Source organism: Mesoplodon bidens, assembly GCF_964165515.1.
Source record: "Mesoplodon bidens genome assembly, chromosome: 15".
Taxonomy (NCBI): domain Eukaryota; kingdom Metazoa; phylum Chordata; class Mammalia; order Artiodactyla; family Ziphiidae; genus Mesoplodon; species Mesoplodon bidens.
This window is the reverse complement of record NC_138171.1, coordinates 21293193-21354140: the sequence shown is the minus strand read 5'-3', so window position 1 is coordinate 21354140 and position 60948 is coordinate 21293193. Positions and strand designations below refer to the sequence as shown.

The following is a 60948-nucleotide window of genomic DNA, read 5'->3' as shown; positions in this document are numbered from 1 at the left end:
TTGGGAGATAAAGGAACAAGGTTAAAGTCTTAGAAGCTCTTCACTGAAAACCCTAATAAGGAGAGATGCAGAAGCTTCCAGATTAAATAACAGTCATTTACTGAGGGCCTTGCTGGCTCCAGAAGGAATATGTGACCTCAGATATATGAACACCCACCTGGGGGCAATTTGTATCCACTTTTCTAACTTTTAGCAGCTTGGCGAGGTAAGGATTATTTCCATTCTACAAGAGGGTCGGGGAGGTGTCACGTGAACCCACAGCATCTTACTAGGATTCAAACCCAGGCCAGGAAGCCTGGGCTTCTGTTCTCAGTCAAACTGTCCCACTACCCCAGCTGCTTCCCACTCGTCCAAAACAGCTCTCTTCAGCTGCCTGAAGGACCTTGTGGTTTCCTTATTACGTCACCCATTCAGTCACAGTTGGGCTGAGAGCGGAGCGTGGCCCGGCCAGTTCCCCAGGGCAGCCCTGCCAGCCCAGCCCAGGCCAGCCTGGCCTAGCCACACACGCACCATGAAGTACCCTCTGGTGCCGCTGGTGAACGAGCTGACGTTTTCTTTCCTGGTGTTCTGGCTCTGTCTGCCTGTGGCTTTGCTGTTGCTCTTGCTGATCGTCTGGCTACACTTCTTACTCAGCCAAGGTGAGCTGCCCAGGCCGGGCCCTAATCCTGGAGGCTGGGCAGGGCATGGGATAGGGTGGGAGTCCCAAAACAACTGCCGAGAGAGGGGTGTCCTTCAGGCAGAGGGGTTTCCTGCTGGCTCCGAGAAAGCATTGACTTGGTAGTTTAGCGTTTCTTAACCTGGAGTCCCAGAGTGAATCCTGAGTTGGGAAAACAATATGTATGTGTGCACATGGGTCCCTTCAGGGCCACTGCTAGCATATAAGGTCTTTGGTACATAGGAAATTATTGTGAGTGTGATTGTGAATTTAGTTAAGATATTCTAGATAGAAGGTAAAACAATTTATTACTTTTGTGCTATAATATAAATATATTTGTGGTAAAATAAACTTGGAGCAGAAATGGACTTGGAATTGGTTATCGTGTATACAAAATTCATATTATTTCTGAAGAAGCAGTACTCATATACCACCGGTAATGGAAGCTATTATTATCAAAATGTGTATGTAAACTATATATATATATATATATATATACAGAATAATGGAACTATAATTTTTGTGTGAAATATGGTGTCAAATGTAAAATGTATGTTTCAGCATGGCAGTAAATGCTTTCTGTTTTTGTGACCAATCATTAATTTAGAAGGAATTGAATCTTTATAATAAATAAATAAACAAGTAAATAAATACACACACAAAAAGGTGTCCCTTCAGGGCCACAGCTAGCAAGCACATAAGGTCTTTGGTACAAATCAGAAAGAGGTGGCCCCTCTGGGCAGATGAATTAGTAAAAGATGTCCCTTCCTGTGAATGCAGCCAGGGCACAAGGCCCAGTGAGCAGAGCATGGGCTGGCTTTCAGCCCTTCTCGGCCCTCAGCCCTGTGCTTTTGCAGTCAACAGCCAGCTCGATGGGTACAGCAGCCTTCAGCATTTAGCAGGTGCCCAGAGACCACTCACACAGTTTCCTGCCCAGACCACACATCAGGGAGGATCTGGGTTTCTGTAGGACACAGGATCACAGAAGCTGACCGACACCCGTCCTGAACTCAGCATGCCACCCAGAGGAGTGGGAGGCAGGGTGAAACAGGCCTGAGGGAGGCTGGGAGCGGTGGGCCGGTGGGGACGGGGGAGAGCCTGGCCACGTGGCAGGAATGACACTCTGCTCCTCAGGTGTCCCGTCTCCCCCGGCACTCCCATCACCTAGGGGCCTCTTCCTGGGGACTGTTTGACCTCCCACCTCCTGCTCAGCAGCCCCATGACCTTTGACCACCTGGGCAGGGAGGGCACTGAGTGTGCCGCCAGCTCTGCTCAGATGGTGCTCAGACAAGCTGAGCAGCTCACCCCCAACTTGCCCCATAATCTCACATGTAGGGGCTGGCAATTGTGCAATTGTTAGGAGTTCTTGGCGAGAGCTTCCAGAAAATGTTTGTTTAAAGTGTGTTCTCCTTCTGTTCCCAGGGTGGACGGCAGCCCTCCCTGAGGGCTAGTGTTGGGTAGAAGGCAGAGCCCTTGCCTGCAGTGGCTATAAAATCCCATTTCTCCAGAGTCTAGGGGATGCGGGCCCGGGTTTCAGCTTTGCCCCTTAATCGTTCATAACAATAGCTTTTTCGAACACTGCTAGGCCTTGTGCTAAACACCTGGTGTACCTGATTTCATTTAATCCTCAGACTAACCCTGTGAAATAATCCTTATCATACAAGTGAGGAAACTCAGGTTTGGAGAGAAGTTACCTGTCCAAGGCCACACCCTTAAGAGTGCCGACTGTCCAGTGTCCCACCTGGGCTCTGACACCTACCAGCTATGTGACTTGGGGCAAATCCTCTCTGAGCCCCAGTTTTCTCACCTACAAAATGGAGATAATAACGGTCCCTACCCTTTGGGGCTGTGGAGAGTTGCATGTCAGGGGAAGGGTACCTGTACACACATGGCACATAGCAGGTGCTTGGAAGCTGAGAAGTAATCCAGGCAGTGTCGGTTTTGTCAAAGTAGGAGGAAGTGTAGGCGTAGCTTTGGATGGATTTTCCGGAAGGTGGGACACCTTCCCTGAGGTCCAAGGCACTAATCTCCTCCAGCAATTCATTCTCCTTGGAGGCCCATCTCTAAGCCATCCACAACCTGCCCTGTCCGACCCCACTCTCAGACTTTCTCCTGAGAGGCTGTTTACCCACCGACATCTCACGTGGCGGTTTGAAACAGGTCCTTTTGTTGATTTTGCATTGAAGAGAAACTGTCCTTAAAGTGAGGCAAGCAGCCCTCCCTCAGGGTCCCCATCTTCTTGGGAATCTCAGTATTACTGTGTTCTGTCTTTGTGCTGAGAATTGGCTCAAACCCAGGGTCTGGACCTGCCAGGGTGTGGGGGGCTGGGGCTCGGGACACCCTGGCCTGGGGTTTTCTCTTCTGCCATGGATCTCTTGATTGGAATCAGTCTGGCCTGGAATCCAGTATGAACAGCCGTCAAGAGGAGCTCTGATTCACCCCTCCCCACGCCCACCTGGCCTGGCTCAGCAGGGCGGTTTCAGAGCCCAGAAGGCAGAAGGTTGAGCAGCAAGTGCCACGTGGCCCACGAGTATGTGAGGATGCCAATGCGCTTTTCCAAGTGGAGGCTGGAGCAAGTGGGGCGGAGGAGGGAGCTACCTGGTGAGATGGGTGCAGAGGCAAGAAAAGATGGTTGGCAGCTGAGCCCTGGAGACGCTGGCCAGGGAGGGCAGTGCTGATCCCCAGCCTGACATAGCAAGGGAGGATGAAGCCTCCAAATTCCCTGCCTTTGGACAAGGGCCCCCATGGAACTGCACAGGACTGTGGAGCCGGGACCTGCTTTTGCGTCCAGCGCTGCCGCCTCCCAGCGGCAGGAAAACCTACATGTGTTATTAGATGGGTACCTGAGCTTGCTAACACGGCCTATCTCGGGAAGGCAAGGTGAGAAAAGAGGGGGAAGGGGAGATGATTATTTTTCTGATATACTCAAGTTGTTTCACTGGTTACAGAGAAGTAGAGGAGGTTGAAGACAGCCCCTCAGATTTCAGACCAAGAAAAGGCCGAGGGAGTTTCCTGGTGGTCTAGTGGTTAGGATTCGGTGCTTTCACCGCCAGGGCCTGGGTTTGATCCCTGGTGGGGGGCTTTGGCGGGGGAAGGGGGCATTCTTTTTTTTTAAAAAAGGGATTCTACCATATACTTCTCTGCAACTTTCTTGTAATATACCATAGACATCCAACAAGTTAAAAGATACAGATCTAATGCGGGTGTTTTACAAGCCTCATGACATGCCACACGTGAGTGTGCCACACTTCATCACCCAGACCTCTCATGATGGACACACACATGGTTTCCAGGGTATTTTAGTGTGTGTGTGCGCGTGTGTGTGTTTCACCATAAAACAGTGCTGTAAGGGAAACCATTGGACACATATACTCAGACATTTGATAATGAATGAACTGGTGGATGGATGGATGGACAGGTGGGTGGGTGGGCTTGTGTCTCCTCGCTGTCCCCTCCTGGACCATGCTCAATACACGTAGGTCATTTGCTCACCCCTAGGGTCCTTCCTCTTCTAGAAGGTGGATGTGTCATGGGCCAACCTTCTTTCTTGGTCCCTGCTCACCATTCAAGGCCCTAAAGTCTTCCTGAGGTCTTGGGGCTGTCTCATCTCCCATGATTCTACCTTGGCCCCCTGGCCTCAGATAAGGCTGCAGGGGATGCCTGGGCCCTGCAGGGGGCTCCTTTAGCATCGAAAATAGGAGATAGGATGTGACCACTGAAGAGGCCTTGTCTTGTCCCTCCACAGATTCAGAGGAAAATGACTCAGATGTTTGCTTTGATTGGGAGCCCCGGAGCAAAGGCCCCGCCAAGTTTTGCCAGAAGACACTCCATAGCCAAGAGGAGGAGAGGCCCTGCTAGTGAGCCTATTCTGCCAGGTGAGACCCCTCTAAGAGGTGGGGGGGGGGGCTGGAAACAGGAGCCTCAGGGCCTGCCCAAAGCCTAGGGCGGCTGCCATGTTAGAGCTCTCCTCCCTCTACCATGTTAGAAATCATACTGTCTCTGCCATGTCAGAGAACTTTCTGCCTTATTGTGTGGGAGACCTGTTTTTGCCACATTAGAGGACCAGTCACCTCTGCCGTGAAGAGTTTCTTTACAAAGGCCCCCCTACCCATTATCTCTATGACCTCACCTCCGAGCACCCTCCTTAGGGTCTTTGCACTGGCTGTTCCCTCTGCCTGGAACCCTTCTCCCCACACATACCTCACCTCAGAGGGTTCTGCTCAAATGTCACTTTTTCAGTGACAACCACCTTCCTTAATGCTATAATCTTTTCCCCACTCTGACTCTGCTCTTCGTTTTCTTTTGCCATAGCACTTATTACCCATGACATGCTTGATAATTGATGTCTCCAAAGCATCCATAACAATGCCTGACACACAATGGAGGCTCCATAGATATTTGTAAAAGGAAGGAGAAAGACATGATAACAATAGTCATAGTAATAGTAATAATAATGGCTGATATTCATTGAGTGTTTAATAGGTACCAGAGCCCGTGCTAAACATTCACAAGCTCATTTACGGAAGTCCTACGAAGAAGATATTATTCTTATCTTCATTTTACAGATGGGAATTCAGAGTGTCAGTGCAGTTAAATAATGTGCCCAAGTATCAGAGCTCTACCCTCACTGAACAGCGAGGACCCCTCATCCATCCCAGTGGGATTAAATGCCATTTCTATGCCAGTGACTCTAAATGTATCTCACTCTAATCTCCCTTCTGAGCTCTATTATCTGTCCCCCTCGATGCCTTTTCATGGCTAGAATGGGATTCTTAATTCCCTTTGCTACCCAGCAAAGCAAAACACAGCACCCGATCTTCTGCCAGCTGGTCCCCATCTCCATGAACAGCATTGCCGTTGGTTGGTCTAGTTGCTTGAGCCGCAAGCCCGGGAGTCAGCCATCATGCCTTTCTTTTCCTCCCACCCACGTCCAGTCCATTGGCAAGTCCTAAATGCCATCTCTCATGCGTCCACTCCTCTCTGTCCCCAGGGCCACCATGGCCTGCCCTACCCCAAGGTCTGCCTGTATGTCTCACTCTTGGAGCCCCTGCCTGTCCGAGCGGAGAAAGGAGGTGGTGGTGAGAAACAGGGACTCTCACGTAACCTCAGTCACACTGACCTTGTCAGGTCATGACCTTGACAGTTGAAAAAGGAAGTTGAGGGCCCTTTCCCCAGAAAAACACACACTTGGACACGCACTCAGAGTTTTGTGCTCAGGGCCAGGTTCACAGGTTGTCACCTGTGCGGTTCCACAAGGTCACATGTTCAGAAGAACCTCATGCTTCGTTTAATGTTCAGCTGTCACTGTCTTGAAATTCTTAATTTTTTTTTTTTTTTGGCTGTGCCACGTGGCTTGTGGGATCTTAGTTCCACGACCAGGGATCGAACCCTGGCCCTCGGCAATGAAAGCCCAGAGTCCTAACCACTGAACCACGAGGGAATTCCCTTGAAATTCTTAGTTTTTGAACAAGGGGACCCACATTGTTTATTTTTTTTAATGGGCCGCACAAATCACATAGCCCGTCCTGTTTGTGTACAGTTAATGGGGTAAGAAAAGGAGACATTCGGACGCTGATATAGAGCCCTTCCTGCCCCACCGTGGGTCTGTCTCCCTCTTACTCTTTCATCTCATTGTCACCCTAGATCCAATGTTCCAATGCTTCCCAGCCTGGTTTTCCCAGAGTCAGCGGGGCTGCGGCAGCGGCCGAGGTGGATGGGAGACCTGCCAGGGAGGGGAGAGGACTTTGGCGAGTGAGGTGCTCCCCAGGGACCCCCGATTCATCTCCTCCACTGATGGACACACGAACGCCTCCAGAGACCCGGCTCTTCTCCGTTACAGACCACCTCCCAGTCCCCCCAGGGAGGAGCCTGAGCCTGTGAAGACAGTATAAGCCGGCCCTTGGGGAGAAGCTGCCGACTGAACTCAGAGGCCTGAGAGGGCAGGCCCCTGAGAAACCTGCTGGGCCTGACCAAGTCCACTCATCTGACAAGCTGTGCAGCCCGGGCCCAGCCCTGGCACCACCTTGAGCCATCCTGACCTTTGGGAATCTCTTTCCCACCTGTTCAGAGGGCTGGGGATCTTGCTCTGAACTTCTGTTCTCTAATTTCAAACTCACTGTATGTGAAATCAAGCTCAAAATCACTCATCCTTTTTTTTTTTTTTTTTGGCCATGCCACGCAACTTGCGTGATCTTAGTTCCCTGACCAGGGATTGAACCCCGGGTCCCCGGCAGTGAAAGTGCCGAGTCCTAACCACTGGACCACCAGGGAATTCCCTCAAACTCACTCCTTGATTAGTCTTCAGGTTGATTTTAATAACAAATATTAATTTTATAACTATGTACATTGTCTACCATTTGCCTAGTTACAATAGGAAGAGCTCACCTTTAGTGGGTGCTTACTGTGTGCCAGGTGCTTCACTATGCATTTTTTATACACATGATTTTTTTTTCTTTTTTTGCCGTGTTGGGTCTTCATTGCTCTGCACGGGCTTTCTCTAGTTGTGGTGAGCGCGGGCTACACTTCGTTGCGGTGCACGGGCTTCTCATTGCAGTGGCTTCTCTTGTTGTGGAACACGGGCTCTAGGCACGCGGGCTTCAGTAGTTGTGGCACGTGGGCTCAGTAGTTGTGGCTCACGGGCTCTAGAGTGCAGGCTCAGCGGCCATGGCTCACGGGCTTAGTTGCTCCACAGCATGTGGGATCTTCCCAGACCAGGGCTCGAACCCATGTCCCCTGCATTGGCAGGCGGATTCTTAACTACTGCGCCACCAGGGAAGTCCCACATGATGGTTTTTAACCCTCACAAGCATTCTGTGAGGTAGGGTCTTTGGTTATTCCTAGTTTACAGATGGGGAAACTGAGGCACAGAGTGGTCAAGCAACTTGCTCAGAGTCACATGGGTAGGGTTGGGATTTGAACCTGGACCCTGACTCTAGCGCCTGGTCCCCGATCCACTGTGCCAGTTCTTCTCCACGTTGGGGTGTTGGAGGAGAATATGGAGGAGACATAATGTTCTGACCTTTTAAGAAACGCCCTGTCCCTGTACCCCCACTGGCTACGGGCAAGCAGCAGGGTTGATGGGCTGGAGAAGGGGACAGGCCCTCTCAGGGATCACCTGGGTGTCATCTTTGTGTCCCCTCTTTCTCTCTCACCCCACATCCCACCAGCCACTATAAGACTTCTAAACAAAGGCAAGAGAATGAGTCTGAATTATTAGCACCTGAATTATTAGCTAGTCTCCTGGACTTTGTTCTCTCTGGCTCTGCTTTTTTCTGCCCTATTAGAACAATCCATCCAAAACACAAATCGGAACATGTCTCTCCCCACCACCCCTATCTTTCTCCCTCTCTCTCTGTGTCTCTCTCTCTGTCTCTGTGTGTGTATGTGTGTGTGTGTGTGTGTCTCTCTCTCTCTCTCTCTCTCTCACACACACACACACGCCCCTTTCTCCACACACGCTTTGTCACGAGCTTCTGTCAGTGCTGTGCTTTCTGGGGGCTTTCCTGGCATTGAATAAACACTTTTAATAACAAAAAGCTCCCCTTTGGCTGAAGCTCCCCCCCGGCTTTGTCTGACATTTTCTCCAACTGCCCTGCTCCGTGCAATGCCACGTACCGTTTAGTGCCACTGCCCCTTTGCTGTCTGTAGGGGGCTGCTGGGGCATCGTTCGGCTTCCTGCTGACCCAGAAAAGCCACCAAGCGCCCCTCCCCTGTCCACCACCCACCCCCAGCCATTCTGGAGGAGCCAGAGGAGCCTCCTGGGACGAGCTCAGGCCTTGAGGGAGGGCGGCCGCAGCCTGGCTCTGCAGGAAGAACGTCTGGCCGTGCTCCCGGAGCGGCGCCTGCAGCAGAAGGCGGGCCAGACAGCTCCCTGGAGCCCCTGGAAGGCTAGCAGCTCTGGAGGATTGTTGGCTGTGTGTGTACGGGTTGTCTGTGGAAAGATGCCCTCCCTGCTTGGGTGGGAGGCTGAGACCCCAGGCCTCTGAGGGGATGGATTGAGGCCCCCTTTCTGGCATTTTGTCTGATAAGGCAGGAGGGGTGTGTGTGTGTGTGTGTGTGTGTCCTTCTCCCTGCTGCCCAGATGGCCCTGGCTCCACTGTGTCCCCAGATCCCACGGGCCCTCATCGCCAGGCGGCTGGGGCACTGTGCCTGGCGCTGGGCAGACCTGGGATGCAGGTACAGGAATCCCAGGAGAGGAGAGGGAAGGTTTGGGCCACTGGTGTCTCAGGGCCAAGCCTGAGGGGCAAGGGGACCAAGTTGAGGACCCATATGTGCTGGGGGCGTGCATCATCTCACGTCACCCTCACCACACACTTGTGAAGCAAGAATTCCCCTCTCATCCTACAGATGAGGAAATAGACGCTCTGGGAGGTCAAGTAAATGGCCCAAGGTTACCGCCAAGGGGTGGAGTGGGTTTCATTTTTTCTTTTTCTTTTTTTGACTGCATGTTGAATCCATGCCCCCTGCAATGGAAGCACGGTGTCTTAACCACTGGACCACCAGGGAAGTCCCTGGAGTGGGTTTCAAACCTTGGTCCGTGGGACCCCAAACCCAAGCTTTTCCTGGGCCACACACTACCCTGGGTCACTGATTTTTGGATACTTTGAGATGTGAGTAACCCCCAATATGTGCCGTTTCCCCTTCCTCTGGATGAAGAGAGTATTAGGGACTCCAGGGCTTCTTTGGGGCTCAGGATTCAGGACCCCAAGCTGTGGAGTCTCAGCTGGGTTAGTGTGGTCATCTCAACTGAGAACCGTCACCCCTTTCCCCCTGCTCAGTGTGCCTCTCACAGCAAGACCAGAATTTTTATTTATTAGAAAAATGTCTTTAAATTTATTTTATTTATTTACTTTTTGGCTCCGTTGGGTCTTTGTTGCTGCGCACAGGCTTTCTCTAGTTGTGGTGAGCAGGGGCTACCCTTCGTTGCAGTGCGCGGGCTTCTCATTGCGGTGGCTTCTCTTGTTGCAGAGCACGGGCTCTAGGCGTGAGGGCTTCAGTAGTTGTGGCTCACAGGCTCAGTGGTTGTGGCTCGTGGGCTCTAGAGCGCAGGCTCACTAGTTGTGGCGCACGGGCTTAGCTGCTCCGTGGCATGTGGGATCTTCCCGAACCGGGGCTCGAACCCATGTCCCCTGCATTGGCAGGCAGATTCTTAAACACTGCGCCACCAGGGAAGCCCTAAAATTTTTATTTTTATTGTTATTATTATTTTTGGCTGTGCTGTGCGGCTTGTGGGATCTTAGTTCCCCAACCAGCGCTTGAACCTGGACCCTCGGCATGGAAGCATGCAGTCCTAACCACTGGACCACTAGGGAATTGCCCAGATCAGAATTTTTAAAATGTCATTTCTCCTTGACTGTGATTACAGCATATTACAAAATGTGATCCTGACAGAAATTCAAACAGTACAGAAGTATATGCGCCTATTTCCCAGAACCTACTACTGTTAAGTTTTGTACATATACCTTGGGAGAATGTTGTGACATATATAAAGCTGTACCTATATAGTTCTACGCAAATACAATCATGGTAGTGGTTGTGCCTTTACGCTTCCTTTCAACCCTTAATTAATGTTATGGACATCTTTACACGTCAGTAACATAATGATCTAACTCATTCATTTTAATGATCTTCCCGAATCCAGTTTTATGGGTATCCTTTCGTTAATTAGTTCCTGGCTAATTTAGACATATAGATTGGCTCCAATTTTTAACCATTCTAAGCAATACTGTAATGGACATCTTTGGGGATTTGTGTGGGTAAAACTCATTCCTAGAAGGGTAATTGTAGGTTTTAAAGGAACAGTTAGAATCTTGATAGTTCCTGCCCAATTGTCCTCCAAAAAATGCTGTAGCTCAGAACACGCCTGCAGCAAGGGAGCCCCGTTGCTCTCCTCATTTCCACCTGAGGACCAGATTGCTGCCCCCGACCAGAGTTTCTAATTCAATAATTCTCCGGCAAAGACTGAGAACTGGCAGAGTAGATTCACATATCCAAGTTTTCAAGCATTCAGTTTTAAATTTAAATTAGTTAAGATTAAATAAAAATTCATTTTCTCAGTCATACCAACCACAGTTCAAGAGCCCAGTAGTCACACGTGGCTAGTGGTTACTGCACTGGCCAACACAGCATAGAAAATAGGCTGATTAAGTGACTCAGGCAGGGACAGGCTAGTGTCTATGACCTTGGTCAAAGGAAGGGTCAGGGCAAGTCTCCACCCCATTGGGAACTTCCAGAACCTCTCTGGCAAGCCCTGCAGGGAAGCCCATGGAAGGTGCAGCCACCGCTCAGCTTTAGCAAATTGTCGTCCCTCAGAGATGGGGCCCCAGGATTATCCTCTCTTTTGATTTTTTTTGGAGAGGATTGGAGCTGGAGGATTTTTAAATGAGAGACCTCCCTATGTTCAAATGATGGCAAGCTATATTCAATGTGTTAACAACCAGTGGGGGTAGTAGCCACTCTGCTACTTCGAATGGAGATTGTTGGATCCTGGTCTTCTGGTTGGGAACATTTGTCATCTCAGAGGTCACAGGCAGTACCGTAATCTCCCCCAGCCATCTCAGAAATGCAGGTGGCTCCTCCCAGAAGTGCTATGTGAGAATTCTGATGCAATCCATCCGTCTCACCCGACTCTTGAAAACTTCTGTGCAATTCTCTGAACCCAAGTGGCATAAGGATGCTTCCAGCGGTGCTCCCGAGCCTTGGCTGAACAATGGAATGAAGTGGGCAGCTTCAAATAATACAGGTGCCCATGTCCCATTTCCAGTGGCTTTGGTGCAATTGGTCTGGAGTGTTGCCTGGGCACTGGGACTTTGAAAGCCTGCCTGGGTGATTCCAGTGCACAGTCAGCGTTGAGAACCACTGGTCTGTCGGTCTGGTCTCCACACCTAGAATGTGGCTTCTTGGCCCAGCAGGTCTCTTATTTCTCTGGCTCTCACCTGCCTTGACCAGCTGAAGGGAACACCCACAGCTGTGCCTTTCTCTGTCTCCTGGCCCAGCCTCAGATCGGATTCAAGAAGCTAAATTATATTGATTCTATTTCAAGATGTTTTCATTCTTGTTTTCTAGAACACAAAATAGTCATGTTTGAAGATTTTGCAACCCAGGCATCAGCTCTAGCAGAATTACTTCGTGGAAGAAAGGTGGAGAGCATCATTGGACAATTCAAAGAATGAGCACACTGCTAGGAATAAACCTTCTTGTCTTAAGGGGAAAGTTGCTGCCTTATAGGGGTTTTAGGGGCTCAGTTAAGATGATACTCAAAATGTTAACTGAGGATTTACCTGATCTCATTCCTGTCCGGCCCCCACACGGTCCCCACAGGAATTGCTTCATAGATGGCAGTGTTGCTGTGTACTGTTGTTCAGGTTGTGTACTGCATAAAGATGTTCCATCCAAAGGGGCACCATCCACATCATAGTCATATACTAAGTTATGTGAGACTACCTGTGTGGGCATGGAGAATCCAGACTTCCTGGAAAGTCCTAAAGCAGCAGAGGAGGGATCCTCCTTCATAAGCTCCTATTGGCGCACATGACCACATACACGTTCATGGGAGAGTATGGACCTACACATTCCCTGGCACACGCATGTGCACTTGGCCACGCCCTGCCCTGAGACTGACTTTTCAACCTCTGCTCTCAGAGGCTTGATTCTCACCCTTCACATGACTCAGAGCCTGATGTGCAATTTCATCTGGGGGTTGGGGATAGGGTGGGACATGGTGTAGGTGTGTGTCATCTAGCATCTAGGAATGTGTGTGAGTGGGAGAGAGTGGGCCCTCTCCTCCTCTGGGCAAGCTGTTAGGGTTGTTCAATAATACACTGTATGTGTCAGCTATGACGGTGTAACAAATGATCCCAAACTCACCAGCAACCATTTATTAAAGTAACACTTATTCATGCCATGTGTCGATGGTCGGTTGAGGGTTGGCTGATCTGGCCCTAGGCTCAAGCTGTGAGTGCTCACTGGCCTCTGGCCTGTGCCACATGAGTTCATTCTGAGACCCAGGCTGCAGCCATCCAGGGATAGGGCTTCCCATGGTGATGGGAGGTGCAAGAGGGCCAGCCCCACCACACAGCCTCAAGTCTGCTACCATTCCACTGACCAAGGCACATCATGCACCCAAAGCCCAAGTCAGTGGATGGGCCAGGGGGACAGTAGCCCCTGCCTCTGTTGGAGGAATGGCAGATGCCTTAAGTAGAGGGAGGGGTAATGAATTGATAACAATAATTTGGTTTATCCGTTATTAACTTAAATGACAGAAAGCTGCACACCTAGGACTCTGTTGGGAGAACTTTTCAAACACTGTAAAATATGTTTAGTGGCATAAAGCAACAAATATGTGATTCTGTTCATGGATTCCATGGGTAAGGATTGGGGCAGGACAAGTGGGGATGGCTAGTCTCAGCTCCATGATTTCTGGGGCCTTGGCTGGGAAGATTGAACGGTTGCAGGTGACTTCACAGCTGGGGACTGGAAACATCTAGAAGCTTCTCTACTCATATGTCAGAAACCTAGACCAAAATGACTCAAAGGCATGGTTCGACCAGCTCTGTTACCTGGAGCGCTTAGGAGTGACCTCGTACCTGGCCTGGGCTTCTCAGCATGGCCACCGAGAAGGGGCAAGCAGAGGGAGAGAGCCAGGTAGGGGCTTTCATGACCCGACTCAGAAGTCACAGAGCTTGACTTCTGCTGTGTTCTGTCGGTTGCAGCGGTTGCAAGTCTGCCAGGTTCAAAGGGAGCAGATGCAGACCCCACCTCTCCATAGACCCCACCTCTCTCTTTGACACCCTCCATGGCAGGGTGTCAAAGAACTCGGGGACTGTATACTATATACACTACACCTATTTGCCAGCAGTGTTCTAGGCACTGGGGAGACAGCAGTGACTAGGGAAGACAATCCATTGATATTTCCAGGAAGAATGAATGAGTGTTATCCAAAAGCAAAAGAGCAGAGACCTAATCCAGGTAAGGGATCTGAGAAGGTCTTTTTGAGAAAGTGACTTTCAGGCAGGGACCTGAGGAAGAACTGGCAGATGAGGGAAGGACACTCCAAGCAGAGGGAGGATGGGGGATGAGGTGGGAAATGGAGTCAGGCCACACCCATACCATCTTAAGGTATCTGGATTTTATCCTCAGGGTACTCTCAAGCAGGAGACTGATAGGTCAGCTTCAAGAGCTTGGGAGATCTTTCTGAACCAGATAAGGGTACCTAGAAGCCATGTAGGAAGACTGTGATGAGGCTGTGGTCCAGGCAAGAGGGGAGGGTAGCCTGAACCAAGATGACGGCTGTGGGAATGGGGGGAAGTGGGTGGATGCAAGAGATGTATGAAGGGCCGAATTAATTAGTGTTTAATTGAATGTGGGGAATTACAAGGAAGCATTTTCAGGAGTGGCCCTCAGCGTGCTTGAAGGTAACACCTGGTGAGACCAGGAGTTCAGAAGGGGAATCAGAGTTTATGGTGGGGAAAGAATGGGTTCAGATCACTTCCTTCATACCTAAGGGCTTCCTGAAACCACAGCGCATACCAGTTGAGAGCACTAGAGCTGGGGCTTGCAACGTGGGTTCAAATCCTGGCTCTGCTGCTTGCCAGCTGGGTATGTATGGGTGGGTCATCTACTGCTGGGTCTGTTTCCTCATCTGTAAACTGGGGACAATAGCACCCACCTGTGAATATTAAACTGATGCCGGCGCGTGTCTGGTGCTGGGCATGTAGTAAGTGCTCAGGAAACACTGGAAACAAAATGACAACAGGAAACAGTTATTCATGCTGTACACGGAGGATCTATGCACTTTTCTGCGTATACTGTACGTCAATAAAACACTGAAAACAAAACAAACAAAAAATTGGCTCTTAGTGATGCTCAGAACAAATTCTGTGGATGTGCTGAGTGCCCTTGTTCTCTGGTGAAATGCGGGACTCACTGCAGCACTGCGTCATGTGACCTTGGGACAGTGATGCCATTGGAACTGTTAGGGTTTTGTTTCATTTCTGTCCCTTCCTGCGTCCCATCTGACCTCCTCAAGAAGTTCACCCAAAGAAATGATCACTCCCCTCTCCCTGCTTAGCTGTCAAAACGGGGACAAAGGTAATGACTTTTGTTTTGGTTTAGTCACCGCAGTTTTCAAATTGTCACAAAAACACCCAGAGGCTGGTAATTTCCAAGCAAATCACAAAGCAACTAAAGAAATCATGCTGTGCACCAGCAGGGGTTTCCAAACGGACACAGGAGGTTCCCGGACTGGCAGTTTTCTCAAAAAGCATAAATCAAGCTAAACGGCCAATTTTATAATTAACTGGGAATCAGTCTCCAGTTAAGCTTCTGCTCCGTAAAATTGGCCAAGAGGTTGCCCAGGGAGCACTGGTGCCCTGCCTCTTCCTCCGGCACTGGCAGACCTGAGATTGCTTTGCTTTACCACTTTCAAGGACGTTTCAGGACGGGAGGGTGGAGCTCAGCGTGTGGGCAGGACACTTGGGGGAAAGGCGCAAGCCAGGGCCTGTGGGTAAGGTGCTGGCGGGACAGGCCACGTGCAAAATGAGCATGGGGGCCCTTGTTCAAAAATTATTAAGAATTTCAAGGGGCTTCCCTGGTGGCACAGTGGTTGAGAGTCCACCTGCTGATGCAGGGGACACGGGTTCGTGCCCCGGTCCAGGAAGATCCCACATGCCATGGAGTGGCTGGGCCCGTGAGCCATGGCCGCTGAGCCTGCGCATCTGGAGCCTGCAGAGCAGTAAACCCAGCATGGGCTCCTCCTAAGCCTGGGATCCTGTGGGACTAACCAGGTCACACACCTGTGATGCTAGTCCTAGGTACTGGATCACACCTCCAGAAGTTGGGGGGACATCCATGGGTGGGGTGTCAGGCTGAGGGCAAAATACAGCCTCAGAGACTCCAGGGCACAGGACTCCATGAGGCAGAAGCCAGGTAGATAGCAGGAGCAAAACTGGCCTCCTGTTCCAGGCTATAACAACTACGACAACAACAAACAGAGAAAAATCCAATAGAACAATTCTGCGGGGGAGGCAATTTGGCAGGAAGTGTCAAATTTTTATACAAACCCTTTGATTCAGCAATTCCACTTTCGACTCTCTTCCACTGCTACCTCTGTGCAAAGGTACAAGGTAATAAATATGAGGTTGCTTTTTACTCATGATCTGGACCCAATGGAAGCAATCCAAGCATCTGTCAAAAGGGCATGGATTGGGGCTTCGCTGGTGGCGCAGTGGTTGGGAGTCCGCTTGCCGATGCAGGGGACACGGGTTCGTGCCCCGGTCCGGGAAGATCCCACATGCCGTGGAGCAGCTGGGCCTGTGAGCCATGGCCGCTGAGCCTGCGTGTCCGGAGCCTGTGCTCCGCAACGGGAGAGGCCACAACAGTGAGAGGCCCGCGTATCCCCCCGCCCCCGCAAAAAAAGGGCATGGATTAGAAAACCAAGATACCTCCCCAGGTAAGGATACTTCAGATAAAATGCACTCTGTGGGTGAACTTCTTATGATTCGACTGCTCAAGATTATCTAAGGCCCCGCTTTTAAAATTTCTTTTTATTGCTGTGCGTGGTATCCCCTTTGTTCTAAGCCCAGATCCCCGCTGGGTGACTGCCAACACCGGGAGGCTACTTATTTTTCGCACATGTCTTCAGCAAGTTGTCTACATCTCAGAATTCCCAACGAAAGCCCTGAGCTTTATCTTCTTGAAACAATTCCTGTGGCTGGAGGAATGCACACAATGGTTCTTTTCTTTTCTGTTTTTTTTAAACAATAGCTTTATTGAACTATAATTCACATATCATATAATTCACCCATTGTAAAGTACGCAGTCCAACCGTCTTCAGTCTATTCCTAGAGTTGTGTAACCCTCATCACAATTGATCTTAGAACATTTTCATCCCCTTAAAAAAACGCTGTATTCATCAGCAGGCACTCACACAACAGTTCTTAATTCAAGCTTACCTGGACCTGCGTCTGTGACTAGGCTGGTGGCGGGGAGGGGGTCACAGCTGCTATAATGGGGGATGCGTGGAAAGGATGCTGGGGAGGCAGCCACAAGGCCCACCACATCTGTGCTCCGCTCACTCGTGACGTCGTGATGTCCCTTTGTCCTCGTCTGGCCCCGAGATGCTGACGGCCTCCTGCAATATGCCTTCCTTACCTCGCCAAGCTCTTGCTGTAAGACTGCCTTTCGTGCAGTAAGAGTGGGCCAGGTCTCATGTAAAAGGGATACGGTGGCCAGGATTGGGGAAACCCCAGCCTTGGCTGGGGGGACGAATTATGCAAAGACACGGAGGTCTAAGAGAAACTGGAGAACTTGCCAACTCATAACTGGAAAGCAACGTTCACGTGGGGAAATGGCAAATGATGAGGCCCACGTGTTTCTGTCAATCTCACATTTCTAGCTGTTCTTGTTTATTTTTCTTGCTGTGCTATGAAGCGCATAAAGGTTCCTCACGGTCACAGGTTCTTTGTGGATTTACTCTTTTTCCCTCCTTAGAATGCTTCTCAATCTGAAAGTGCTATTGATATCTTCGTCCGTTGTGTTAACATTTACCCAATATTTGGACCACCTTTTTTACTTTTAACTTTTGTTCTTTTTTTTTTTTTTTTTTTTTTGCGGTATGCGGGCCTCTCACTGTTGTGGCCCCTCCCGTTGCGGAGCACAGGCTCCGGACGCGCAGGCTCAGCGGCCATGGCTCACGGGCCCAGCCGCTCCGCGGCATATGGGATCCTCCCAGACCGGGGCACGAACCCGTATCCCCTGCATTGGCAGGCGGACTCTCAACCACTGCGCCACCAGGGAGGCCCAACTTTTGTTCTTTTACATTACATGTGTCTTCCCCAGCTTTATTGAGATATAATTGACATATAACATTGTGTAAGTTTAAGGTATTCAATGTGATGATTTGATACACATGTATTTTGTGAGATGATTACCACAAAAAGGTTATTAAGAGCTTTATCACCTCAGAGTTAGCACTTGTGTGTGGTGAGAACATTTAAGATCTACTCTCTCAGCAACGTATAAGTATTTTAACTGTAGTCGCCATGCTAATCATTAGATCCCCAGAACTTACACGTTGTACAACTAGGAGTTACCCTTTGACCAGCATCTCCCCATTGCCCCCACCAACCCCTAGCAACCACCGTTCCACTCTCTGTTTCTATGAGTTCTGTTTCTATGAGCTGTTTTAGAGTCCATCATACAGTATTTGTCTTTGTCTGAATTATTTCACTTAACATAATACCCTCAAGGTCTATCCATGTTGTCACAAATTCCTTCTTTTTTATGGTGGAATAATATTCCTGTGTGTATGAACACAAACCAAAGTCTCCCCTGTGGAGCGAACATTTCAGTGGAATTCTCAGTCCTAGGCTCAAATTCCCAAATGTGTCTCCATCTCTTTCAGAATAATAGACAACTGTATGTTCCCATTATGTATTATGTGTAACAAAGCACCCCAAATGTAGCAACTTAGCAGTGTAAAGCAACTATTATTACTATTATTATATCTCACTGTTATGGGGGTTGACAGGGCTCAGCTAGGCAGTTCTCACTCAGGGACCCTCACGCAGTTAGTCAGATGGTGGCTGAGGCTGGAGTCACCTCAAAGGATTTCTCACTCTTGTGTCTGGTGGTGGATGTGACCATCAGCTGGGCCTCACCTGAAACCATCGCCTGGAAAGCCTACTCTAGGCCTCTGTGTGTGGCCTGAGTTTCCTCACAGCATGGTGACTGGGTTCTAAGAACAAGAGTTTGGGGGAGGGGGCGGGCAGGGGGAGAGAGAGAGAACCAGGCAGAAGCTGTCTCGCCATGTATGACCCAGCTTTGGAAGAAAGCATCACTCTACCACATCCTATTTCCCTACGTCCAGCCCATATTCAAAGGGAGGGGAATTAGACTCCCATCTCTTAATGGGGTGAGAGTCAAAGAATTTGGGGACATGTAAAACCACCACATCACAGCTTAGCAGGCTTTGCAGAATTGGCCCTGTGCCCCACTCTGCCTCCTCTCCTCCCACCCCCCCTTCCCATCTCCCCACTTCTGCCACTCAGGCCTCCTTGCTGTTCCTAGACCATGAAGTGGTTCCTGGACCACTCCTGCTTCAGGGCCTTTGTCCTCACAGCTGCTGCTGCCTGGAATGCTCTTCCCCTGGGGATCTGCATGGCGTCTTCTCTCCAACCAGAACTGGGCTCAAACGTCACCTCCTTGGAAAGCTGTCACCAACAGCCCCCCTTCCCTGTCACTCACTAGCCCCTTGACCTGCTTTATGTATTGTTAGAGGATTTATCACCACCTGACATCACATAGTGCATTTATTTGTGCATTTGTTGATGTCCTCCACTAGAATGTAAACTCATGAGGCCAGGGACATTTCCTGTCCTTTCTCACTGCTGTAGCCTCAGTGCCTAGAACAGGCCAAGCATACACAACTATGGGGGACCACAGGCAAATCCAGAGAACAAGGAAAGGAAAATTGCTTTTATAGGGAAAAGCTGGAAATTGGGAAAGGGTGTGATAACCAAAGAGCCCATCAGAGGAAGCTGGAAGACAAAAGCATGGAGGCTTCTTATTGGTTGGACTGCTACAGTCTTTGGCTGGGCTGTCCGTGGGGTGGAGAAAAATTTTCTTCTTCCTGACGGGTATTAAATAGGGGCCCCTTCCTGTTGGAGTTGTAGGCATAGGTCTCTTCCTTGTTCGGAGCAATTAGGTGATGCATGGCAGGGTGTGAGAGCTCCCCCTACAGGCCTGTTCCGACTCCGATTCTAGCTTTTTTTTTTTTTTTTTTTTGCGGTACGCGGGCCTCTCACTGTTGTGCCCTCTCCCGTTGTGGAGCACAGGCTCCGGACGCGCAGGCCCAGCGGCCATGGCTCACGGGCCCAGCCGCTCTGCGGCATGTGGGATCTTCCCAGACCGGGGCACGAACCCGTGTTCCCTGCATCGGCAAGCGGACTCTCAACCACTGCGCCACCAGGGAAGCCCCGTAGCTGAGGTTTCTTTAACTGCATAGCTTGCATGCGCTGCGTCCCCATTTTACATTAGGTCTTCGTCAGCTGTGTAGGCCAATATGCATATGTCCGTTGCCACTGTGTGTCCTTGGGTGGCCTGAAAGCTTAGGTTCTCTCTCTCTATAGACATTATCAGTGCAACTCTCATACTTTTTATTGTCATTTATATGTCCTGCTGGCACTTGAAACCTGATAGGTTGTGGGCATCTTCTTTCTTGGAATAGATTTGATGTGGCATAACCCAGCAATTGAAATGATAAGCACTGAAAGCAGAAAGACCTGGGTCCCAATGCCCACTCTCCCACTTAGCAGTCACGGGATCTTGGGAGGATCTCTGAGCTTCAGCCGCTCCATCTATGAAGAAAGAGTAGTGAGTGGCTCCTATTTCCCTGGGGTGTGTGAGTATCATCTGCTTCCCACGTGACTAACTGGAAGCTGTCTGTAATTTGCAAAGGAAATGTCTCCAGAGAGTGGGGACTTGGGTGTGAATCGGAACAAGCTCAGTTCCGGGGCTTTTGAGTCTCCTCCACATAAGGGGCCTTCACTCTCCAGGGCCCTGGGAATCCTCCAGTCTTCACAGAGGGGCTGCTCTGTGAAGTGAGAGAACGTGCACACCTCTGAACATTTCTATCTGTTTGCCTTTCCAGCTTGAGGGCAGTAGGAAGGAACCCTGAGGGGAAAACTTGGGCCCTTGAGTGGACTTTTCCTATCAGGCCCATGGGCTTCAGCCTGGAAAATCACTTCCTGGGCAATGAACCTTAGCTAGGAAACCACATCCTGGGGCAAGGGACTTAGCTAAGAAATTACTTCCTGGGGCAAGGGCCTTAGCTAGGAAACGACTTCCTGGGGCAATGGGTCTGAGCTGTATGCTTTTTTTAATTCGAGGATCCTGGGGCTTTGAGCTTGAGCCTGGAAATCAGTTCTTGGGCCAAAAGCCTCAGTCCTCAGCCTAAGAGCTTGCTTCCCTGAGTCACGACCTCGGCCCCTGTATCCTAGGCAACTGTTACTGAGGTTACTGGGCTTGAGCATGGGCACAAGCCTGGGAAATCACTTCCTGGGGCTCTGGGCTTGCAGGAAGTAGGGAGCCAGTGGTCCTGACAGCCTCTCTGTTCTGTTTCCCCACAGCAGCAGAGTCTGAAGGGCTGCAGGTGCAGGCTGGCGGGGGGAAACCTTCATCATGGACCCTGCTTACTCCGAACAAGCTGTGCTGCTTCTGCAGAGAGGCAGGTGGCCCCCGGGAGGCACCTGTGCCTGGGGCAAGGGCTCCCTGCCGGAAGTGTTGCTACTGCGCAGAGGGCTGGTGGCTAGACCCTGCCTTTAGGCACCAGCACATCCTGTCCCTCCATCCTCACCCTTTCCATGCTACCGGGCACCCAGCAGACAGTTGTTGAATCACACATTCTTTTAGTTCATTCCACAAATATTTAATGAGTGACTGCCCACGTCAGGGACTGGGGACTAGGGAACTACAGTCATTTATGCTCCTCTTTATTTTCATTTATCCTTTTCTTCTTTGCTTTTATGCATTGAAAGTCCTCCCTCATCCAGCAAACTAACTATCTACCTACATGTGTTTTTCTAGTTGTGTTTTTAAAATTAATTTTGGTGTCTGGTGTGAGAGACCCAACTTCTTAGTTTTTTTCTTTTCCAAATGTTCAATTGTCCCAGTACAGTCCCAGACTTCCAGTAAAGTGCACAAATATTTACCTTGTACATCTTGATGTGTGTACCTGTGTAACTACCACCAGATCAAGATATAGAACCCTCCCATCACCCCAAGGCTCCCCCATGTCCTTTCCCAGTTAATCCCCCCTCCCCCCAGGGTAACCAGGCTTCTGATCTCTCATCAGGAAGAGTCTTTCCCAGGGCCTCGTGCTGCTGAAGGAAGAGGTTCTTCATTGATCATATTTTGATGTGGCTGGATAATCCTAGGTAACATTTTACTGAGGGCTTCCCTGCCCCAGGAGTTGTTCCAGAGGCATCGTTCACATGCACTGGCTTGTTTCCTTACCTCACCCTACGAGATGGGTGCTGTCATTGTACTCCCACTTTATAGATAGAAAAAAGAGAAATGAAGCTCAGAGGGAAGTGATGGAGCTAACTGAGCCTCCAGCAGCCTGACCCACAGCCTTCCAGATTGACCATTACTCCCTCTTGCTTAGGAAATTTGCCCTCCACCCCCACAAGAACCCCACTCCAATGTGAAAGCACTGTCTTTCCCTCGAATGGAATCTTCTTTTAAACCTTTTGTTTTGAAATAATCTTAGACTCACAAGAAGTTGCAAAAATAGTACAGAGTTCCCATGTATTCTTCACCTACTTTCTCCCAGTGTTAATATCTTACGTAACCATAGTTCATCAAATAAAATTTTTAAATAATGACTTTCTATTCCTAAAGCATCGGAGATAATTAATGTTCAACATTATCTTATCTTCTCATCTTGGTAATTTGATTTTCCCCACTCAGCTATGAGTAATGATAGTAATTAATGCTAAAGGGTACCACATATTGCTGACCTTTTACCGTGGATCAGTTATTAGACCAAGTACTTTATATACATGATTGAATTTCATTCTGTTATGTTGACTATAAAATAAACTAAGAAATAGTAATAGTTATAATGCCTGAGTACTCAGTATATGTCAGGTGCTGTGTTTTTTGGCCACGTGGCTTTTGGGATCTTAGTTCCTCGACCAGGGATTGAACCCTGGCCCTCAGCAGCAAAGGCGCAGAGTCCTAACCACTGGACCGCGACAGAATTCTCTCAGGAACTGTGTTTTATATGCTTTATCCAATATAATATCCTCAACAACCTTGTGAAGTAGATGCTGTTATTAGCCCCATTTTACAGATGAGAAACTTGACACACAAAAGGGTAAAATTACCCAAACTCACAGCTGAAGTCAGAATCCGAGCCCAGAGAGTGTGACTCCATGGCCCATACAACGAGCACTGGGCTGTATTATAGCCACAACATTATTATCGACAACCACAGCATGATTCCTTTCCCTTCTTAGAGCACTCTAATGGGGCACTGGGGAGTATTCTGGTTAAGTCTTCTGGTAATACTGAAGAAATCTGTCCTCCCCCGTCTCTCGGCATTTTTCACCTCTGATAGCAGGAATGCCTGCAGATCCCCACTATTGCCTCTAGATGGCGCAGTCTAACATCATTTATTTTTCAATTAATATTCTGTCGTTACGCAGAGTGAGGAAGAGGGGAGCTGTGGGTGACACGGCCAAGCGTAGGGACAGATAGGGTGAGAGAGAGCAACAAAGGACCTGAATAGACATAATGAGAAGAGGCCTGTGGGGTGACCACTTTCCTCCTGCCCCTCCTGTTGGAATGCAGGTAGTAAAAGCATCCTCCATTCACTGGGGCCTCCGGCACCCGAAGCACTTTACACCCCTTAGCCCATTTTACCATCGCAAAAACCTCACAAGGTAGGCACAATTTTATGATGACAAACGGGGAATTAGAGGCTCAGAATGTGACCCCATCAGTCAGAGGTAGAGCTTGAACTTGAACCTGGGATGGAGTCCTCAGCCCCTGCGCTTCTCCACTCTGCGCTTCCTCTTCCTGGTGGCCTGGGCGGATGGGGGAGCCTCAACGCACATGCTGGTGCATGGCTTGAACGATTGTTCTTCCTTTTCTCCTTAGAAATTTAGGATCCCCAAGGGCAGACTTGGCCTGACGAGGGTAGGAGACTTGTCCTTACAGGATATCAGAAGGTCCCTGCCTTAGCCCTTATCGAGCTGACCATGCTCTGTGATGTCCTGGGCTTCGACCTGAAAAAGAGCAAGGCCGGCAAACGGAAGGGGACAGGTCAGTGGTGCCGGCGCATCAAAAACCCTGAGGCTAAAGTCCCAGCTTTCTCATCGAGGGAGCTGCCTGGGGAATGTTCCACCAAAATATGCTTAGCTGCGATATTTCTTTCATATATATATATATATATATATATATATATATATATATATATATATATATATATATAAGTTTGCATGTGAAAACAATTCCTGCTCATTGTAGGACATTTGGGAACTAGAGCAAAAATACAAAAACGAAAAATGCAATTCAGATATAAGCTCTATTAACTTTCAGGGTATCATCTTCCTTTTTGTTTTTCATGTGTGTGTAGCCTTTTTTCACTAAATATTCTAGAATTATGGGCACTTCTCAGTCACTGTATCATTCAGCTATTGTCACAGTAATGCTACATAATAAGACCCCAAAAACTCATGACTTAAAACAATTATTTACTCTGTTTGGGGGTGAACTGGGGGTCAGTTGGCTGGTCTAGGCTGTTGGCAGGGTCTGGGTCTGCTTCATATTTCTCTCATTCTCCTGGGACTAGCAGGCTATCTGGAGCCTGTCCTTATGGCAAGAGGGCACGAGAGGGCAAACCCTACCACACCATGCATTTTAAACCTCTGTGTGCGTCACGGAATCTACTGTTCCACTGGCCAAAGCTATCACCTGACTGACCAGCAAGGAGTGGGAAAGTACTTTCTGCTTCTTTCATGGGAAGGATTGCAAATTCACATGGCAAAGGATATGGATACAAGGAGGGGTAATGACCTTGGAACAGTATTATCATTTACCACAACTATTAAACATTCTTTGAAAACATGATTTTTAATCAGGGCACTATTTCCCTCCTTGTGGATGTGATTTATTTAACCATTTCTTATTAGTGGACATTTATTATTTCATGATTTTCTATTATAAAACACAATCACTATGGCTGCACACACAACTTTGAATGCATCTTAGATTATTTTAGAATATACTTATTCAGTTCTTGGTATATATTAGCCTTCAATAGTGTATGGGAGTGTTCATCTCACTGCATCACTGTCAACATTACACACTGTGATTTTTTTGTTTGCTTCTTCAAAGACAAGAGGATGGGGGATAAGAAAGGCCAGAGGTAGGGGTTTCTCAGAGAAACATGTAGGTGGTTGAAGGGAGAAGGAAGGAAATTAGAGAAGATTGGGAAGGAGGAATTTGCCCAAGAAGACTGCAAGGCAGGATGGGAAATATGTTTCTTCAGAACTCAGCCTGTCCTTGCAGATCTAGACCCTCTACCCCAGGCCATTGTCACATGTCATACTCAGCACTCCCTGGGGCTGCAGCACGTTTTCCTTTGAACATCTCTTTATCCAGCTGAGATTTTCTGCTTTGTGGTGCACCTAACGTTTTCATGATCACTGAGGCCAAAGGTTCTGTTGGAGAGATGTGGAGAATTTTTAGCTCAACCATCCTCCAGAGAGCTCAGTCCTCATGCAGGGAAAAGAGTCTGATTCTAGTTACCCACGAGATCTCGCAGGTTGGAGCCCAGCTGTCATTCCAGGAAGTGAAATGCCCCTTCTGTTCTTTGACTTCCACAGAAACTTGCCTTTTCAGCGTGTCCCTCGACACCTTGCTGGAAGCCAACCGTAGATCCCTCCCCAGCACCCAGGTCCCGCTGGTCCTTTAAGCCGGAAGTTATCCCCAGATTGGGCTCATTTAGCCCATGAGAGGCTGGCTCTGGTGCCATTATTGGGAGACGTCTAGCCTGAGATATAAGAGTGTGGACTATAGAATCGGGAGACTTGGGTTCAAATTCGGTCTCTGACATTTGGTAGCTGAGAAACTTGGGATGAATTTTTTTTGAGTTTTTAACATAGGAGTCATTAATAATGTCTTAAACTTAAAAATTTTTTGCACAATCAAATAACAGAATTTAACATTCAATTGGAAGAGAGTCAAATTATTACGGTTGACCCTTGAACAGCACGGAGGTTAGTCCACGTGTAACTTACAGTCATCCTTGGGATGAATTTTTAAACCTCTATGAGCCTTTCTTTCAGTATCTGCAGAGGAAGGTTAGAATAACAGCATGCTCCTTTTATTACAGATGAAATGAGATAAATGCACGTAAAGCTCTCAGAACAATCCCTAGCTCATGGCAGCGGCCCAGAAAGCTGTTCTCATTTTGAGGGAAAGCTCCTCCAAACTCTCTCTTCTTTCTGGTTTTCATGGGAGACAAACACACGTTTGAATCCCGCTTTCCAATGGTTGCTGGTTTAAACATTGGTTTCTTTCTCCCATAGTTGCTGTCCTGTTTGGAAGAGAGAGGGCTGGACACATCGGGCATTCCCAGGGTGCCAGGGTCAAAGTCATGGTTTGGCCTCCCCAATTCGTTGAGGCTGCGTCTCCCAGCACCCTCCTCCATACGTTAAGCCAGGAGAGAATCCATTTCATGGTTTATCAGTGGTCTGTCTTTGGTATCTGTTTGGGTCATGGAATTCCAGGAGGGTTTGGAAGGGTGAAGGTGGCACAGTACAGCAGAGGGGTTGGGAGTGTGGGCCCTGGAGTCAGACCACTCACATTTATTGAGCAAAACCCAGTGCTGAGTGACTTACACACATTAGGCCATTTAATCCTCTTATCACCACTTTGCAGATGAGGAAACTGAGGCCCAGAGGAGTGGCAGAGTGACTTTTACTGGAGCCTCGAGCCAACTTCTCATCAGCGCCCCTCCTTCCTTCAGGGGTTGGAACACAAGCTGAATCACAACGACGCATCTGATTTGCTCCAAATGCCCATCCAGGCACTGCCGGTGCCTCTGCTCACTGCGGAGTACCTCCAGGCCTTCCCTGTGGTGCCCAGAGAGCATGCCCAGTCCTTTGTGTTTGGGGGGAAAAGTGTCTGATGACACTGGCCTTGGTTGGAGAGGGCAAGTGGTGGGAAGACAGGACTGTCCCTGTGACCTCGAGCTGTGAGTGCATGCACATTTGACTATGTGTGTGCATGCTAAGTACATGTGCATGCACACACATGTGTGCATGTGTATGGTGTGGATGTGTGTCCATGCATGTTCTCTGTGTGTATGCACGTGTGTGTGTGTGTGTGTGTAGTGTGACGGGGAGGAGAGGAGGGCAAGTGTTTGCCCACCACAGTCCCTATCAGTCCCCACTGGACCGGTTTTCTTCCCTTCACGATATCCATGGGGTCGACCTTATTGGGTTTGTCTAGTTGTGTATCTGTGGGCACATGTGTGCACAGCCGTCCACCTGTGTGCTTGTCTGCAGACCGGCGTGAATCACATTGGATCTCTCTCTGTTTATATCCCACATGTATAAGTTCCTGACTGGACTTCCTCCCAATCCATAGAGAGTAAACACAGTCATTTCTGGTTTTCGCAGAAGAATAAAGCGTTTGACCTTGAGGGAAACCCAAGGATACGCTCTCTTTCTCTCTCTCTGTGATTCTCCAAAAAGCTTCAGAGCTCAGGCAGTCTGATCTCCACTCCCAAGCAGAGGGCAGGGACCCTGAGAAATCCTCTCCAACATTTGCTTCTCATATAGATGGAATCAGAGCCGATCACTCGACAGCTTCAAACCCTCTGAAACCCACTGGGAATAAACTCTGACTCCGAACCCATCTCATGCCCCTCTCTGTCGCCACCACCCGGCCAGGCTCCCCTGCTTCGACGTGCCCGTTTCTCTTTCCTTCTTCTGAGTGCCTGCACTTGCTGCTCTTTCTGCCTGGAAATTCACCCCTTTATTAGGCTGACTGCATCTTGGCATTCATATGTCAGCTCAATGTCAGGGCTGGAAAGAGACCCTCCTGTCCTGGCAAGCCTGCCCACCCAGGCACCACTTGTTATAATACTCTGCTTGTTTTCTTCTTAGTACAAATCAGTGTTTGAAGCTACTTAGTTATTTCTTTGTTTGTTATTGTCTGTCTTCTCCCCCTGAAACATACACTCCACAAACCTGCCTCTTTGTTTCCTTCACCACGATGTCCTGGGTCCTCGGACTGGAGCCTGGCACCTAAAAGATGCTTAACGATATTTGCTGAGTGAGTGAATGAATGAATGAAGGCCACACAGGCTCTGAGGGACGAAACCCTAGGCACTCAGGTTCTGTGTCCTCCGCACAGCTGTTCCCCGGGCTCCGGCTGGATCACCGCTGATGGGTGTGGTCTGGCTCTGGTGAACTGTTCCTCTGAATTCTACAGCTCCAGAGATCCTGACCTCAGGTGTGGGACAGCTTTTCCTTTCCAACCCTCAAAACACGAAGGTTTTCATTAATGGCTCCTTGTCTCCAGGAGCTATTCACTTCCTAGAGGTGATGGCTGGTTCCTTGCCTTTCTGACCCTGGGCCATAGGTCTGAGGCTGCACATCTGGGCATGTGTGTGTGTGTGCACATGTCTGTGAGTGCATGTGAATGTGTGTGTGCATGCACACATGTGTGTTACTTTTTATTCACACAGTGCAGAGAGTGAGCCTTGAGACCAGCACTGGCTGGGCCTCTGTCTGAGCTACACTAGCCTGGGAAACAGTTCCAGGCCTTAGGAGGAAAGGTTTCCTGGCCACTCCTGTTCTTTCCATCTCTAGAGTCTCCCCTCCTCGAGAAGAGGCCTCCAACCCCCGGGAGGGATGGTTCCTGAACCTCCCATGGGGACAGGAGACCAAGCCCTCCCTCTTCCCGCAGACATCCCCGACCTGACCCAGTGCCTGCAGGCCCTTCACTGTTCATCCTGATCCTCCCAGAACCCAGCAGAAATATCCCGAAGGAAAAGTTACCACGAGCTGCCTTCACTCTACGGCCTCGGCCTACACCCAAAATAACGCCTCCAAATCTGCTCATTCATTCATTCCACAATTATGCCAGGTGCTGGGGTGCGATGGTCACCAACCATGATGGCCAAGACGTTTTAAAAAATAAATAAATTTATTTATTTATTTTTGGCTGCGTTGGGTCTTCGTTCCTGTGCATGGGCTTTTCTCTAGTTGCGGCGAGCGGGGGTTACTCTTCGTTGCGATGCGCGGGTTTCTCATTGCGGTGGATTCTCTTGGTGTGGAGCACGGGCTCTACGTGCGCGGGCTTCAGTAGTTGTGGCTCGTGGGCTCTAGAGTGCAGGCTCAGTAGTGGTGGCTCATGGGATTAATTGCTCCGGGGCATGTGGGATCTTCTCAGACCAGGGTTCGAACCCATGTCCCCTGCACTGGCAGGCAGATTCTTGACCACTGCACCACCAGGGAAGTCCCGCCAAGTCTTTCCTGAGACTTTTTCTCTAAAGAAAGCAGATGGGTCTTGGAAGGAAATGGTGCTTCCCGGATGGGCACAGCCCATCCATACACCCCCATCCATCAGTCCACCCACCCACCCATCCATCCACCCCTCCATGCATTCATCCACCCATCCATCCACTCACCTTTGCCCCCTCCCTTTCTCTCTCTCACCTTCCCTCTCTCACTCTCTCCCTCTCTCCCTTCCTCCCTTCTATCCTTCCCTTCATCTATAAAGTCATAAGATAGTTTTTTTTTAATTCCAGAAACCCACAAGTGAAGCTTTCTGACTGTTTCCAGTTTCTCCCCTCTCCAAACTCAAGCAATCTTTTCTGTTCTAAATGCACCAAATGCCAGCTCATTCTCCAAACTCATCCTGCACTGCATGCCTCTGCGTTTTTGCTTAGGTAGTTCACTTTGCCTGGGATTCCCTTCCACTTTAGAAAGAGCAGAAAGCTGGTACTCTCTGCTCATTCTTCAAGACCCAGTTCAAGAGTCAACTCTTCTGCTGAGAACTCCCACCCTTCCCCATCACAGGTACCCTCCTACATGCCCAGAGTCCCTTTCTTCATGCTCTTTTAGCTAATGGGACTACTAAAACACTTTTGATTGTACGCAGGTTTTTTGTTTTGTTTTGTTCTTGTTTTTTTTGCGGTACGCGGGCCTCTCACTGCTGTGGCCTCTCCCGCTGCGGAGCACAGGCTCCGGACGCGCAGGCTCAGCGGCCATGGCTCACGGGCCCAGCCGCTCCGCGGCATGTGGGATCCTCCCGGACCAGGGCACGAACCCGTGTCCCCTGCATCGGCAGGCGGACTCTCAACCACTGCGCCACCAGAGGAGCCCTGTACGCAGTCTTTTTAAATTCAAGAAATACCTTAATGACTTCTTGTAAAACTTTCAGGCAACACAGATGTAGGTAAAGTAAAATCGAAAAATCCTCTTCCTCTCCCTCTCATATGTGTCACCTTGTTTGGGTGTCTCACAGCCGGTAAACCGAGGAGCCCAGAATGGAACCCAGTCCTGTCAGAGTCCGGGGCACATGCCCTTTATTATCAGGGTCCGTGGAATCTGGATTCTCCTGACTGTCTGCTGGGTTCCGATGTGACAGAGGGTACGGGCTGATCCGGGGGTCTTTGGGGATCCACCGGTGAGGGCTGGCTGGGGTTCTCAAAGCCTTACACCACTGCAGGTGTGTTCTTGGGGACATCCCTGCTTGGGTAAGACAATGAGCACCTGTCCCACAGCAGGTGCAGTACCCTCCAGCCTCTGTCTTGGGAGATCCTTGTCAGGGAGCCCAAGAGCGGGCTCTGCTCTCAGAGTCCCCTCCTCCATGGCCCCCTTTAGGGACTAAATGGCCCCCCTCCTCCCATCCAACTAGTGCTTCAGCCCCAAGTTCAACAAATACATAGTGCCAAGCTCTGTTTGAGACGCTGGCACAGGGAAGAGGCCCCAGTGACCCTGGCGGCTCTGCTTCTCACCCCAGCAACCCAACGCCCCTGCTAAGACTTGATTCTTTCTGGCCAGGTTGCCTTTCTTGGTGGCCCAGGTGTGAAAACTGAACGACAGCATTCGCCGGTGCCCCCAGCTCTGCGATGGGGGACTCAAGACCTGGCTGCGAAGGATACACACAGACAGGAACAAGGCGACGGACGGCCCCGAGTTAGTAAGTGAGCCCTGCACCACCGCCCCGCCCGCCCCCACAGTTGGAAGAAGAAAGGGGCAAGGAGTGGCGGGAGGGCACCTTGTGACCGTGCCTTCGCGTCCTCTGCATCAGCCGTGACTCACGACCAGGCTGCCAGGAACGGCGCTGCCGACTGTGGCCACCAGGGGGCGTCCCGGGCCCGTCGCAGCGAGAGAGGAGGCGGGGTCTCAGAAACGAGGGAGGTGACGCGGCTGAGCAAGGAGGAAACGGTGGGGCGGTGCGGGGTCTTCTGGAAGTCATCACCCCTGCCTCATTTTTAGACAGCACTTGTGTGCTTTGCCAAGGGTTAGGAAAGTGGGGTTTCCTTTGTGGGGTGGCGAGTGATTGGGGTGGGGAGGGGGGCAGTAGAAGAGAAGGAACTTCTAAGAATACTGAGTGTTTCCAGGAGGAGTCCAGAACGGGGAAGTTGGCAGTGTCGCCTTGTGCATCACGTGTATTTATGTAAACCTAGATGCATGCGTCTGGAGGTGCCCTGCACGCACTCCTGTTGTGTGTGAGGGTGAACGCATGTGCACACATGTTACTATAGCCTGTGTTTATGTATGCACGCTTTGGGGGACATTGTGTATGTGGACATATGATCCGTGCACAAGCAGCTGGTGTGGGTGTGTTGTGTGTGTGCATCCTGTATTCTGAGTGCGGGCCACCTCCTCTTACCCCTTACAGGAGCCTCTACCCTGCAGGGAACAGGGTGCTGGTGCAGGGAGAGATCAGCCCCTCGGAGCTGAAGGCCATTGAAGGGAGTTGTGCCTGCTGTTGACCTTTCCCTTTCTGGGGTGGTCAGAGCTGGGTTCCCCAGCCTTCTCAGGCTCCAAATCGTAATGGTGATAGCCATAATTCATTCATTTATTCATTCATTCATTTCACAGGTATTTAATGAATGCCTATTCTAGACCAGGTACCATGTGGAATGCTAGAATCACAAGGAAAAGAACAGACAGGGGCCCTGGACCTACAAGTTCACAGCCCTGTGGAAGACATAGACATGAGTCAAATAGCCACAAAGTAAATATCAAGTTACAAGCTGTATTAGGTTGTACAAGAAATACAGGGAACAGGGCTTCCCTGGTGGCGCAGTGGTTGAGAGTCCGCCTGCTGATGCAGGGGACACGGGTTCGTGCCCCAGTCTGGGAAGATCCCACATGCCGCGGAGCAGCTGGGCCCATGAGCCATGGCTGCTGAGCCTGCGTGTCCGGAGCCTGTGCTCCGCAACGAGAGAGGTCACAACAGTGAGAGGCCCGTGTACCGCAAAAAAAAAAAAAAAGAAAAAAGAAAAAAAAAAGAAATGCAGGGAGCCATGTGAATGTAAAACAAGGCACCTGGTATAGTGTGGGAAGTGAGGTAAGGCATCTAGGCACCCAAAACTGCGTGTGCAAAGGTCCTGAGTCAGTGTGGCCAAAGAGCTGGAAGAGGATCCACGGGGATGATCTGCAGCTGTCACTCAAGGATGTAAGAAACAGCTTGAACCCTCAGGAGCCTCCCTGATGGAATTGGCACAAAGGAGTCTTGGACTGTTGGTCCTTAGCAAGTGTCTAGTCCAGCTCCTCCTTGTACAGATGGGAAAACTGAGGCTCAGAGAGGGAAAGGGCCTTGCCCAGAGCCACACAGCAAGTTGGGGACAGACTTTGGAATTGAGCTCAGGATATCCATAATTATCATATGATAATTATATGATACTTATATACTAATTATAATTACCATACATACTCATACAACATTCATAATCCACCTTGACTCAGAATTTGCCCCTCACTGCAGGCTCTTGTCCTCATCTGTCACTCATCCCACCACTCCCATAGCTTCCATTCTGATGCCCAGCAGGAAGGGGCCTTGTGGCAGGGGACCCATGGCTGGCCCTCCCCTAGTGCCGTCCAGCTGCCACTTCCCTGCCTCTGGGTGCTGGGCTCCTTCCTGGGCTCCGGCTCTCTCAGGAGGGTCCATATGTCTCATCTCCCACCTGTGACCAAAAATCAGTGAGGCCGCCCCTTCCAGTCCTGGGCTCCATACGCAGTGGATGTTCTTGCTGCCTCTAGAAGAGCCAGTGGCTTGCTTCTCTCTGTCTTACAGCAACAGGTCCATGAAGTCAGCCGGCATCCTCGTCCTCGAAGTCAGAGGGAATATCAGTAAGTTTCCAGTGGGGAATGAGTCTGAGCACAGGTCACTGGGAGCTCTTTGACCTTGAGGGCTCACTGGACCCCTCTGGGGGAGGCCAGAGTCCACCCTGGGATGAATCTCCCCCTCAGGCCTCTGTCTCCTGTGAAACCAAGTGGAACCCAGCTGTGAGGCAAGGGTCAGCTTGTGCACGCCTTAGGATTCCGTCCTGGAGTTTTGCCTGGAGCTGGCATCAGACACGGAGGGGGCAGAATTTTTTGTTTAGTGTGACAGTTCTCAGTACCTCCAGTGAAACTGATGCTTCTGGGCCAGCCTAGCTGAAGTGGACCTCCTCCCGGGCCAGTGACCATGGATTCCTTAAGGAATTCTGTAAACATGTGTCCAGCTCTGAGAGTCCCCAGCTTTGTGGGGACCGAGGATGGGCAGCTGTCCTCAGTTGCATTCTCTGGAGCAGTGATTCTCAAACTTGAGTGGTGCATCAGAATCACCCAGAGGGCTATTAAGACACAAGTGGCTGGGCCCTGAGAATCTGCATTTCTAACAAGTTTCCAGGTCCTGCTAACGCAAAGACCACACTTTGAGAGCCACTAGCTAAGGAGCTGAGGCTAAGACAAGGCTTTGGGTGTAGTGATGCTTTGAGGGAGGGTCCTCAGGCAAAGCCTTACAAGGGAGGGAGGGAAGGAGGAGAAGGGGTGATGTCCAGCCGTGGCCACAAGGGGGCTCTGGAGCACAAATTGCATCAGAGCGGTTCCCTTTGGCTGCGGGGAGGGAGGCTGGTGTTTCCTACCTCAACCTCCTTCACCCCTGCTTCCCACAGGTGAGCATCGCCTGGACCCAGATGCTCACCTTTTAGATCTGTACCGCACCAACCCCCATGGCGAGTGGGGGTCATCATACAGAACCCCACCTAAGCCCCTGGGCTCTAAGAAGCAGCCTGGGTGCCACATCCCTGCCCCTGCGGGCTGGGTGTACTCAGTGTGGGAGCACAGCTACTTAAGGAGAAGGTCAAGATTGTCCTCCAAGGTGACCTTCTCCTCTGAGATGCCTCTCAGAACCCACAAAGGACCCCGTAGAACCACACACATTGAGCCCTCACTCCAGGGTGGGCTCCTACACCATGCTTGCTGTATGCCAACACCTCTTGGGGACTTAGACCTGCATGGATTTTTGTCTGTGACTCCCAGCCCGAAGGAGAATAAAAAATATAGCACCCATATCAAGGGGCAGGTTTTCCTTTTTTTCCAGGAAAAATTTGCTTTGAGAGTGGCCCTAGGATGTAGAGCGGACAGGACTGGAGAAGAAGCCAGGAGAGCTCCGTGGCCTTGGGCAAGCCTCTTGCCCTCTCTGAGCCCTTGTGAAAGATGAGAGGATTGGGCCTCAGTGAAGGGGAGCAAGCACTGGCCAGGAACAGCCCCAGAAGGGACTGGAAAGAGGAAAAACCTCTCCCTTCACAGCGCCCATATTTTAAATATTGCTTTGGACAATCATGTCATTTTGTAAAATGGTATTTAAGTTCCGTATGAACATTAAGGGCATAAGTTAAATGTCACTTTTACTTCACTCACGTTTTTTTCTCCCCAGTCTATCTCTCAGTGGGTGTTGTCCTTCCAGTGAGCTAACATGGGAGCTTGGTGATGAGGACGTCTTGCTGTGTTTCTCAACGTGGTCTGTTCACACCTTGAACCTGCAGCCACCCAGAGGGGCCAGGAGGAGAATCAGAGGGGGAGGGTTGGAGTCATGACGACAATTGTTGAAGGGCGGAGGGCTGCAGGGGCAGCTTCTCTGGGGTCCTGTCCCACCCCTCTCCTATGGTCCCAGGTCTCTTCCTCCTCTTTCCCCTACCCTGAGTCTGTCTCCTCGGGACAGGTGAAGCCTCATTCATTCAACAATGAATTTATTAAGCCCTTCATATATGCCAAGAGCTTTATAAGTTTAATCTTCACAGTAATCCAGGTCTGCATTTGTGTTCCCCCAGAAGCAGACCCTGAAATAATGATTCAAGTGCAAAGAGTGATCCCAGGAAACACAAGGGAGTGGGAAGTTAAGGGGAGGCAGCGCTTCCCTGGTGGCACAGTGCTTGAGAGTCTGCCTGCCGATGCAGGGGACGCGGGTTCGTGCCCCGGTCTGGGATTTGGGCCCGTGAGCCATGGCCGCTGAGCCTGCGCGTCCGGAGCCTGTGCTCCGCAATGGGAGAGGCCACAGCAGTGAGAGGCCCGTGTACCCCCCACAAAAAAAAAAAAAAAAAAAAAGAAGGGGAGGTAGCCCATAAAAGGATGCATCATCAAGCAAATTACCACTGTGGGCACCAGAGCTTAATTCTCCTGGAAAACTCTGAGAAACAATGGAGAAGATACTCATCAGTTATCCACACCCAGAGGGCAAGGGACCTGGATATTTATTCATCAGCTCCTGTGCGTGATTGGCTGAGGGCTCCTCCTGACAAACGTGGGCATTTTGTTCCCTGGCGCTTCCAGCCAGCATGAGCACAGGCATAGTTTGCTCGCGTAGCCAGAGATAGCCCTCAGGTAAAGGGATGTAGATGCTGGCAATTAGAAGTTAACCACTGGACACTGAAATGGTAGATGATGAAAGGATATTGCTGGTGCCTTGATAGTACCTGCTTGACCCTGTAAGGTGACGATGATGATGGTGATGATAATGGGTGTGATGGTGATGTTGGTGATCATCATGGCGATGGTGATGGTGATGTTGGTGATCATCATGGCGATGGTGATGGTGGTGATGTTGGTGATCATCATGGCGATGGTGATGGTGGTGTTGGTGATCATCATGGCGATGGTGATGGTGGTGTTGGTGATCATCATGGCGATGGTGATGGTGGTGTTGGTGATCATCATGGCGATGGTGATGGTGGTGTTGGTGATCATCATGGCGATGGTGATGGTGGTGTTGGTGATCATCATGGCGATGGTGATGGTGGTGTTGGTGATCATCATGGCGATGGTGATGGTGGTGTTGGTGATCATCATGGCGATGGTGATGGTGATCATCATGGCGATGGTGATGGTGGTGGTGGTGATCATCATGGCGATGGTGATGGTGATGTTGGTGATCATCATGGCGATGGTGATGGTGATCATCATGGCGATGGTGATGGTGGTGATGGTGATCATCATGGCGATGGTGATGGTGATGTTGGTGATCATCATGGCGATGGTGATGGTGATGTTGGTGATCATCATGGCGATGGTGATGGTGGTGATGGTGATCATCATGGCGATGGTGATGGTGGTGATGGTGATGCTGTTACTTCTGCTGCAGCTGCTGATAGTAGCGAGGATGATAATGATGATGATGGTGATGCTGATGACAGTGGTGATACCAAGTGTTTTATAAACTTAGTCTTCACCATAATCCAGTGTTTTAGTTTGAGTGAGGATGTGATGACGGCAGCTAATGGTCACTAAGCACTGAGTACGTACCAGGTACTTTACATATGTTACTCCTTTAATCCTCACAACAATCTTCTGAAACACAATATTATTATGACCAATAAATGACAGGATTCAAGACCAATGCAGGTTAGTCTGGTGTCAAGATGCAAGCTCTTAACTATTTTAGACTACAAATCCACACTATTTTGCCTTAAATATCTATATTTTAAAATATTTTCATGATAATCACTTTGTCAGTCTCCACTTCTCTCTCCCCACCTCCCACAATGCAAACACCCTCAGAAGCAGAAAGGGGGAACCAAGAAAACTTAGTGAGGAGGGATCGACATTAATCCTATAACTACTTGGCAGGGCATTTGGAGATTGTAGCAGGTTACAAGCCTTTAAGTGGTCTCAGTTTCCCCATCAGCCCCATCCGAAGAGCACAGACTGGATGAAGCATGAGTTTAGCCCAGCAGTAGCCCCAAAGTCCTGTGAAATAGGTATTACCATGGTCCCATTTTACATATGAAGGAACTGAAGTTCAGAGAGGCTAAACCATGTGTCTAAAGTCACACTGAGATTGAGAAGCTTGGATGCCCGATTCCAAATCCATTGCTCTTTCAGCCACACCATGATTGCCTGAAGCAGGAAAAGGCCCTGGTAGGTGCTAGTGAGAGAGGACAGTCAAGAGCAGACATAGGGAGATTGGGTAGATTTTCCATATTGGGTTCAGCTAGAGTTGCTGCTTCTGTTCCTCAATTCCTCCCTGCCCCGTACAAACCACCTCCAAGCCCTGTTGGATCTCCCACCAAGATATACCCCAATCCCTCCCCACTTCACTCCTTTGCTCCTACTATCATCCTAGTCCAAGCCTCTGTCATCTAGATGCCTTTGATGATGATGATGATGATGATGATGGTGGTGATGGTGATGATGATGATGATGGTGGTAGTGGTGATGGTGGTGATGGTGATGATGATGGTGGTGGTGGCTGTGATGGTGATGATGATGATGGTGGTAGTGATAATGATGGTGGTGGTGATGATGGTGCTGGTGATGGTGATGGTGGTGGGGGTGTTGTTGATGGCAGTGGTGGTGGTGGTGGTGATGGTACAAAGTCTCAGTGGCTTCCATGCCTTTTAACTACTCTCTCTCCTTGCCCTCCTATCTATCCTTTGTACAGCAGCCATAGTGACCCTTGTAAAACAAAAATTCAATTCTATTAAAAGCCTCTTACTGAAAACCTTCCAGAGGGATCTCACACCACTTAAAGTAGTATCCCAACTCCTTACCCTGGCCTGTGAGGTCCATCCATTGTCTCTGATGACACTTCACACCCCCTGCCTGTCACTTTGCAGAACCAGCCACATGAGCCTCCTTTCCATTCCTCAGACATACCAGGTTCATTCCTAATTTTGGGCATTTGCACGTGCTGTTCTCTCTGCCCAGAACATTCTCCCCTCAGCTACTCTCACAGCCAGCTTCTTTCACCCCCTGGTCTCAGCTCACATGTCTCTTCCTTCCAGGGGCCTTCTCTGACCATCCCCTTTGAACTGTTTGAAGTTGCTTCCTCTCTTCCTCTCTCTCTCTCTCTCATCACCTTAATTAATTTTCTTCCTAGAATTTATCATTACCTGAAATTATCATATTTAATTAGTTTTTCCCCATCTGTGACCCTGACTAATATGTAACCCCATGAAAGCAGAGACCATGTGGGACTTTGCTCACCTTTGTGGATATAATGGTGCATAGTAGGTGCTCAGTAAAAATCCACTGGATGAATGAACAGATACATGAATCCCTCTCTGCTCCTCTATTTCCTCCAGAAACTGTTGTCCTCACTACCTGACTTAACTCTACCTCCCTGGTTTGATGTGTGGAGATGAGGAAATGACCTATAGCAAGTGCTCATTCAGGGCTGTTATTATCATTATTAATTATCAACAAGAGCCAGGCAGCCTGAAATGGTGGGTAATGATATTATCTCCCCCATGGTTCTCAGCACCTGCTCTGGCCCCATGGCATGCCTCACCCCCTCATTAACAGGGCTGGGATCCCAGGGAGCTGTGTGGTTGGAGGGACAATCCTTTAACCTTAGCAGGAGGAGGGGCATGTGCCTCGGTGGGTTCCGGGAGCCCAGGCCTGGCTGTGCTAACTTTGTACTCAGAGAGGGCCATCAGCGGAGGAGCCCAGTTTAATCGCAGGTTGGTTTCCCCATTCATCTTCAGCGCTATCCGAGGGCTCACCTTTTCCTACCCTGTGGCATCATGGTGACTGATGATCTCACACCAGCCCTGCTGCTGGGTTAGCACAGCTCACAGTGGGTGCCAAGCTTCTGCAGGCTCTTGGCTGTCTGGACTTGGGCCGAGATCATGTTTCTTTTAAGGAGCCTTGTTATGGACTGAATTCCATCCCCCACCCAAATTCATATGTTGAAGCCGTAACCCCCAAGGTGACTGTATTTGAAGATCAGGTTTTAAGGAGGTAACTAAGGTTAACCGAGGTCAGAACCCTAACGCTGACCCCATAGGACTGGTGTCCTTATAAGGAGATGAGACACTTAACGTTCTCTCTATATCTGTGGGCACACAGAGGAAAGGCCATGTGAGGACACAGTGAGGAGGCAGCTTTCTACGAGCCAGGAAGAGAGTTCTCACCAGAAACCAAATTTTCTAGCACCTTGATCTTGGACTTCTAGCTCCCAGAGCTGTGAGAAAATAAATGTCTGTTGTTTAAGCCCCCAGCCTGTGGTATTTTGTTATGGCAGCACAAACAGACTAAAACAAGCCCTTGCAGCCTCCAGTTTCTGAGAGGGAGGAGGGTGGGATTTGGAAAGATGCCCTCCCGTGGGGGCATTTCCTTTGGCAAATGGTGAAAATGACCCCTGAGCAGAGGAAATGTCTCACCTGGCATTCAGGTGAGTGCATCCCCGGGAGGGGCAGTGCTTACAGGGGGTCACCCCGGGCTGGCTGGTAGAGGGGGCTCCAATCCAGCTCCATGGGGCTGCAGGTAACTTGCCCAAGAGAAAGATTCATCTGCTGTTTCTACACTACAGAGGGTGGGGAGGATGAAATGAGGGGGTCTGCAGTCACTCGCCAATGACATTCAATGCCAGCTAGAGCCCAGCGCTGGGTTAGGCTGGGGCAAGAGTAATAAACCAGCAGGGAGGGTCCCAGGGCTCAGGGAACTCACAGACTACTGAGAAACACACACTAACTTAGAAATAAAGTGATCTCACATCATGATAAAATTCAGAGAAAAAGAAGCAGAGAGAGAGAGAGAGAGATGGGGGAGGGGGAGAGAGACAGAGAGAATGCAGGGGGTGGGAATGTGGGCGGATCTTTGTTTCCAGTGGCCAGAAAAGGGTCTTAGATTTGGGGCCCCTAGAAGCAGACTCTGAGCCAAGTATTTGGGAGGTGGTCCCAGGAAGACCCAGTGAGAGTAGAGACGTGAGATGCGGAAGGGCTGGAGCCAGTGAAGGGTGCATCAGTGAGCGGGTTAGAGCCGTGGGCAGCTGGGGCTCGGTGCTGCATGGATTTCTGGGAAAATGTGTAGTTAGGCCTCTAATGCAGGCCAACCCAGGAGTAAAGAAGATAGGGCATTATCCACCAACTCGTCCTTGATCGGTTGAGTGCCATCCCAGGAGTGTTAACTCCCTGCCTGGTCCACCAGTACCACAGGTACACAGGCTGGGCACCTTCCTGTGCCAGAGAAAGACCTTGCGCAGAGAGGCCGGGGTGCTTGCAGTCGGAAGCCATGGTGGTGTGTGCCAAGGGGCGTGCGTGGAGCCAATGTGCACGGAGTGTCTGCTACTGAACACCTCTCCGAGGAGGTGACAATGGAACGGACACTGAAATGAGGAGAAGGGGCCAGTCATCAGAAGAGCTGGGAGAAGAGGTTTGCAGATAGAGGGAACAGAAAGGGCTCAGCCACAGCCGTAGTTGCTGGAGCATCACGTGCCAGGGCAGAGAGGTTGTCTGGGGCAGCTGGGCTAAGGGATGGATTAGTCTCCCGCCCTGAGATTCTCCAACCCTCCCCCACCCCTTCACCCAGGCCCCTCCCACCCTTTGTCCCCACCTACAGCAGAGTCACTCCACACCTGGCCCCTTGCTCCTTCTCTGCTCCCCATGTTGGCACCACATTTTCTGAACTTACTCTGTCTTCTCTGGCCTCAGAGCCTTAGCTTGTGCTTTTCCCTCTTCTGAGAATGCACTTCCACCCCATTTCTGCCTGCTGAAAATTTCCAACATGCACTCAGCAAAAATTTCTACTGAGAGCAAGGCACTGGGGATGGAGCGTTGAATCAACACGGACCTTCCTTTCAGAGTTTACCGTCTAGTGAAGGAACAATGATGTTAAAATAACTCATCCCACAAATTGCTTATTGCTACTTACCATTGTATTGCTAATTACAGTTGTGGGGAGTGAAAGGAAAGAGAGGGGAAGTGGACTAGGTCTGAAGTTTCCCAGGAGGCTGAACTTGAAAGATGAACAGGTGAGAGGTGGAAGGGCCCCCTGGGCAGGAGGAACAGTGTGTGTGAGCCGCTGAGCGGAGGAGCTTAGCGTGGAGGAGACACTGAAAGGCTGGCGTGGCTGGAGTGGAGAGAGGGCAAGGGGGCAGTGGGCAGACGGGGCAGGGACTGGAAATGGGTCCAAAGAAGTTTGGGAAGACGGGAAGGGTTTAAATCTACCAAACCACCGGCCTGGGAATTCTGAGAATGCCCCCAGGTTTGCTCTTAACAAAACTAAATATGACCCCTTGCATGGGGCTGTCTGTTGGTCTGCTCTGGGGTCTGTTTGGTGTCCCTCACTGCCCCAGGCCCTCCCAAGGGGTCTCATATTCTTCGAGGCCTTCATTCAAGTCCCTCCTCTCGGAAAAACCTTCTAGCCTTGAAATCAGAAGAGATCTCGCCTCCCACGTCCTCCCCTCATTTGGCCCTTGGCTCTTAGGGGCCCTGGTGTGAAGGTGAACATTCCTCTGGCTGCCGCTGGGGGAAGGGTAGCCCAGGCTCTGCGGGGATGAGGACGGGAGGGTGCTGCCTGGTACCTGGTTGTGGGCAGGTGACTCTCCCCCTGCACGTCCCGGGATCCACACCCCTGCCTGCCCCTCACGCCTGGATTCTGTAGGATACGTGCAATTGCAACCTATAAGGGACTTCATCCATAGACTGCGGGTGGCGGGGAGGGGTGGTCTCCTGTCCTGATTTTCAAGTCTGGGTGGGGAGCAAGCCAAGATCCACTGCTGGGCTTTGCAAGTCCCTGGAACCAGGGCTAGGGCGGTAGAAACGAAAAACGATGCCTGGCAAACCCATCCTGCCGCCTCCTGCCCCCTCCGCGGGCCGCTCAGAGGGTGGGAGATGCCTTCTCTTGAGAGCCCCTCTTTCCACACCAGCCGCTTTGCGCTCTGGGAGAGGGGCAGGGGAGCCACTTTCATTGTCCCTGAATGTTGGCTGGCAGGAGGCCCAGGGAGGGAGCCCCTCAATAGGGAATCTGCAGCTGCCTGTCTTTGAGGTAAAATTACCGTAATTACTCCAATTACCAAATCCATCAAGAGCTTTGGACAGAGGAGGCCGGTGAACAATCAGTTCTGAGGAGTGTGAGTCATGGGGTTGGAGGCACAAAGTGTAGGAGGGGGCAGCGGTTGATGTTAGACCAGGCTCTTGATCGGGCTGGGGGTGGGGAAATGCAGAGAAATCATGATTAGCCAAGACCCTGCTTTGCTGCTTCAGTGAGATTTTTCTCCTATATTGGAAAGAAATTTTTTAAAAAACCCTCTCTCTGGCTTCTCCTTTCACAGAACCCTGCACCCCGTGGCCAACTGACTTTGTCTTTACCTCCTATGAGAGTTAAAAGAAACAAAACAAAATAAAACAAAAAAAGCAGCTGGCATCTCATACGCTCTTGCTGTGGGCCAAGCCCTGTGCAAAGAGCTTTTCAACTTTCATCCCTTCCAACCTCATGGAGCAGGTTTACTCCAGTTTTACAGATGTGGGCGTTGTGCCTTTCCTCTTGGCTTAGATGCTCCGGACACCAGACCCTGGGCGTGGTTTGCTTCTGTGCGCCTCAGCCCTGTTGCACGGGGTAAGTCTGCTCTTGGCACATAAGAGATATTTGGTGAAGGAAATGAAGTATGAGGCTGGCAGGTTTGGTGGGTTACTGGGAAAATCACCTTACTGGTCAGGCCCCCTTAAATCACCCCATCTCCTCCATCCAGCTTACAGCCTGGACTTTGGGGCCTGGGGCTCGTAGGGCTCACTCAGCCTAGAAGACGACCATGACCCCTGGGCCCACCCACTGAGACAGAAGGGTGACCCTGATCACCCATGAAGATGATTTCAATGCTGTGGAGTTGTGTATATTTTACCACTACTCAAAATGTATACATAACATAACATTTACCATTTTAACCATTTTTAGGTGTGCAGTTCAGTGACATTAAGTACATTCACATTGTTGTACAACCATCGCCACCATCCATCTTCAGAGTGTTTTCATCTTCCCAAACAGAAACTCTGTGCCCATTAAATAGTGACTCCCCATTCCCCTCTCCCTCCAGCCTCTACCAGTAACCACCGTTCTATTTTCTGCCTCTATGAATTTGACTACTCTAGGTACCTCGTGTAAGTGGAATCATACAACATTTGTTCTTTTGTGTCTGGCTTATTTCACTTAGCAGGCTGTCTTCAAGGTTCATCCATGTGGTAGCATGTGTCAGAATTTCATTCCTTTTAGAGGCTGAATAATGTTCCCTGGTATGTATAGACCACATTTTGTTTATTTGTTCGTCCATTGATGGACATTCGGTTGTTTCCGCCTTTCGGTTATTATGAATAATGCTGCAATGAACAGGGGTGTAAAGTATCTGTTTGAGTCCCTGCTTTCAGTTCTTTTGGCTATAGACCCAGAAGTGGAATTGCTGGATCATACAGTTATTCTATGTTTAACTTTTTAAGAAACCATCATACTGGTATATATATATTTTACCACAGTTTAAAAATACCCGCCATGGGGCTTCCCTGGTGGCGCAGTGGTTGAGAGTCCGCCTGCCGATGCAGGGGACACGGGTTTGTGCCCCGGTCCGGGAGGATCCCACATGCCGTGGAGCGGCTGGGCCCGTGAGCCATGGCCTCTGAGCCTGTGCGTCTGGAGCCTGTGCTCTGCAACGGGAGAGGCCACAACAGTGAGAGGCCCGCGTACCGCCAAAAAAAAAAACAACAAAAAAAACCCAAAATGATGTTAACTGTTACATGATTATTTCCTCCACACGCTGAATAAAATGGACATTCCAGGAAGGGGCACCCTCTGGTACTCTGCCAGACTACTCATATACCCCTTTGAAAAGCGTGGCTATTGTTCATTCATTTGTTTACTAATTCTGCAAATATTGGCTGGATACCCTGTGTCAGGGACCCTACTAGATTCCAGGGATATAATGATGAGGAAACTGGACACAATCCCAGACTCCAGGGCTTACAGCCTGGAGGGGAGGCAGGCCTCAGAGGCATTAAAGGCCCAGAGCCATTCTCAGAGCCCAGACCTAGAGGCAGTGTCTCAGCCCGCAGCAGGGATGCTTCTTGGTGGGCTGGCCCAGACCCTGGCGTCCCTTCTCTTCCCTAGGTCTCAGGTTTCTCATTTGTGAAATGGGGATGATCAGTCCCTGCTCCCCACTTCATTGGCGTGGCAAGATGGGACTCTCTTCCTCTCATTTTCCTTCCCCATGTGTGAGATCGGTAAGAGAATTATCATGCCCATTTTACTGACAAGCAGACTGAGGTTTAGGGAGGCAGAGCCAGTCCCGTGCCAGCCCACCTGAGTTCTCAGCAGGGTCTTTCACTGGACAGTCTCCCTCTGTGGATCTTCTTTCCAGTCCCCAGTCTTCCTCACCCTGTGGGGCACTGACCACTCCTCCAGCTGGGCTCCTGCTGAAGGTCAGTGCGTCCTGGTGTCTGAGCGCAGAGACACTGGGGCTTCGCAGGAACCTCCCAGGGCACCTCCCCCTGACTTGCTTCCTTCTACCTGGCATGGACCACTGGGCTCCAGCTGAGGCATCAGTTCCCACAGTTCTGGAAGTTGGAAGTCCAAGATCAAGATGAGGCAGGTTTGGTTCCTCCTGAGGTCTCTCTCCTTGCCTTGCAGATGGCTGCCCTTTTGCTGCGTCCTCACATGGCCTTTCCTCTGTGTGTGTGCATCCCTGGTGTCTCTTCCTCTTCTTATAAGGACCTCAGACCTTTATGACCTAACTTAACCTACATTACCCCCTTAGAGGCCCTATCTCCAAATCCAATCACATTGGGGGTTAGGGCTTCAACCTCTGAAATTTGGGGGTGACGCTTGTGGACACAATTCAATCCATAACAACTACTCAGAAATTAAAAGGAAGAAATTAATGATAAATAAGAGAAGCCAGACACAACATGTATACACTGTGTGATTCCCATGATACGAAATGCTAGAAAGGTCAAAACAAGTCTATAGTCATGGAAAGCACATGTGGCAGCTGGGGCTGGAGGGATGGGTGGGAGAGTCAATGGGGGGCTTGACTGCAAAGGAGCAAGAGGGAACTTTCTGGGCTGATGAAAATGTTGCATCTTGATTGGGGTGGTGGCTGTATGGATGTATACATTTGCCAAAACTCACTGAACTGTACACTGAAAATGGGTGTGTTTTATTCTATGTACAATTATGCCTCAATAAAACAACAAATCAAAAACCCTACCTCAAAGGGTTAAAAATAAGGTTCAAGTTAGGTGGTTGTTCAGAGTGGATGAACTAAAGTCTGCAAAATGCTTAGATTGGAGTCTGGCACAGAGTAAGTAAATGGTAACCATGGTAACCGGAAAACAAAACTTTTGCTCAATAAGTGGGGCAAGAGAGAGAAATAAACACAGAGGGCACACATGGGAGGGGAAGCGGGGGGGGGGATGAGGGAAGAGGAAGAGCAGACAAGCAGGGGCTGTGAACTTGGTTCCCTGGGATCATCGCTCCCTGCTGACCCAGGGGAGGAGCCCCCATCACCTGTCAGCATCTTCTGGGTCCCGGGGACCAGCCACCCACAACTCAGCCCCTGCTCTGTCCCCAGCCTGCTTTTCTTCATTCATTCATTCATTCCTCCTCCGAATATACACACTGGACCACTACCCAGTACATCAAAAGGCATCAATAGCTGCTTGTATTTACTGAGTGCGTTTTGGGGGCGGGACACTAGTCAGCGCTGGACATTTTATGTTGAACCAAATGAAAGAGCAGATGCTTGACAGGTTTTCACTCCCAGAAACAGCAGCTTACTGTGGTTCAACCAGATACATGATCACGTTCCATCCTCTGTAGAGGAGATATTGTAATTCTCCCTTTTGTGGCTGAGAAGAGTGATGTTTGGGAAGGTGAAGTGGCTAGCCCAAGGTCCCTCGGCTATAAGTGACTGGGTTTGAATGCAGGTCTGACTCTGAAACCCTTATATCACATGTTCTTTGCCCTTAAAGAACCAGTCTAGTGGGGAGAGGAACACATTAAGTATGTCTCCCTGGGTCTCCCCCCTGAGGATCTCCCCTGAGTCCCCAGAGAGGCTGCCCTCTGCTCTTTAGACTCTGGATATGAGAGTCCTTGGTCTTCTGAGGATGCCAAGGCCCTACCACGCCTGACCACGGCTCCCTTGCCCACCAGGACATCCTTCCCCAGCCTGGCCTGCCTCCTTAGGCCTTGGGGGGCTTGTTGTACGGGCAGAGCTGGCTGGGCCCCGGCTGCGGCAGTGTACGTGCTCTTGTGCTGCCCCAGGATTTGGCCTCATTCTGCGCATCTTATCCTCACCCTGGGCCAGCCCCTCACCAGCCTTGCCCTCTTTCCAGCCTCCCTCTGTGTTTCCATTTGTCTTTAATTCACAGCTCATTAGCAGATGAAAGAAGTAGAGATACCCTGTGTCCAAGAGTCCCTCAGGCAGCCCCCTCCTTATACTCTGTGATGTGCTGCCCTTGGCACGAGGCAAGGGACTCTCCCTTGGTTGCTCTTTGTGAAGCAAGAGAGAGGCCGGGACCTGGCTCCGGACTCCCCCATCCATAGCTGGGCCAGACACTGAGCTGGCGGGGGCTGAGGCTGAGGCTGAGGCTGAGGCACTGGGAAGCAGCATCAGCCCCCTCCTCCAGAGCCTGAGCAGGACAAGGACAGTTAATTCCTCTGGTGTTATCAGCTGGGCACAGGCGCTGGTTGCATAGCAACCCAGATTGCTCTCTGTCTCCAGTGCTCAAAAAGAAAAAAAAAAAAAATCAGCATTTTCTCCAATTCCACATCAGTGAGATGGAAACGGACCCGGGGCAGCTCTGACTCCCTGCCCCCAAGTGTGACTGATTTCCAGGGAGCTTCTACCCATAGCCCTTGGTGGGGTTCCCACTCTTATGGCCTGCACCTCCCTCTTGCCTCCCACATACCAGGCTGGGTGTAGGAATCCACCAATCACAGTAGCATGCAGCTGGGCCAGGAGCTGAGTCTGGGTTTGTGCAGGGGAATGCTGGGCAGGTCGGGGATCTGGGTGATAGGGTGTGAACTGTGGGAGCCCCGGCCAGTGCTGGTAATGGCACTGATTTCTTCATTCATGAAGAAATATTTATTGAGCACCTACCGGATGCCATAACCCTAAACTCCCCAGATTTGGTGGCTTAAAGGTGGCTGCAAATTCTTTGCCACCCCTCTCATGGACAAGTATAGTCTATTTCCCTTCCTCTTAAATCAGGGCTGGCTCTGTGATCTGTTTGACCAGTAGAATGGGACAGTAGTGACACTGTGTAACTCTGAAACTGGGTCCTAAGAGATCAGCAGCTTCTGCCTTTGTCACTTGAAAGACTCCTTCCTGGAACCCAGCCACCATGATGTGAGGAAACTCAAGCAGCCATGTGGAAAGGCTCTCCTGAAATCTGTATCATTTGCCATATGAGAAAGTCACATGATGGCATGTGAAGCAGAAAAATCATCCAGTTGAACCCTACCAAATCCTTGACCCCCAGAATCACAAGCAAATAAAATTATTCTCGCTTTAAGCTAGTAAGTCTTTTAAAATTAATTTTTATTTTATATTGGGGTGTAGTTGATTTACAATGTTGGGTTAATTTCAGGTGTACAGAAAAGTGATTCAGTTATACATATACATATATCCATTCTTTTTCAGATTCTTTTCCCATATAGGTTATTACAGAATACTGAGTAGAGTTCCCTGTGCTATACAGTAGGTCCTATCTATTGTTGATTATCTATCTTATATATAGTAGTGTGTATCTGTTAATCCCAATCTCGTAATTTATCCCTCCCCCCTACTTTTCCCCTTTGGTAACCATAAGTTTGTTTTTGAAGTCTGTGAGTCTGTTTCTGTTCTGTAAAGAAGTTCATTTGTATCATCTTTTTAGATTCCGCATATAAGTGATATCATCTGATATTTGTCTTTGTCTGATTTACTTCACTTAGTATGATTATCTCTAGGTCCATCCACGTTGTTGCAAATGGCATTATTTCATTCTTTTTCATGGCTGAGTAATATTCCATTGTATATATGTACCACATCTTCTGTCGATAGACATCTAGGTTGCTTCCAGGTCTTGGCTATTGTAAGTAGTGCTGCAGTGAACATTGGGGAGCATGTATCTTTTCAAAGTATGGTTTTCTCCGAAAGCTAGTAAGTTTTGGAGCAGCCTGTTAGGCAATAATAACTGAGACACTGGGAAAACTTACTTTTTTCATTCATAGATTCCCAGATATCAACAACATGGCTTAGGTACCTGATGTTGCTGGGCCCTGTGCTAAGCTCCAAAGCAAAATGCCACCCAAGAGAGCTGAAGTCTAAAATGCTGGAGGGTTGAGGGGTATCAAGAGATGGCAGAGACACAAGAGAATAGAACCAGGAGCTGAGACAGAAGCAGATAATGAACAGAAGTCATCTGTAATTAGAGAGGTCAAAAAAGGAGGTGAGGAAGGCAATCTCAGTTCCTGACCAGGCCACATAGTTTTAAATTTGGGTACCAGCTCTGCTTATTTGGAAATGGGTGTCTGGACCATATTGGGAAACATTCTGAAGCTAAGTCAGTTCCAGAGAGCTGTGATTGATTAGTGATTTCTGCAGTGGGTAGGCAACGAGAGTAGAGACATATGTGTCATACATGTGCCTCTTGAGCCCACACTGTCCTGGCCTCAGTGACTAACTCTACTTGGCCTGCTTGGGGGTGCAGAGAGGCTGGAAAACAGGGTGTTCAGGCAGGTTTCAGGAGGGCTGGAGCAGAGAGGACCCCATGTGTGCACTCATACTTTGAGACCCGGAGTTGCAGAGCTCCACATAAACTAGCAGGGCAGCTTCAAAGGGTTCATTTTAGCTTAATTTTTGTTTTGTTTTGTTCATGTCTTGTATTCAATTCATTTCAAAATTCCATTGTCTCATTCTGTGAGGTTGGGTGAGATTTTCTTGACCCCTACCACACATCAAAACCACTGATTGGGACTTCCCTGGCAGTCCAGTGGTTAAGACTCTGCGCTTCCAACACAGGGGGCGTGGGTTTTATCCCTGGTCAGGGAATTAAGATCCCACATGCCACGCAGCCAAAAGATTAAAAAACAAAACAAAACAAAAAGCCGCTGCTGATCATGGCCAACAGGCATGGGGTGGGGCAAAGCTGTGGTGTGTAGAGGGTGTGGGATGGAATGGGAGGAGATGTGGCTGGAGATCTGGGTTCTCAAAGTGTGATCCACTGACCAGCAGCATCGGCAGCCTGGGAACCTGGAAATGCAAATTCTTAGGACTTTCCCCAAACCTACTAAATCAGAAACTCTGGGGCTGGGGCCAGAGGCTGTTTTAACAAGTCCTTCAGATGGTTCTGGCGCACGCTTACATTTGAGAAGCCCTGGGTTAGGAAGAGCAGAGGGAAGAGCCATGGAGGGTCTTCTGTGTGACATGGAGGGATTCCGGGTGGTTTGCAGGTCTAGGACTTCCCCCTTGCTGCCTCCAGAGTCGTCCTCCTTCTTGGAGACCCCTTGACAAGAGCTCAGTGGAAGAAGCAATTTCCTCACTCTCTTTTGACAGCCCCTGTCCTTGTCTCTCTCTCCCACTCAAGGGACACTTTTGCCATGTATTCCAGCATCAGTCACAGTGATGTCATCATGGGTAACTGTGGGTAATTCCCTTACTCTGATAAGTCCATGATGTGTGCAAGTATCATATCAACCACTCCTACAGTTTAGTCCTCGAGCCCTGACTTGCAAGTGAAATGTGACTTCTGAGCCAACTTCATGTGTGTGAGGCCTGGAGAGGGCTCTGCCAAGCACTGATGGATTTGCTGATGGGATAGTGATGGAGAAGGAATCCCCTGGAAGCATCCTCCACTCCTTCACCCCAGTCTTTGACCTACTAACGGATTCCCACACCTGGCCTTCCTGGGATGCCCCCTCTTCCATGCAGCCCTCCCTGCCTGCCACTCCCCACCCCCATCTGGATTATGCCCCTCCATCACTATGAGCCTACAGCCCCCTCGACCTTCCCCACTGTAGCACCTTTCATGCTGTTCTCTGATCACTTGTTTAACTGTCTCTTTCTCCACCACAAGGCTGGGATCTTGTGCATCTTCCTCAGCGTGACATCCCCAGGACCCTGCCCACAGTCACCTCCATTCCAGTTCCAGTATCACTCCAAGGGCTTTATGAGCATTGTGTCATTTAAACTTGATACCTGCCCTATGAGATGGGCATTTTTTTCATCCCCATTTTACAGATGAAGAAACTGAGGAACAGGAATAAAATACATTGCCCAAAGTCACACAGCTAGTGAGTCACAGGCAGCCTGCTTCCAATAGATAACGACATCTTGTTTTGTGAGTATTAGAGAGGGAAGAAGAAAAAATTTCCTGAGCATCCTCATGGCCCCTGGAGTCTGCAGCCCCCTCCTGATTGCTGGCCTGAAGTCCAAGCAACACTGCTTTCATTCTGAGGGACACTGAGGAAGGACCTGACAGAGCTGAGTCTTGTCTGGGACCAGGGGCCACTACATTTTGGGGACAAGGAGCCAGTGTCTCTGCCTAGACTCAGCCACGGTCCAGGGGTCTCAAGGGAACTGTCCCTGCAGGGCGCTGGCTGGCAGCTCTGGCAGATAGTACCTCCCAGCTCCCCCTCACTGGGAGCTGTAGCCATTAGCTCTGCAAATTAGCATCGTAATTGCCTTTTAACTATTCATAGATGTGAAAGAGACCAGGCTGGCCCCGCCCCTCCCCCTCCCTACCCAGAGAATGCCTGCGCCTCCCTCTCTGGCCGGGAACACCCCGTGCCCACCCTCCCAAGAAGGGAGCTTCAGTTGCTCCATCCCCTAAGTGAAGGTGATGGTCCAAACCTCAGAGCCCCATTGTGAGGCATGGAAAATGCCTGGCACAGCTCCTGACACCTGTGAGCGCTTGTTGTCGCTGTTGTTGTTGTGTTTAGAGACCCAGCGAGGGCAAACATTTGCAAGTCGGTAGCACTCAGGTTCTCTCTGCAGTGAGCTCAGGGCTCTTCCTGCGCCGATGTATCAGTCTTCATCTTTCCCTGCCAGCCACGACTAGAGGACTTGCGATCACATGAGCGGAGGGTAAGCAAGACTTGCCTAAAGATATTCCCCTTTCTCATCATAATCAGAAGATTTTTTTTTTTACTATAAACCAATCAGGGCTTAATGAAGACGGGATTTATCCCAACTGTGCTGACTACTGGATCATCTAGTTTGTCTACTGTAAATGTGAAGATGCAGCGGAGTCGAGGTTAAGGGGAGTGATCCTAAAGCCCAGGTGCCTGGGTTCAAATCCAGTTCTGCCACTTCCCACAGGGTGACCTTGGGCCAGTTGCTTAACCTCTCTGTGCTTCAGTTTCCCACTCTACAAAACAAGGATGAAAATAACAAACACCTCCCCGGTAGGACTGTTGTGAGGTAGCAATTGGTCAATATGTGTGCAGTACCTAGAATAGTGCTAAGATACAGTAAGTACTAGGTGTTTGCCCTTATTACTTATTAGGTGTCCTTTTTTTTACTCGCTTGTATGGCTTCTGTATTGCATTTTTGGGGAGGGAGTTTCTGCAGTGATCTTCAGCAAGATATTCTTAGGCCAGTCACCAACACATGGACCACAGACAAAGTGCTTTCTTGCCTTTATTTTCCACTTGAAATAGAGTCAGGCCAGGAGGAGAGAGCCTCAAGCTGGCCCCATTAACAGATGGGAAAACTGAGGCTCAGGAAGATTAAATGATTTACCCGAGGTCACACAACTTGTAAATGGGAAGCCTGTTCTTAAATGCAATCAAGCCACTGGTGCTGGGAGCCAAGTGGCCATGGCCCACAGCAGGCCCTGCATCTTCTCAGCCCTCCCGGCAGCCCCTGTCACCAGCATCTCCATGTTGAATGCAAATACTAGATCCTTCTCCAACGTGAGAGGCAAGATACCAGGCAGTGGTTAAAAGCACTGATAAACTGAGGTTGATGCGAGGATTAAACAAACTAATATTTATAGTGACCAGCACGGTGTAAGGCACATAAGTGCCCAATGAGTAATCTCTATTATTGTGACTAGTCCTGTTATTATTTAGCTCAGAAGATCAGTCCTTAATGACCTCACCCGATACACCACTTCCAGGCCTGGATTTTAAATCACCTGCACAGTTTAGTGCTATGTCCTGGCTTCAGATAGGTAAATCCTGTTGTGAGAAGGACATGCCCTCATTAGTCATATTTCAATTTTGCTTGGGCAGAGAAGAAAGTAGCAGCTTGGTGCTGGTGTGTCTTTAACACCCGCCTAGCACTTCCAATCTCCTTTTTTTTTAAGGGGAAAGTGAGCAGCCTTGTCTGACTTGAGATTTGTAGCATTGTGGTGCTTCATTGTGTTTATAGGTATTTTACATTTATGGCCAGAGATACTGGTTTTCCATTTATGGCAGTAATATGAATTCCCTATCAAATAAATGTAAAAATAGCAAATAGCAATAGTTGAGATTTAGTAAAATAGTTGAAAATAGTACCAGTTAAGTCAATTTAAAGAAAAATATTAAGTAAATAATTAATAGTGCAGATGGCATACAGATAAAACATAACTTTTGGTGGTGATTTGTAGATGATTAAAACAGGGAACTCTGGGACTTCCCTGGTGGTCCAGTGGTTAAGAATCTGGCTTCCAATGTAGGGGACACGGGTTCAATCCCTGGTCAGGGAAGTAAGATCCCACATGCCTCAGGGCAACTAAGCCTGTGCGCGGCAACTACTGAGCCCTCACGCCGCAATGAAGAGCCTTCGTGCCACAACTAAGACCTGACACAGCCAAAACTAAATAAATAAAATATTAAAAAAAAAAAAGCAGGGAACTCTGCCTTAATCTGGAGGGTAAGAAGCCTGAGCATTCAGAAAGAGGCCTGGAGGAGACTGGGGGCTGTGGGTAGCCCTTGGAGCCATGGGGCCCAGAACTGGGATCAGCCAGGCCACTGCATACTTCCCCTAGTGTCATCTGTCGAAGGTAAACAAAGCTGGACGCTGGCTGAACGTGGTAAGGATGGTTTTTAATCAGTAACGTACTACTGCAATAAGGAAAAGAGTCCAGTGTGAACTGAACTCAACCCTGATTTGTACAGTGGTGACTGGTCGTGTCAAAGGGAGAATGAGGGGATGAGGGTGGTGAGCAGGAGCTCAATGGAGTCAGTGAAAACTTACAAGAAGTGGGAAGTGGGGGTTGGTCCATGTGAAACCCATCTGGGTTTGCTCCCACCCTCCCGCAGAGGCAGGGAGACAGCGGCCCATTTTCAGGTGTTGGTTGGAAGAAACGGTCAATTCATTAGGCAGCCTTGAGTTTTCTCAGGCAGGCACTTTAAGGAGGGCTTAAGGTATCCTAGGGAAGTGGCCTTGAGCTCTTAGAAACTATGTTAGTGTTTGTTCAAGTATTTATAGGCCAAGGTTGCGGCCTGGCTGAGAAGAGGGCTCAGAAAAGCAGCTGGAGTTTGGTCAAGGAGAGAATCTTTGTTGCTTTGTTGTCAGGCTAGCCAAGACACCACCTGTGCTCTCCTTGGGGTTTGTGGGTGCAGGCGTTGTCCCCAGGTCCCATTTGTCCTCATTCAGTTTCCATTGTGTTTGTTGAAGTTCCGCTGGGAGCCCAGAGATTGGGGGGGGGGGCAGAGGTCATCCCCCGAGATGACCTTCAAGTGTTTTAAATAATACAATGATGCCAACAGCTATCTATGAGGCCTCACTGTGTCCAGAGCCATCCACACGTCATTTAATCCTCGAAAAAACTGTGAGACAAATAATATTACCCGTGTTTCACAGATGGGGAAACTGAGGTGAAGTGACTTGTCCAGGGGCACCAAGAAGATGCATGGTGGAGTCAACTGGACCCAGATCTTGCTGATCCAGAGTGTTTTTACTTGGCTAGTAGAGAGCCAAAGGATATTGTGGTGGTTTTAAAACTTGCCCCCAAACTCTTGCACACTCACTGTCAAGAGGTAGAGTTTATTCCCCTCCCCTTGAATATGGCTGGCTAGGGGCCGAGGGGCAGACCTACGGAGTAAATCAGACACTCTGCTCAGCACTGTCCAAAGGAAATACACTGCAAGCCATAAATGTAAGCCACATATATCATTTTACATTTTTAGTGGCCATATTTTTAAAAAATAACAAGACAGGTGAAGTTACTTTTAGGAATATATTTTATTTAACTTAATGGATCCAAAATAGTATCATTTCAACATAGAATCAATATAAAAAGTTATTAATGAGCTATTTTACATACTTTCCTTCACACTAAGGCTTCAAAGTTCCGTCTGCCTTTTATGTGTGCTCCACATCTCAAGTGGGACTCACCACCTTTCATGTGGCCAATAGCCATGTGGCTTGCGGCTCCGGTACAGGGCAGTGCAGCCCTTCAGCGCCAGGTTCTCAGAGTCTGAGGCTGGATTGGCCATGGGGGCCTCGGGAGTCAGGTCAGAGAAGGCCCCGCCCACCATGAGCACCCGCCTTTCCTGACCTGCCAAGGAGATGCGCTCTTTGATCTCTCCACCCTGCCACCTTCTCTTCCATCATAGCTCCCTTGAGCCTTCACTTCTCAGGAAGAAGGAGGGGGAGGGGGAGGAGAAAGGCGAGACGAGGAGGAGAAGGAAAAATAGACAGGCCAGGCACTCAGCTGGGTACTTGAGAAAGGGGTAGTGAGGGAGAAAGAGGCTGTCCTGCTTTGATGAAGCTTTAAATCAATCAATGTCTAATTACAAAATTTGCCATGCCTTGAAAGAGAAGAAAATCAACAGGGTGGTCTAGGGACTAACAGAAGTGTGGGGATTCTACTTCCGAAAGGATGCTCAAGGAGGGCTTCTGGAGGAGGTGACAGCCGAGAGGGAAGGAGCCAGTCAAGCAGAGTGGGTCAGCAGCTTTCCAGGCAGAGGGAAGAACACGTGCAAAGACCCGAGGACACGAAAGCGATTGGCTTGTCCAGGAAACAGAAAGGACACTGATGTGTGGGGCACATTAAAGGGCACCGTGGAGGGCATGGGCTGCAGCAGGGGCGGGGGCTGATCCCACACGGTCTCGTCGCCATGGTGAGGAGTCAGGATTTATTCAACCCTGGGAGTCAGAAAGGATGGTCCACCCCAGTGCCCTGATAGGACGCTGTATGTCCGGAAACGCTCGAGGATGGGCCCAGTCTGGCAGGCCCCGTAGCCGCTGGGGGCCCCAGGCTTAGCTCCTCTCTCTCTCCGCCCCCGATTCTCCCAGGGCGGGGAGGGAGGGGACGCTAAAGGCCCCCGAGACCGGCGTCCTGGCCCCTCCTGCCGTTGTCTAATCACTGGGCTCTCATTTTCCCGGCAACAAACAGTTTTCCGCTCGGCTCCAAGCGGAACAGCAAAAGCAAAGCAGGGCTTTTTACTCGTCCACGGATGGCGGCAGAGCGAGCGAGCGAGCACCTCCTTATCTCGCGTCCAGGCCCGCCCCCGGTCCTCCCCCAGATCCCGCTTCTGGACCGGAGAACCAGCGCCGGACCCGACCTCCGACCTCCGACCTCCGTAACCCGGCCTGTGGCGAGCGCCCGCCCCGCGCAGGCGCAGAGTGCGCGGCAGCAGCGGGGGTTGGGGGCGGGGATGTGGGCGCTCGGGCTCCGGCAGGTGGGCGGGCGTCCGGCTCTTTGTTCTCCGACTCTCGGGCGCCCCGGGCGAGCGCTGCAGTGGGGGCGGCACGTGGTCGCCGACCGGGAGCGCCCCCCGCCCAGCCCGTTATTCAGACTGGGGTGGCGGGTGGGAAGGGAGTTTGGGGGTGAGTTCTGATCAGTCCTACGCCAAGTCGCGGGACCCGGGTCTCACCCTGTGAGATCTGGGAAGGCCTCCTGGAGGAGGCGAGTCCACATGCCCAGAGCCGGGGTGGATGGGGTTTGGTCTTGGAGGGCCTTGAATTCCAGGCAAAGGACCTGGGGCCGTAACTGAGGGCAACAGAATCTGCAGGGAAACGAGGTTGGGGTGGGTAGTGGGTCTTGATCACATTTGTGTTCTAGAAAGATCCCTCTGGCTTTGGAGGCTGGAGGGATGGGGCGGGGAGGCTGGAGTCCAGGGCACCAGGAACCAGGACGCTGCTGTTGTTCGGGCAGGAGAGGGGGTTGTGAAACCTGAGAGAGGTGGGTCAGGGGGACAGAGAGAAGACATGAAGAGCTATTTAGGAAGTAAAATCTACCGAGCTACTGACTGGTTATATTTATGGAGAGGGGGAGGAGAAGCTGAGGACACCTCCGGATTGTGACTTCGGTGACCACGTGGAAGGTGGCACCACTCCTGAGAAGCAGGGAAGGAGGGAATGTTGCTGTGGAAGGTGGCACCACTCCTGAGAAGCAGGGAAGGAGGGAATGTTGCTGGATTCAGCAGAACCTTCCCCATAGCTCCCCATGCCCAGCCCCTGCCCACTCTTTCTCCACAGTAATGACCACCTGAAGTTGTATTTGGATTTGTCCACTGGTTTCTTGTCCGTCTCCCCCACTAGACTGTGAACTTCTTGAGGACAGGGGTTTCCTTCTGTTCTCTGTGGCATCCCCAGGTCTTGGAGCATCACTGGCTGATATTTGTTGAATGAATGAAAGAGGCAGTTTAGGGACCAGGCCTTGCTGGTTTATCACTGAATCCCAGGCCCAGCCCTCAAGAGCAGTTTCTTCTAGAAATCCATGAATGAATAAATGGTCACTTCAACACCTAGCAGATAAACTCTAGAGGCAGAATGTGAGAAGTGGTGCCATGAGATACCACCGCAATAATAGATGAGTAATAGCTATGTTTATTGAGTGCCTCCTTCACCCCAGGGCAATGAGTTACCTCATTTAGTCCTTGCATCAACCCCATGAACCAAGGACTGTTGATGCCCCCATTATGCAGATGAGGAAACTGAGGCTCAGCGAGGTGGAATAACATGTCCAAATTCTCATAGCTAGTAAGTGGCAGGACCAGGATCTGAACCCAAGAAGTTGGCTCCAGAAGCTGCACTATTACCATGTCACAGCACAGTAGGTAAATGCTATGGCTTGTTGGAAAGGGTCAAAGCATCCTCCCAGCCACATGCAAGGCTCCTCCCAGCTAAGATGATCCCCTTCCCAAGGGATCAGAGGCTCTACGTTGCCCCCAGCCAGGCCCAGGGCCGCACAGATCTGAGTGAGTGAAAACACCAGCACTGAGTCAGCTGGCCCTGGCCTCCACTGGGACTGTCACTCTACTTTAGGTGTGTTACAACATTTAATCTTCACAGCAAATTCAATGAAGCCCCCATTGTTATCATTATCCCCATTTTCCAGAAGGAGAAAGGGGGGCATAGTAGGGTTAGCCAGCTTACCTAAGGCTGCACAGCTATTACGTGGGAGAGCTGGCGTCCAAACCCTGTCAGTCTGACCCCAGGTACCACAATCTTGCTTCCTCTGTGCTGACAACAGTGGGAGGCCAGGTGGGGCTGGGCCAGCCCAGCCAACCATTCAGTGTGCCAGGTGATGGCTGCCAGGTTTGTCTGGGGCAGCATTTACCCTGTGGCCATCCTGTCTCTGCTCAGGGATGGGGCGGCCCCTGGGAGCATCATAAGCCCAGCTGAGGCTGAACCGAGATAGCAATCCTCATCCTCCATCCCCTGTCACTGGACATCCTGTATTCAATCACCCACATATTCATTTCTTTTAATCATTCTCTTCTTGACTGTGATAAAGTTATTTTTATAGCGCTGAGAACGTGCATTTCATTTGAATTAAGCGTGGTGGAGTCGATCAATTTTGTTGGAGAATCGGGCTGATAAAGGAAGACATATTTCAGTGGTTCCCTTCCTTTTAACTGATTGTTCTCCAGGACACTATTGTGAGTCTCATTCAGGGAGTGTTTGTATGTGACAATTTGCATACCGATTCTACAGCTCTAGAAGGCTAAGGAAGGCCACCTGGGAGCCTGTCTCTAGGAAAGGCATCAGGGTTTTCAGACCCAGCAAGGGTCCCTGTGTACATGGTTGACATTCAGACCTCAGAAACATTTGTCTTCAAGGACTACAGTCAGCCCTCAGTATCCGCAGGTTGTTTGAGTTCGCGGATGCAGAACCCGCGGATACAGAACCTGTGGATACAGAAAGCCAACTGTACTACACTATTTTATACAAGGCAGTTGAGCATCTGCAGATTTTGTTATCCTGGGATGGACCAGGATGGTGATGGTCCTGGAACCAGTCCCCCACAGATACAGAGAGATGACTGTATATGAGTTTGAACAATGAGCATTTCAATAGCAACCAGTGGGAATGGAGAACGAGAGGATTCTCCCCAAGTGACCTGCTCTGAGTAAAACCTTATGACCTCAACTCAACTGGCAGAGGTGGAGGTGAGGTGGAGGAAGCTCAATATGACTAGTTGAATTTTCTTCTTGGCCAGCTGGATGGGGATTTGAAACTGATCACATTTGATTTTAGGAAATAAGCGATGTGACAATTCTGACTCCCAAAATGATGGAGTTAATTCAACTTATTTCAGGGTTGTTAAATGGGGTTGCACAAGTAACCCTGATCCTGGGAACCTCTTTTAAGTTCTTCCCCCTGTCAAGGTGATTGCTTTGTTATAAGAGCTGGCATCTCCAAGACGCCAGGTGTGCTGAGGCCTCACAGCCAGTGGGCAACCTGTGGCTGAAAAGAGAGACTTTTTTTTTTTTTTTCTCCCGTTGCGGAGCACAGGCTCCGGACGCGCAGGGTCAGCGGCCATGGCTCACGGGCCCAGCCGCTCCGCGGCATGTGGGATCTTCCCGGACCGGGGCACGAACCCGTGTCCCCTGCATCGGCAGGCAGAGTCTCAACCACTGCGCCACCAGGGAAGCCCAAAGAGAGACTTTTGAAAGCAGCCAGCCTGGGCCAGAGCTGCCATGTCTAGGGACAGCATGTCACCTACTCCCATGGGCCCACTCTGCCTTGGTTCCCTGCCTCATCTCATCCCCAGTCACCTCCTCCTTCCAGGGAGGGACTTCAGCATGGAGTCCCCCAGAGTGAGAGATGGCTATTAGGTACGTGACTGTGCATGCATGTGCAGACCCTGGTGTGTGCATCTATGCGGGTGTGCTATTTGTGTGCATGCATTTTTGTGCCCTTTTATGGGTGTGCATGTGCATGTACCTGTGTGCTTTAGTCTTTATGCACATGTTTGTGCCTGTCTCTGCATATGTGTGCACAGTCATATATATGTGTGCCTGTGTGACCACAGGAAGTGGGACCCTTTGGTGATGGGAGGAACTTCCTCATACCTCACCTGCTCCCACAGCAAGAAGATATGTGTTGGCTAAGGACTGGGCTACTGCAGCAAGGATTCACCTACTGGGTGGCCCAGGAGGTCCTAGTCACAATCTGGGGTCAGCTGCTTCTCTGCCTCAGAATTCTCCTTCATGGTCCAACCACTGAGAAGCAGGTTATTCCCACATCAGGAAAAAACATTGACAACCTCAGTTCACCTGTTTGAAGAAACAGTGCAGCCCTGGCCCCAGACTGTCCAGGATTCTAGTGTGTAGGTGGAGTGGTATTGTCCAAGCCATCCACTGCTTCTCTCCTCCACCAGTGAGTAAGAAAGGGATGTCCATCATACAAGGGCCAGCCATTTTCACCTGGCTGTGCTAAGACCTTAGGAAAGTCATTTCACCTCTCTGAGCCTCAGGTCTCTTTTTTTTTTTTCTTTTTTTTTGTGGTACGCTGGCCTCTCACTGTTGTGGCCTCTCCCGTTGCGGAGCACAGGATCCGGACGCGCAGGCTCAGCGGCCATGGCTCACGGGCCCAGCCGCTCCGCGGCATGTGGGATCTTCCCGGACCGGGGCACGAACCCGTGTGCCCTGCATCGGCAGGCGGACTCTCAACCACTGCGCCACCAGGGAAGCCCTTTTTTTTTTTTTTAGGTCTCTTAATTAGATAGAAAACTGCACAAGATTGTTGCAAATTCCATAAAATTAAATCCTATGTAAAATGAGAAAATGCCCTCTGACTGGGTTCTTCCTGAGGGAATGAGACATGTCTTCTTATCTTTGTCCCCTAGTACTTTGTAGGGGACTTGATGAGTGGCAAGCTCTTAGTTTGCGTTTCCTGGGGGCATGGATGAGTGGATGGAAAAAGGAAAGTGTCTGAAACACAGTGGGTACACAATAAAAATTAGATTTAATTTTCATGTACTCTCAGGCTAAATTTCTCAATTGTGTTCTAAAAGCATTATTGTTCCTTGAAGACTCAATAGGAAAAAATAGTCATGGTAAAGGACTGTTCTACAGTTAAATAATTTTGGAATGTGGAAGCCCTTGGAGAGTCCCAATATTAATTAATTCAGTGCACATTTATTGAGCATCTACTATATGTCTGGCACCATTCTGGGTGTTGGGGATTGAAAGAGCTGTCAATAAGAGAGGAAAAAATCCCTGCACTCATGGAGCTTACTTTCTAGCGCACATTTGTATCTCACATTAGGCTCTGAGACCAGCAGTAAAGAAACTTGATAAATTTTGTTTGATCCAGTGTTCTCCATAATTATTTATTTATTTTTATTTTATTATGTTTTGGCTGCGTTGGGTCTTTGTTGCTGCGCGAGGGCTTTCTCTAGTTGTGGCAAGGGGGGGCTACTCTTCGTTGGGGTGCGTGGGCTTCTCATTGCGGTGACTTCTCTTGTTGCGGAGCACAGGCTCTAGGCACGCGGGCTTCAATAGTTGTGGCACAGGGGCTCAGTAGTTGTGGCTTGTGGGCTCTAAAGCGTAGACTCAGTAGTTGTGGAGCACGGGCTTAGTTGCTCCACGGCATGTGAGATCTTCCCAGACCAGGGCTCGAACCCGTGTCCCCTGTGTTGGCAGGCAGATTCTTAATCACTGTGCCACCAGGGAAGCCCTCCATATTTACTTAATTATGGAATCTTCCCCTTTTTTTCTGAAATGAAAATTAAATTTTGCCTCATTTCTCATTACCTGTCACACTCCAAACTCCAAGGTCCCCCAGAAGAACTATGGAATATAGCAATGAAAATAACCAGTTCTAAAGCCAGGTTCTTGGTTCTGAATCACATCCCCACCACTTATTAGCTATGCGACCCTGGGTAAGACTCACTTTATTCATGTGTAAAATGACGATAATAGCAAGGATTAAATGCTGTATTTCCAAAGCTCAGCAATGTGCCTCGTATTTGGTGATTATTCTTTTAAATAGTATTTGTCACTCCAGGTCTCCTCAAAATCTACAAGGTAATGGCCAAGTTCCTTACATGGTATCCAGTGCCCTACTCACCTCCCCAGAGTCACCTGAAATCATTCTCCCTTTTATGATCTGGTCATCCAGAACCACTTCCCAATCTCCATGGCTCCCAAACAGCCCCCAGCCCGTTCAGACCTTTGCTTACATGTCGATTCTTCTTCCTAAAATGTTCTTCTCAGTGCTGGCCACCTGGAAGACACATCTTCCAGACTCATTCCTGGAATCACCTTCATTAGATTTGTACTGACTGTCTTATCCCCCAGCCCCAAAGGATCCACTTGCTGGTTACAGCTGTGTAAGTTACCCAGGCAAGGCCA

At 49.8% G+C, this 60948-nt stretch overlaps 2 protein-coding genes across 3 annotated transcripts; both read left to right on the top strand.

The window, feature by feature from the left end:
* The first annotated feature begins 427 nt into the window (after positions 1-427).
* Positions 428-11796, top strand: ADIG (adipogenin). Of its 2 annotated transcripts, none has more exons than XM_081258014.1 (3): positions 428-638; positions 4401-4530; positions 6299-6464. In XM_081258014.1, the coding sequence occupies exons 1-2, from the start codon at positions 512-514 to the stop codon at positions 4511-4513; spliced, it is 240 nt and encodes a 79-aa protein (XP_081114140.1). In that variant the 5' UTR covers positions 428-511; the 3' UTR covers positions 4514-4530; positions 6299-6464. The 2 variants fall into 2 exon arrangements, with proteins under 2 accessions (XP_081114140.1, XP_081114139.1); XM_081258013.1 differs by lacking the exon at positions 6299-6464 and adding an exon at positions 11720-11796 and having other exon boundaries at positions 461-638.
* A 9037-nt stretch (positions 11797-20833) lies between these two features.
* ARHGAP40 (Rho GTPase activating protein 40) lies at positions 20834-33444 on the top strand (the record flags this gene model as incomplete). The annotated part of the gene is given in 15 exon segments (XM_081256477.1): positions 20834-20929; positions 23318-23381; positions 23384-23482; positions 25048-25127; positions 25753-25860; positions 26193-26346; positions 28142-28177; positions 28180-28321; positions 30244-30268; positions 30272-30386; positions 30494-30638; positions 31088-31164; positions 32455-32544; positions 33351-33418; positions 33421-33444. Coding segments are annotated over 15 exon segments (1323 nt in total).
* Positions 33445-60948: the final 27504 nt, after the last annotated feature.

Bases quoted from the DNA above. Each gene is read 5' to 3' on its own strand.
- ADIG (XM_081258013.1), top strand. From the start codon at position 512: ATGAAGTACCCTCTGGTGCCGCTGGTGAACGAGCTGACGTTTTCTTTC. The intron at 639-4,400 runs GTGAGCTGCCCA...GTCCCTCCACAG, and splicing joins ACACTTCTTACTCAGCCAAG to ATTCAGAGGAAAATGACTCA.